This window comes from Photinus pyralis, unplaced genomic scaffold (assembly GCF_008802855.1).
Source record: "Photinus pyralis isolate 1611_PpyrPB1 unplaced genomic scaffold, Ppyr1.3 Ppyr1.4_LG8, whole genome shotgun sequence".
Taxonomy (NCBI): domain Eukaryota; kingdom Metazoa; phylum Arthropoda; class Insecta; order Coleoptera; family Lampyridae; genus Photinus; species Photinus pyralis.
The window spans coordinates 13,243,426-13,315,514 of NW_022170819.1; the positions used below are offsets into that span (position 1 = coordinate 13,243,426).

General features: G+C 36.7%; 1 protein-coding gene and 1 long non-coding RNA gene across 2 annotated transcripts; both read left to right on the forward strand.

Annotated features, from left to right (window-relative positions):
* Positions 1 to 31,118: 31,118 nt before the first annotated feature.
* LOC116177898 (androgen-induced gene 1 protein-like) lies at positions 31,119 to 39,901 on the forward strand. The gene is made up of 4 exons (XM_031497065.1): positions 31,119 to 31,380; positions 38,684 to 38,865; positions 38,995 to 39,099; positions 39,149 to 39,901. Exons 2-4 carry the CDS (start codon positions 38,728 to 38,730, stop codon positions 39,584 to 39,586), a joined length of 681 nt encoding a protein of 226 aa, XP_031352925.1. The 5' UTR covers positions 31,119 to 31,380; positions 38,684 to 38,727; the 3' UTR covers positions 39,587 to 39,901.
* A 17,781-nt stretch (positions 39,902 to 57,682) lies between these two features.
* LOC116177900 lies at positions 57,683 to 59,749 on the forward strand. Its single transcript, XR_004146779.1, has 3 exons — positions 57,683 to 57,879; positions 57,941 to 58,773; positions 58,824 to 59,749. It is a non-coding gene; the product is annotated as an uncharacterized LOC116177900 (long non-coding RNA).
* Positions 59,750 to 72,089: the final 12,340 nt, after the last annotated feature.

Sequence of the window (72,089 nt, forward strand, 5' to 3'; positions counted from 1 at the left end):
AATAACATTCCGCGGTCTCTGCACATGAAATACATTGTTAACTGGCCGGACATTCTTCAATCCAGAAGGTATCTCAAAGTCCTGGATACGGTAACCTTAGATTAAAGTTGTATTTCGAGATGAATGCCATTAAGTATCTTTATCACTTCGGTATCTATCGTTGCACGGGCGAAAAAATTTATTACACCCAAAAAAGGCAGATTCGTACACAAAGAATTCACTTACACTGAGTTACAAGCAGCTGCAGGCAACATAATTAACAGCAAAGGAATTTCACTTGACCTTTTTGAAATGCCAAATGACACAAATCTTAGACAAAGGTTGACAAAGCTGGAACAAATTGAACTATACTGAAAGGATGCAGAAACGAAAGTGACGCTACATTTTACCATGTACCTGTATGACCCGAACAAAATGCAAAATCAACAAAACTAGATCAAGACACTACTTCCTGCATACAACAAGCTATCATATAAAACTTGCAGATATCGAAATTATTACATTCTTGGACAGTAACAGCATTGTTTCGAGGTGTAATTCCGGCGGTGTCTCCATATACACCAACGTTACTTGTCGTTTGAAATTTTGAAAGCAGACATCTCAACGTACTACTCCAATCCCTTTCTATCAGGTAAGCGCAATAACGTACGTTGAACACTAACTTCATATACATGGATCCTTCGCGAAAAAGTTCGCGGACGGCTAGCTAGCTCATGATTATTAATCTTTATTGCAAATATTCCCAAAGGAGAATAGACCTTACTTTTTTTTTACCTGGAATGGTTAAATTAAGCGCATTCCACTTGGTTATAAGTAAATATGAATTCAAACCTTCGAAATATATCTTCACTAAAAAATGATTACCAAAAATCTGCTTTGCTCTATTGTCAGATTGCAGGTGCTAGATGTTGAAATTTTACCAACTGGCCCGCCGACTTTCTTTCACAACAAACGTAAAACTATCCGGAAAGTAATCCCCTAAAACTATGCTAACGATTCGAAGTAAAAATCTCCGCGGATTCGAATGAAAAATTTCTTTGCAGTTGCGCTTCAGTGCGTTTTTCACCAACTAAAAGAAACCGTACAAAATACAGGTGATTAACTTAAAAAAAAAACTTTTTTATCTGTTCGGCGCGAATTCTATTGCGGCTTCCTGCCTAACGCCCCACAAACGACTTAATTCTCACCACCTTAATTGTTTAGAACACTTGGATCAGTTTCACCAATAGAATTCATTTCTTTCATTCAATCAAATCACTCTAAACTCGAAATTGCCTGATTTCCCACAGACTGATCCAAAACGAAAACGCTGCGAACAAGCAGATCCGATACAGCAGGATTGTCAGGTACTTCTGCTTAATTTCGTCTTATGTCGCGACAATCTGGCTCATCTAATTTTCATACGCATTTAACTGGCCAGAGTTGTACTCTAAACACAAATTATTACAAAATTTAGAAAAAATCTGCCCTATAATAATGCAACCCCATGAAAATTCTCGCATACGCCCATGCGTCTTTTTTACTAAACTAATACAAAATTTCAAAAAAATAGAATTAAATCAAATGGGTTAGAGGGCTTCCGTTACAATGATATACAATTGATTAATGATACGTGCTCAGCTAGCTTATCTATGGTAAGGATGTAATAACATTGACGTCTGCATTTTGTATTTAAATAATAGCATGATTATAACTACTACTACGAACCTAATGCTGAAAACCCCTGCGGTATTTCGTTGTCGAGATCTCGATCGATTTATAAAATGAGATATTCAAAGGAAATTAATAAATTATCGAATTCAGAAATGACTTTCAGCTTTCAGAGTAAGCGATGCAGGAATAGCGCGATAGTACGAACATCATGCTGAAAACCCGAAAGTTCTACGATATTCCTTTGGCGAGATATCGATCGATTTATAAAAAATGCCCGAACAGCAAACAGTTTGTGAAACAATAACCTCAAGAGGTATATGGAAAGAGAGAACAAACTGCGCAGTTGGACAGAGAAAGAGGATCGAGTTGAATTATTTTGCTTTCTCCTATCATGGTAGTTTTAATAGGGCATCTGGGGCATCGATTTTTAGGACAACTACAACTAACAAAGCCGAGATCGATTTTTACACTGCTTTAGGGCGAATAGGGAGAATATTTTTGAAAAATTTGGCAAAATGTGCACAAAAAATTAAATAGGTGATAAATGCAAAAAAGGGGCGTCAATTTTGGGACATTTTTACGGATCTCTTGCGGGCGGCAATTCATAATCATCTCTGAATAAATAAATATTTGTTACAATATTTTGAAACATATATACATTCATTTATTGAGTCATTCGAGTTTGCGCAGAGGCTCTTCGGAGATTCATCAGAGATTCCTCCGGCGTTTTTTTATCCTTTCTAAGAGCTTTATCGCTCGACTCCTTATCGATGACGCTCATAATTTCTGGAGCATTCCCTGGAGCACTCACAGAAGGAAAATCCAAGGCCTAGACCGCATATAGGTATCAAAACTTCAAGTGTAAATATATCGAAATCAAAATATCGGAACAAAGAACCATTGGAATGTCTAGAAAATATCAAATATCAAACTATCCTAATAAAAACATTATTGTAACAAGGTTAAATGGAAGAACAGATGGTTACATTGTAAACAACCTGAACATGTACTTGCATGGTATTATAGCTTTATGTTCAAGTGTGTAAAAATTTATTTTTTACTTTTGTGTTATTGTCATTTAAAGAATACGAAGACTGCTAAACACATTTCTTTTAGAATCCTCATAACAAGGAGTCTAAAACGATTCCCTTGGAGCTGGTAGAAATGTTTCTAGAAACTTCGCTGAACTTCTTGGACGAACCAACCCTTTAATATGCTCTCATAATCTATTTATGGATTGAGGAAAGTCATTGGACGATAAAGAAGGCTTCGAAAATGTGGCAAGTTTTAACTGAAGAAACGTCATGGGTTATTACCTTTAAATAATCGACAATAAATTCGTGTTCGTCTAAAGGTGATTTACGGCATCGATGTTTGCATAACGTAACACTTACCTTTTTTCCGCACGTAATTTTCAATATGAACTTTTTAATAGTTTATTGCCTACAAAATTTATAGTACCTACTTCGACACCACCTACTTTTACATTTCGAACTTTAATTTAATGCCGAGTTAACGTCAAAGGCAATTGCACGATTCATTTTTACCATTTGGTCGATATACAAGGTGTTCGAAACAAAGATCAATTTCACTTGTATTTTGCCTGTTTGAATTTCAATTTAAGAAAATATAACCTTTGGTAGCAATGGAAAATTAGTGCATACGATGTCAAGACAAGTTTTCATTAATTCTAGATCATAATAGAAGGTACCTACCATAGAGGAGGCGTTAACTGCGGATGTCATAGAAGATGCAATGGACCATCAAAAGTTTTATGATTCGATTGAAGTTTCTGAGGATAAAGGACGAGTGCTGATGTGTCTGAGGATGTGAAATAGATAGGTAGGCAAACTCACAAAATACAAAAAAAATGGGTAAAGTCAAGGAAAAAGCTAAAAGGATAGAAAGAGTCACGAAACTAGATTGAAATACCCAATAAATTGAAAAAGTCAAAATTGATGGGGAGAAACTAATGGGAAACAAAACAACCGAACGGAATGTGGAAATATTTGATGAACAACTGGACAATGCTATGCCAATGAAGAAAGAGGTTGGAGGTAATAACAAAAATTCGCTGTTATTACTACAGACAGATACCACCTGCGCATGCGCGCTTCTGTTCTTCCTTGTATGTGCAAGAATATGTGTAGGTACCAAAATTTGTTTCCGTCGAGCAATTTTTTACCCCAATGTCAATTCAATTGAAATTAAATGATGAAGAGGGAAAGCAAAAAATGAATATCGTTGGATAAAGACGAAGAATGGTGAGAATGTAGGAGAAAATTGTTCAAAGTAAAAATTTATTTTATTACAATAAAAACAAGAATCAACAATAAAAATGAAAAATAGAAAATAAAACAGAAGGAAAATGAAAAGAAAGTTAAATGAATGAATGAATGATTGAACAACAAAAATCACGTAAAAGGAAAGACAGAAGGATAAAACAGAGGAAGGTACATAATGAAAATCGAATAGCAGAAAACGATAAGAAGTAATAAAGTTATTATTTCTTTAATGCTTTGTAAACCAGAAAGTTATCAACGCAGGCTTTTCTTATTTTTCTTTAGTGGATGCCAATTTCGTAGACAGTGAATATGGAACAAAACAAAGCACCTGTGACCTAAATAAGCATGTAAATTTACGATATCTCAAAAGGTAAGGAAAATAAGCTTTCAAATGGAATGATATATGAAAGATGTATTTTTGCACAAAATGCTCATACCTATGTATTCTTCTCTTCAAAAAATAGGAGACGAGGGAAATTTATATGTGCTCTAAAAAAGCGAGATGGGGTTTCTCAAAAAAATTTGTAATTTTCCGTACAGAAATAACAAAGCTAGGTTGAACGTCAAATTTATTTTGTATTTTATTGTGTGAACACTTGGTACCAATTTTTGGAACAGTTCGTCATATCAGATCAAATCTATGTACCTTCTCGATAGCGAATCTGCGTTATGTGAGCAGTACACTATCAACCAGAGACACCCTTTTGTTCTTCACCAAGAAGTCAAAAAGTGATTCCAGTGGTATATGAGAGTATCCTGATCCCCTCAAGGAAGCTTCCCCAAAAAAACTCATCCCCGTGTTATTTGCTTCCAGAAGATTCGCGCACAGAAAATTTGCCACTCGCCATATCATTTTACACTTCCGAAAAGTAACGTCACTACCATCTATGACACGCCATCTCTCATAAGAACTGGACCGCAGCATTACTCGCAACTAACCCTGATCATAAATGGGGGTACAAATCAATTTACATATTGGCGCACTTATTAAGAACTACACATACAGTGAGTTTTTTTTAAATGCGAACATAGGAGTTTGCATGCAATGTAATTTCCCTATGTTCGATTTTAAAAAAAACACATCAATCTATGAGGTGCGCGCGGTTCACATTCCCAAATCGCGCAACTTGTGTGACTATGAACATCAGCAACTCATAGTCTTTATGATGAAGAGCACTCGGTAAGATTTCTTTAAAGAAGCCATGTGAGGCTATAGCAACTTTAGGATACATTTTTCTTAAACTTACGATAGCTTGACCTCACAGACCACGCACTGACACCACAACTCATTGTGAACCAACCTTCAATTATTTGTAGGTCATGTGCACCTGGTATTCTACTAATTTGATCTATTCAATACATAAATGAAGAAAATAAATACCGAAAACAATTACAATAAATGTTCGAAGTGTCCTCCTTGACATTCTAAGCGATAACCTAACCGATTTCGTAATTAAATTGGACCGCGGTATTTTTAAAAATGTGACAGCTGTCAATTGTATCAACTACTCATTTGAACTACTCAATAGATTGAATAGGGAAATTACATTGCATGCAAACTACTATGTTCGCATTAAAAAAAATTTACTGTATTTGATTATTTACCATCATGAGTTTTGTGCATGGCATGCCCTAGGGTTCTTCCCCTACTCCCTTCGACCTCTTCATCGCTGCGTACCATCTTCATCCTTCACCCTCCTCTACTCGTTCTTGCGGCCACAGGTCCTTCCATCACGTCTCTTAGTAAACCGTTTTTTTCTCACTACAGCGTCCAAGAATTCCTTTTTCTTTTGTTAATGTACGATTGATCTTTTTTTTTCCAATTCTCACCCTGTCTTTATTTATTTACTTATTGTCCCTCTCTTGTTATGGGTCCTCAACATGCTTTCGCCCAATTGCAGAGTGACCCGCATAATGCTTTTTAGAGGTGCCCCTGCAGAATGTAGCTTATAGCTTAGGCACCTTAACCAAGGAGAATCTTAACGATTCATGTGCGCATGCGCTAACTGCGCAAGGCCAACTTTCTTATTTATAGAAATATTTTTTTGAAATTTTAACCACAGATGCTTCTAGTAAAGACACGCATATCGCATACTGTAAAATTTACATATGCGCATGCGCAAACTGCTTTTTTTATTTATAATACTTTTTTTATATTTTAGCCAAAGATTCTTCTAGTAAAGGCAAGCATATCTTGTATTTTAAACACCAGGTGTGTTCATGCGCCGATTCTTGTCGAGTCAGCCGTGGAAATTATTGGGAGAAATTGTGTGTCGTCAGTAGTAAGGGACCTTGGCATAAAGGAACACTATTTTTTCGTGTCAGAGTGGAGACTTCTACGGCCAGAGTCATTAAGACGCGAGTGTCTTCCGGAATAGAACCGTGTCAATGTTGACCGAAAAGTCAACGTTTCGCCCACACAATGGGCTTTATCAGGATAAGAAAAGAAACAAATAACAATAAAAGTAAACATAAAATGTATAAAATTTTTACCAATGAGCCAAGGGAAGCAACACGCACTACTACACTAAACTGCACCCGCTGGAACATTGAAAAGAGAAGGCTATTTGAACCTATTCTATCAGGAAAATTTGGAGAAAGTGACTGCAGCTTATAATATATTTCCAAATCGGAGAAAGTGACCATCCCCCGTCATGGTTAAAATTGTTTGGGTGTTTTCCGATTTAAAAAGGAAATCTTCGTCGAAAAGACGAACAAACGCGTGCTGAATGTGAACTGTGAAGTAAATTGCACAATTCTCTATCCAAAAATGATATTGTTTTCAAATTTATTGCAACACATTTTAGTTCACATTTTTTAAGTTTACTTGGAATATTTTGAAATCATATTGAAGATCTTTTGAAGTCGTTGAAATTATCTATGAATCATCTTAAGGTTCGTTTTGGGACCCTTTTGAAACTCTTGAAATTATATTGAAGATCTAGTAACATATCTTTGTAAGATTATTTATAGACCCTTTATGACTTTTTAAACTCGTAGCGTATCTTGCTAGGTTCTCTTGGTCCAGCAAGGGACCCGGAAACCTTTTTGAAGGTGGTTCCTGGAGAGCCTTCTAAATGAATTAAAATGCGTTTGACAACACCCTAGTAACACGAGTGGGTTTTGAAACATTTTTTGTATATTGTGTATATGTTTCGCATTCACCGCGACTCAGTTAAGAATGGACTAACGGAGACAATTTGAGGCAAAGATTGGGAAAACAAGAAACAAGGAAGAATAAAGGGTAAACCACATTGTTTAGGGTCCAGAAAGGTTTAACTTGTTTGAAAATAACCAAAGGGTTGTTGTTACCAGGGCCGGATTTACCATGGGGCCATGTGGGCCCGTGATCATAGCGGCAAATTTTTGGGAGCGGGAAAATACAAATTTGGAAAAAAAACAAATCGTGGTAAAATAACATAACTACTTGAGAAATTAAAATTGGAATGTTACGCACACTCTTACCAACTTAAAAGTAATCATGAAGTATAACATAACCTCACATTTCGACGAAATTATGTGACCTTTCTATTAAGATTGTGGATTTAGGACTTCTCCCGCAAATTTATTTGTTAAAAACGCTTAATTAAGGTGCCCTCTAGCCCATTTTTATCAATTTCATGATCGTACCTGGGGGCCTTCATAACGTCACGTAACCGTTAGAATTCTCTGAAATCACGATTCAGTGGTTACATCTTTGAATATTGAATTTCATTGTTTAAACTATAAAATAAACTTGGAATACGTTATTTGAAATTAAAGTCTTTTATTATTTTGGAAAACCACTTCTGAATAATATTAGGTAATAATGTATTTTCTTAAAAGTAAAATTAGATAGAGCCCCATGATTACCTCTTGTTGATATAATGCTGCTAATAAAAAATGAGTAATTTTTTCTAAAAATTAAACAGTTATTTGTTTGTAGTTCAAACAACAGATATGCTATACTTTGTTTCAATAACAAATTAATTATAATATAAATTATTAATTAATATAATTAATATAAAAAATGTTTTTACTATTCAATTAATTATTAAATCAATCTCAGCAAATTAGAAGAAAAAAAATGGCATTCACACTTTTCTGTAAAGAGTAATATATAACTTTGGTTGGGTTATAAAATGATTTTTATTGGTTGGAGGGGGGAAATTTGAAGGGGCCCATAGGCGCAAAATATGTAGATCCGGCCTTGGTTGTGACAGGTTCATTTTTGGTATTCGTGGCGAAAGAAATAAAGAAAGGGGACTGTAAGTACTAAAAAAAATCATTGAGAGTGCAGAAGGGTTAAATTGGAAAAAGAATAGAACATGCTGGAAATACAAGCACGCTCTGCAGCGTTTTAGAAAGGTTCATTTCATGATTATTATTATTGTATTTTTATATATTTTTTTTTCTTGTAGGAATATTATGCATTTATTATTTCTCAAGTAGTGTTATACATATGTATAGTATATAAAAAATCGGTTATTTATATACGTATTATCAACGTAGAACGTGAACGCTTTGATTCACCTGAATATAAATCGTTTATTATTATTTATCCTATCAAAGCGCTTTAAAACCGTTTATTAAACGTAAGTGTTTTTGCTGGGAGAGGGCCGATCTGTGAAATGCTGTTGAAGGCCAAGAGGAAGATGAATAGAAACTTTGCAGCCAGATCCACGCTGATTTCAGTACTGATTATTCGTCTACATTCGTCAAGCAAAACACGGGAATTTGGGAAAGTCTTCACAATGTATTTTGGGATTCTGGATTAACTAAGAAAGTTGTTCTCCTACAAAGCTTGAGAAATTGCTCGCCCGTGGAGGAATTTGAAAATATAAATCGAAGTAACTGCAACTAAGCTAACCAGAGATGTTTTGGAAGTTAAGGAACAATGGATTGGAACATTAATGGTGAATGGTCTTCCAGATAAGCATCAACCAGTGATTATGGGCATGGAGAGTTTTTGAAGAAATTTTGAAGAGGTTTCACATGGATGAATTTATAAGTGTTGCTATCCCTATGGATGTCAATCAATTGTCCGGAGTTGTAAGGGTCAGGCAACTGTAGCCCTATCAACTACTGAGCCTGAATATAGGTACGAAAGTCTCCAATCATATTCGTAGTGAAGATAATATTGCAGACGTAGGTACTTCCGATAGTCATTTGCTAAATTCAAAGATGTTTTGGATGTCACAAAATGCAGCTCCAGTGGGGTTGTTGAAGAAAGAAGCTGAAGTTATTTTTTAAGTAGATCAAGTTAGTTTCAGGCTGTCATCACTTCATGATTATTATTGTTATTACTGGCAATAAAGTTATCAATTACATTATTAGCCATTCTGATACATATTCCTTTGGCGAGTCACAAACAAAGGCTACAGGCTTCTACTCAAATTGCTCTTTTAAATCATGAATGCGGAACAGCAAGCAGGGTTATGGAACCGTTAACCAATTGTCCACTACCAGATACCTACACATTTTGACTCAAAAATGTTAAAATATGCACGCAATCGGTCGGACTTCATCGAAATACTATAGTGTTCTGCACACTTTGTGATGGAGCATTGTCAAAATATTTCTGTAGACACGTCATACTTTTGTTACACATCTGCCGCAAATCGAATCGTACTTTCGTTTCTTTAACAACCGCAATTTCATTGTGGTTCCACATGGGGTTCCGACTGAAATCTAAATATTTCCGTCACGAATTTCGACGGCCTCAGAATTCGACTAACAGCAGTGGTCGCATTAACGTTAGTTAAAACCGGGGTTGGATGTAACGGTTTAAAAATGAAATAAAAATTGTCATTAGCTATCTCTTGGGAATACGAGTAATTTTTTCTAAAGTCGAAGACCCGTTGTTCATTGAAAGCAATGCTATGCGTGGGCCTGCACTCAGGTGGGGCATGACAAATCAGACCTGTCGGGGGGGAACGAGGGGGGTAACAACATGCTCGCTCACCTTTGACCTAACGTAGTCAATGGACCGCCATCATCTCATCGGACGCTATAATTTATTTTGTAAAATTTCCTGTACGTACCCGAAGAGAGATCTATCCGTCTCTTTTCGTATGACACACGGCGTATGCACTTTTTTTTGATGCGGGACAAAATTTCTTCCTTTTTTTAACGCGAACGGGGAAAGGAACACACAATGGTACTTTTTTTTCGTATTATTTGTTCCGTTAAATGTCGTTTACAGAACGGGCCCATATATTGTTCAGGATCAAATACTCTTCGTTAACTTTCGAGAGAAGTGACGATAATAAATTGGAAAAGGCGGCGAAAATGAGCCGGATTCGATTAATAAATCATTTAATTTTGGAAACGCCGACGCGCCCGTTTAATTGCAGGAAAGGCATATAAATTAAAGTTTAATTTCGAGAGATGGAAATTCGATGAAACTAAATCACACTTTCTAATAAATAACAACAATTTTTAATTGTACACAGTAGGACGCTGCAATATATCACATAGATCTCAGACGGGACCAAAATCGACGAAATAATAGGAAGGTACCGAAAAAACCTCGGCATCGCTCTTTTGTCTATAAGACAAACTGCCATCGTATAAATCTAACCCGAAAAATTAGCTTTTTAATTTATGTATCGCTGACAAATACGTTTCCTTAATCATCATCATCATCATCATGCTCGAGCAAACGAAACTTTATTAATCACGCGCGTCCGTTCTCCCCAAAAAAAGGGGGTATTTTTAATTACGTCAACGGCTAACACCTAAAATTGGTAGAAAGGGTACGCGCGCCCCGCTGAGAGCGTTATAGCGTCCCTAATGAAGCGGCTCGTCCCGCGTAACATCCTTTAAACGGAGAAGAGGAAAGAAAAAAAATGCGTCAGTCATTACGTGTGTCCTGTCTTTTGACGCTGCGCGCCGCTGTCACGATCTACACTGCTATATAAATTCTTCACATAAGCACGTTCCTATTTTATACACTTAATTTCCGTCAATTTTTTAAAGTGTATTTTTATTGTTATGACGGTCCAATTAATAGCGAGATTGTTTTAATTCTGGAGTAAAATTTAATATGTCGGTTATAAATACTATCTATAAATAAAAGTTTTATGTCTTAGGAATTCTCACGACGAGAGGAATTCTTTGTACCTATGTGTGTGTCGTATTTTTTTTGTATTATTAAGCTTTTGTTTATGCACTTTTATAAGGTGTATCCTGGCAGGGGGTCGACCGAATTTATTTCTAAATTTTAAATAATTTTTAAATTAGCTTTTGGCGAAACTGTTCTCGGTATAAAGCTAATTAGAAAACAACAACCCGCACTCGAATGCTTTCTTGTTTTAATTAAACGTCAATTAACACACAACATAAACCTAAAGTAATTAAATATCTAGGAAACTTAACCTTAGTTTACGTAATGAATAGATTGCTGAGATGTCAAATTTGATTTTAAGGTTACGTTATAATTATTAACGTTTGAACTATCATTCTGGGACTGTCCGGTTAGTATGATGGGTTGCACATTTTTTCACGGTATTGCTATAGGTAAATCCGATTACAATTAAAAAACATTTTAAAAATAAACAAAAAAATTTATGCTCCCCCTTTCAGAGCACCGCTGGTCCTGCTTTGGGTAATTGCCTCACAACCCATTTGTAGATGAAAACTGCTAGTTACGCCACTGACTGTTAATACAAATGAAGCCACAACGCGACGTATTCTTTTCTGCTAAATTGGAGAACGATGTTTGCGCTACCAAAATGCAACCTCGGATTTATTCACTCTAAATATTCTTCTCGGGTTCATCCACCACGGTAAATTGGGCTACATAAAATTCCTCTTCGGTAACTTTGGGTCTGAAAGCTCTTCGTTATCAGAAAATTTGATTCGGGGATACTTTCCTCAAAAAGCTCCTGGTGGAAAATGATCTTTCGGAATTCAGGTGCAGTAACCCTCGACATCTCTCAGTAAATTCGTGCCTCCTAAAGGAATATTTTATATTCCCAGGTAAATTAAATATTCGGTTCCTGTAGAGGATGGGCAGCTTCGCTTCGGAATTATTTGTGCAACCTTCATACATCCCACAGCTAAAAATAAAGAACTTTTGTATAGAATTGTCCGATCACGTTGAAAATTGATACATATTTTCTTAAGGATAGGTTGCTATTGTTTTTCAGCTGCGTAAACTAACGGACCAATAAGTTACAGCCCAAAAACTGCCCAACCACAAAAAAAGGGGTTCTTTTATCATTCTTGTTATAGAACATATGAATGTTCGGTTTTCTGTGTTAGTAAATATTTCTTAAACCTCAAGCAACTTACAAATGAAAATTTGCGCATGCGCAACCTAACTTTTGAATTTTTGCGCATGCGCAAGCCGACTTTTTTTAGTTGTTAAGATATTTGAATGAAATTTTGTACGTAAAATTTATTTTACAAGCTATGCTGATCTGATGGGACAGAATCAACCACTTAAGGTATGTTGTAAAAATGATGGATAGGTGAAGATCTCGAGGATCGTTCGGTATTCAGTTGTATCGGATTTTTTGGTAGTGGAATTGTGAGAATAAATAAGAGAGCAATCGGTGGAATGGACAATTGCTCTTTCTGCATCGTTGAATTTCAGTAGCGTACTTTTGGTTAATGGATTCCGGATGTCTAGAGACTAGACGTCGGGGGTTTGGACCATCTTCATTTCCCTTAATTAGGGCTATTTGATTACAACTGCAAATTACGCATGAGATCATTCTCTGGTTCGCAATAATACGCATTAGCGGAATGTCAATGCGAAGGGACAACCTTTATTGCTTGTGCCTTTGTTAGTTAGTTTGTTGTTTAGTTAACAAATAAGTCGTTTTGAAAGGGACGGTAATTAACTAAGAGAGATTTAATGAAACATTTCTTGAGACAGATGGCTCCTTAGGGAGATTAAAACAACTCTAAACGACCAAGGACAAACTAATTAAGCGCGCCAGTGTATTTTCGTTACGCTGAAGGGAGTCACTGTTAAGTTCCGGCGTTGATTTACTGACTCAACAAAGGGGATTGAACTGCAGCGTGAAAATCACAGAAATATATTGTCTTAAAAATGTGCGTTTGTAAAAACATTAGGTGTATCAAAATGAGATTTGGTACAGGTAAATGGTACGTGAAGAGAAGAGTTTTCGCATATTTTTCTCTTTCTGCTCACTTTCGGTGTCACCGGAAATGGTCTAGGTTTTGAATTTTTAAATGGAACACCCTGTACATTTTTACAAATTTTGATAAAAATAATTAAATTAGTACCGTTGAGTTCGTCAAAAAATCCTTTTTTCGGAAAGGGCTCGTCATTTAAAAATGCTAGTTAGACACGAAAATGTAATTTTGCTCTATTTCTGTCTTTGATATTAGTCACTAAATCTCTGCTACCACCTAAGGTCCTTAGATTAGTTTGGGTCCGATCATGGCCACCTAGATGCAATATTAAATGTGGCTCTAAAAAATTAAGTAAGCGTAAAAACTTTTGAAAAGGTCACATTCTGATTCAGAATTGTGTCAGAAATCCAAAAATATAAAAATATACAGGATGTTTCGTTTCAAAATTCAAAATCTGGACCATTTCCGGTAAAACAGGAAGTAACCGGAAAGAGAAAAATATACGAAATCTCATTTTGACACCTAATACTCTAGAAATTATGGGTTGTCTAATAGGTTCGTTGACAACTTGACACCCAGTATATGGTAAATAAATCGACTTTTTAGGATATGATAGGAAAGTTTCTCCTTTTAAGGCTAGGCAAATATCAAAAACGTTAAAAACCTGTAAAAAACTGTCATACTCACCCCTTTGTGATAATAAGTAAAATTATGCTTGCCTGTAGGTAACTGTGAAACCCAAGAATTAACGTTCCAAAAAATTTCATCCCGAGAGCAGCTACTCCCTTGTTATTCTTAATAGTCCGGGAAATAGAGACTGAAAATGAACAATTTCCTGCAAAATGAGAAGTAGTTCCAATTTTTTTGAATGTCATGAAGGGTCATCTGGTGGTTATCCAAGTTTTCGATCACCCACCCCTTGTGCTTTTACCGTACCACCCCTAAAACCCCCGTAATTTGGTTGGTTAAAAAATATTGTTATTAGAAATTGTAGATCATAAAATGTTACATAAATTTACTGTATACTTCTTTTTTTTTGGGAAATTTTTATTTCAAAAGATATATAGCCCGTCAAAATTGTATATATATATATATATATATATATATATATATATATATATATTGATGAATTCTGAAATTTCTATGTAGATATTTTATTAGAGTCGTATGAGAAAATATCTCCAATATAAAGATATGGTTCTATTAATTTCCGTATCCTGCAACCCTATCAAAGGGGATGATGGCAATTCAACCCTTTAGTGGTGGTAGGTATTTGAAGAATCACTGTGTGATTATGACGCTTTCAATTAGAATAAGAAAACCGGTCTTACTTCATTTTAACCGCTTCCAGTGAAATAGTGATTATTTCACCCCCCTATAGTGGTGGTTATTCAACTATTTAAAATTATATCTATCGTTTTCGAAGATAATTTACAAATCATTATTTTATGTGAACATAAATAGTAAATATTTTTTAATGAAATTTGTATTTGGAAATGTCATTATCTATAAAAAAAATAAGTGCAATCGAGTAATCATCAACCGAGGTTTAAACAATTTATTTCAGTAGGTGGTGGAAAGGTGGCCCTTTCCACCACCTACTAAAATAAATTATTAGAAAGTGCTACAACCTTACAGTGATTCAAATAGGGGGGTTGAAAGTTGAATTATTATGCATCCCCTTTGGTAGGGGTGCAGGGTGGGGATAAGTTCAAAATAGTTTTTCATACGACTCTTAATTATTGAGAGAAAGTATAAAATTTCGTTAAAATAGAATTTTCAGAATTCTTCAAAATATATATATATATATGCAACTTTAAAGCTCTATACCTTTTTAAATAAAAACTTCACAAAAAAAGTTCTATGGTCTATAATTTTTGACATTTTTTTTAAAGTGACCCTATAAAAATTATCAAAGTCCTCGTTTGAGATCGAAGGGACTTCAGCGCATTTTTGTGTGGCAGATCAGTATTCTATTAGCCACTTTCGATTCAACCATCAATAACAGATCTTGTCGAAGGCTAATACATTCACTAACCGCTTCCCACTTTCCTCGTGCACCCGCAATTCGCTTTTAAAGATTTGACTCCACCATCAGGAAGATCGTGTCGGGGGCTACCACATTTCCTTTGACGGTACCCCCTTCCGACGTCCCGTTCACCCGCAATTCGCGATTGAAGATTTGACTCCACCATCAGTGAGATCGTGTCGCGGGCTACCACATTCCCTTTTACGGTACCCACTTCCGACGTCCCGTTCACCCGCAATTCGCGTTTGAAGATTTGACTCCACCATCAGGAAGATCGTGTCGGGGGCTACCACATTCCCTTTGACGGTACCTCCTTCCGACGTCCCGTTCACCAGCAATTCGCGTTTAAAGATTTGACTCCACCATCAGGAAAATCGTGTCGGGGGCTACCACATTTCCTTTGACGGTACCCCCTTCCGACGTCCCGTTCACCCGCAATTCGCGGTTGAAGATTTGACTCCACCATCAGTGAGATCGTGTCGCGGGCTACCACATTCCCTTTTACGGTACCCACTTCCGACGTCCCGTTCACTCGCAATTCACTTCTATTGGCGACACGAGAAAGAGAGACAGCGATTCGAGATTCACGAAACGTTAAACCGCGTGAGATCGCAACGGAAGGTAAAAGGCGCCTGACTACTTCTCGAAGACGCGCGCGCCGCCTCGCAAAAGGTCGTTAATTTCGCCCCTATGACAAAAAACAAAATTCCGCCACGCAGGAGTTGTGCGCGTTTACAACATCTTTCCGACGACACCAATTTCAAAAGAATCGGACCAAAACTGTAGTAGAAGATAGGGAAAAAACTGAAAAACCTTCACGTTAGTATACTACGCTCGAGGATGACGCCCAGATGTCGCCAACCCCACATCATGTAGCCATGTCCCTAAGGTTGACAAATTTCACGGCCCTGTAGATACACGTACACCCGTTGCCTTTCTACAAGAGTTCTTCTACGCGCCCACATTTGCTGCCAGCCAGCCAGCCAGCCAGCCAGCCAGCCAAAGTGAGATTAAAAGCTACTTTTTACAAAAAAAATTTTTTGCAAAAATGTGCTAAAAAGATATGATTGGAAAACTAAGAAACCAACCAAATTTCTGGAGAAGCACAAAGGTTGGGAGGTCGAAAACTTGGATTCTCAACCACCAGATGGACCTCTATGACATGCAAGATTACTTCTCATTTTCTCAAGTTCAAAGTCTCTATTCCCTGTACTTCCTTATTTTTGGCGGTTGCTCTGTCCTAAATGGGCCCCCAATCTGGAAACATGGTTTTTGTTGGGGCGATATTGTTTCTCGGTGTTTCGGCTTCCAGCTCGATTCCCGTTTCCTTCGGTGGTGACTTCTTGGAGGAATTATTGGAGATGTTTTTCTTGTGTCCACATGCAGGCTGCATTCGTTAGTCTGTCCCCTACTCTTAGTAGTCCCATTGCATCCAGGAAGGGGCCGAATGTCTTGAGGTGGAGGCTTTGTTTGTTTCGCCAGAAAGGAATTTGAGCAGAATTTGAGATGAAACTAAGGAAAATTTAAGATGACGTGCACTTGGGACGACGCTTGAGAGGAAAACTTGAAGTGGAAATTAACTGAGGCTTGAGGTAAACATAATGTGATATACGAACTTAAGAAAAACTTTGGATGAACCTGGAGAAAACTTTAGGAGAGCTTCATAACTTGGAAGTTTTACAATTAAGAAAAGCTTGAGGGAAACGTGATCTTTATTTGCTGCATTTTTTGCAAAAATAGTCAACAATTCAAGTACAGTAAAGTTAGCTACCAAATTTTAGAAGGAAAAATTGCGCAACGAGAAGCAAGACAGATTGCAGTTATTTCCTGAAAAATGTTAACTACTCGTACACTAAACGTCAATAACAATAAAGGAAAATGGCAATAATTATAAAAGTTAACAGTTTAAGTGCATGCTGATTAAATAAAAGTGAATTCCACACTTTATTTGCCTTTCGACCCACGTACCAAGCGCGACCATTCGAGCACGTGTCCACTTGTCTTATTCAAATAAGCCATCCCCCGTTCCTTTTTCCTCTCCTCATTTAAATAACTCGACCTGGAAACCTTTAAAAATTAATAAAACAGTAGGAAAGTATTTATTAAATTAATCGCTTATTAAAAAATGCTGGAAAAATAAAGACGCGCGCGCTCGATTTTTTTTTCTCCGGTACACATGTGCGCATCTCTTCGTCCAATAAAAGGTTTAACATTTGTATATCCAACTCAACAAGTCAACGGTGGAATTATTCATGTTGTAGAATTATTTTATTGATTTCGACTTCTCGTGGTGGTCCCAAGAACCTGTCCATAATTTTTAACTTTACCATCGCGGTTCGATAACTCACGGGTGAATCAAACATGCATCTCGGAAACGCGTCGATAATGCGCGCGATGGAGAGGAGAATTAAATCGAAGAAGAAGAAAAAAACGACCGTGGCGTCTTTATTTGGTTAAATTTATTGCGACGCGTCATCGAGGTTTTTGGGGTAATTTATTAATTGGAAGACGCGCGGAGATGTGGGCCACCTCTTCGATATTCATTTTTATTCAGTTGAGAAATGCCCCGAACACCTCCGAAAAGGTGAGACATTCTTGTATATATCGAAACGACAATCAGGTGTAAAATTAATGACATCGCCGTTAAGCGTTTAATACAATTTGTTGGTATTGGTTACAAGTTCAAACACATTTAAAACAATGACAGTATTAGTAAAGAATGTTGCCGTTGCCGTTCAGGTTGTTGCTGCGGGTTAAATAAGAGATAAAATATTTATGAAACATTTTATATCGAATGCCGATAAGGCCTTATGATGTACCTACCTACCTACTCGTATACGGTTTTTTTGACAATGTCGTAAAAGAAGAGATACATAATTGATTTATCTCTCGCCATCCTCAGTGCTTAAATTTTCCATTCAAAATTCAAGAATATTTGCAGATAACGTCTGATTCATAACGCTAAATTATAGGCAAACATGGTACAGGAGCTCCCTGCGTGCCGCTTTACGATGTTGCGCCCTTTGGAAAATGGTTGGATCAACCATGGGGTCAGTAGCTTTCTTCTTACAAAACGGACTAAAATATCTAATTATCCAATAGGTACGTTATTTCAATAACAGGGTTAGATTTACGTATAGGTTGAGTACGCTAAAGTATAGAGCGGTAAAAAGTCCAGGGTGGAAAATTGATCACGAAGTTCAGCATACTTTCAGATTTAGGCTTGGATTGAGTTAATTATCATTATCTATAAATTAGTCCTATACATAATATATGAAAAAATTAGAAGGATAATATCTAATTTTCAGTGGTCTTTTTTTGCACCCACCAAGTTTACACAAAATCGTTATCGCCAACATTGTTGAAGACAGAAGACAATTAAAAACCTTGGTCTTAAGACTTGCCTCTGCTGTTTCCGTTTTCAAGACCGAAATTCCCGGTGATAACTACGGCTACATTCTGAGCTTCCGCAGACAGGGCTACATGCTTCCTCTGGTCGAAGACTTCGCACTACAGATATCTACAGTTATTCCGTACAAAGGAAACTAATACAGGATTTTTCTTTCTATAGGCACCATGGAGTGTTTCATCTGTAAGCAAACATGGCACATGGCTAACAAATGCACCAACACTACATCCTCTGAAATGAACATACCATCTGTGATAAGAGATTAAACCTTGGGAATTAAGGCTTTATTCTACAAAATAAAGCAGTTTGACAACCAAAGACATTTGCTGATAAATTGAACAATGGAAAGTATAAACATCTATCACTATATTCACCCACACTTAATTTTGAAAGAGAGCTAATATAATGCAAAGCCTCCTCTAAAAACATTTCCCATTGTTCAGTTTTTAAACCACGAGTCTTTAAAGCTAAACATATGGTTTTCCATAATGTACCATTACATTTTTCAATTTGGTCGTTTCCTTCCGGATTGTAGGAAGTAGTTCTGCTTGTAGCGATTCCTTTAGAATACAGAAAGTTTTTTATTTCATTAGACATAAATGAACCGCCTCGGTCTGAATGAATGAAAGAAGGTATTTCAAATATTGAAAATAAATTGGTTAAACATTTAATTACACTTTCATTTGTTAAGTCCTGACATGCGTTGGTATGCAAAAGGGAATCTTTAGTATTCGTCTATAATGGTAAGAATATATCGATTTCTGGTATTTGTTGGAATTGGACCTTTAAAATCAACATTTAATCTTTCAAATGGACTAGTTACTTTAATAAGAGTACTCTTCTATTTATTAAATTGTGGTTTCAATTCTCTACAAATATGACAGGATTTTCTTTGTGGAATAGGCCATATTTCATGATCGTATATCCAATGATACACTAGAGGTATTCCAGGGCGGCAAAGGGCGTTATGTATTTCACCTGATTTCATTTGTGGCATCACCACAAATTCGAGAGAAAGTGGTCTGCAACATTTTGATTTTCGGGTCAATAAATGATATCGTAAAAGCAAAGATCATAGTATGATCTTTGGTAAGAGTGAAAAGAGAGCTCCAATCTCCAACGTGGAATTTTTTCTTTTTTAATTTTACTTGAATGTTTAGTATCAAACATGAAAGAGACTGACCTTTGATTCGTTATTAATTGGAAATCTTTTCCAATCAAATAATGACGCCATTTGTTGAGTGCTTTAACAATTGCTAACGCCTCTTTTTCTACAGCTGAATGATTTTGTTCAGTTTGTGACAAAGTTCTATCTTGAGGAGAAAGAAACGGGTCTTTCAGATAGACTTAAAACTGCTGCTATTGAATGCTCGGAGGCATCGGTCTCTACCACAAAAGACACTTTATTATCAATCGCAGTAGCAGCCGATTGGGCGATTTCAGTCTTTATCTTTTTCAAATCATAAATTGCATCTTCTTGCATTGGAAACCTTTTGGTATTAGCAATTCAGTTAATTTTCTCGGAAAATCGCAGTGTCTACTTACAATAATGCGAAAACGTGCCCATGACTCTTTGAAAAGAGACAGAATCTGAAGGAATTCGAAGATTTAGTAAAGGTTCTAACCTCGGTTCTAACCTTGATGGATCTGGTTTTAGAACTCCATCTTCGATAAGGTAACCCAATAGTCTAATTGACATTAGAATTCTAATGCACAGACAGATACAATAAAGGGACGACACTTACACCCATAGACAGGGTGTATTTGGAAAAGTTGTTTATACAGGGTGCTAATTAATTGAGTGCCAATAATACAGGGTGTGAATCTTCGGGTGATTTTAAGGAGAAAAGTTTATATCAACATATATCCTAAACCTCTACCTCCGACTATCTTGTGGCACGAGTGGCGACGCGAAGCGTAGCCACGAGTGTCGCAAGATAGGAGTATTACAATAAAGCATTGTAACACGCGTTTTTCATACTATTTTTTTCTATTTCGGTGCTTTAATTTAATTTAAAAAAACAGTTGTACAAAATCATCATTGTGACACCGAATAGAAAAAATCATATTAAAACCCATATGGACGTATGGGATCCAATTATGGGGATGTGCAAAGGCCTCTCACACCCAAATTCTACAGAGATGTCAATCGAAAATGCTCCGAACAATAACGAATGCTCCGTGGTACGTAACAAATGCAACTCTCCATGCAGATCTAGGTATTCCATACGTGGCCAACGAGATTCAGAGACTCGCAAGAACTTACCATCGAAACTTGGCAGGGCATGGGAACGAACTAATAGGTCAGCTGATCAACCAACCAGGTGTCAATAGAAGACTGAAGCGACTATGGCCACATGACTTACTATAATATGGGGAAAGTGGCAATGGCCACGGCACCCTACATGACCTGTAAAAAAAACCATAAAACATTTACTAATTACTTGTTTCATAAGTAGATTGTAAATTTGCAGATCAATAAAAAAAAACCAGTGACGTCCATACTGCGTCTGAACTGACAATTTTGTTTATTAAGTTTGGAACATATGTTGATATAAACTTTTCTCCTTAAAATCACCGGAGGATTCACAACCTGTAGGTATATACAACTTTTCCAAAAACTAGTGCAATCCAATAACTTCGACAACATTTTATACACAGATGTCTCAAAAGATGCTAATCATGTCGGATTGTCAACAAATTACTAATTCACCACTTGCTACCCCGTAATTCTAGCATACAATCTTTACGTCCTTCCATTCGATCGACAGGTATACTCAGTCTCTTCCACACACTCTATCGGCAACTTATTCACAGAGAATCCAATAGCACAAAGTATTCACGACGCCTCCCGTACAATCGTCAGCAACAGAGCACAAGTGGCTATAAAATTCGTTGATTTTTAATTGAAGAGATTTAAAAAAAATAATAATACTTCTTCTCCTCTACTAGCTGGTATTGTAGCAGCTTGTTACAATAAAGTGTTGACAAATCTTAAATCCTGTCAATTAAAACGAACATTCTACTGCAAAAATTAAAGTTTTTGAAAGATATTAGAAGACCGACGCCACGTCTAGCTCTATAATGAATTCTATTGCAACTATCTAAATTTGAACTTCCATTACAAGTTGATTGACTGCAAACAATAACTACAACATTACGATGAAAAATTGAATATACCTATATAAACTAAATAAAATTGATCCCAAGAAATCAACCCTTTTGTCGTGACCACCTTTCTTTTTAAATTTCTCCTATTTAAACTTCATTGCACAATAGAAGATATGGCCATTTCTTAACACAAAAATGCAAAGTTACAGAGATCGATACCTAATTACTAATTACTAATTTGAATAAAATATTTTTATCGTATGCGCAATTGTCGTATTCGTATTCGTAAGTTAATGAGGCCGTTATCCGACTGATTAAATAAATTTAATTACGTGATTTATTTGTTTACAATTAACTATTAATGGATTGCTATGTGCCCCACGTTGGGCGCCAAATAAAAAATACTATTTGCAATGGCAAACGGTCACTAAGCCACCCACAAAACATCTGTGCAGGTAGCTTGAAGCTTGAATTTTATTCTTTTTCCTTGTACACGCACGAATAGAACCATTTGACACGAATATTCTCTCCTGAGTCGCATGTAAGGTTCGATTAAACATATAGTTTAAATGACAAAGGCAAGAATTTATTCCACAAAACATGAAAAACAAAATCAAATATGACGCTGAAAGAAAGAGGGACTAACTGACCCTTTTTTACATATACCCCACACGCATGCGTTCGACAGACAATTAAATAAGACTACTAACAGTTTTTTTTATAATCCAATGCTCTGTTCGTAACGATTTTGACAAAATTTGGTGGCTTTTCGGACGAACACATCGCCGACCGCATCTTGTCCAGAAGCAAGATAGAGCGAAAACTTCTGCTGTCGGCTGCAGCACCCCCGTTCCGTCGTCTTCTGGCGACTATGGCCGCCGTCACCGTCTACAGATTTTGACTCTAAATTACAGCTGGGTGTTCCACTTTCTGGAGAGGTAAAGCGCAGGTCTGAAGAAAACAGCAAGTCCCATGATCTAGTTTCAAGAAAATCATATTCCCAAAAAGTCTGTGAACCAAGCAGCGAAGGATTGAGCTGAGTTTCTAAAATGTCCGATACCAAAGCGCTCATGAATGTGTTGAAGCAAGTATAACAAGGTAAACTAAGTCGGTCAATTTCCGTATTGCGAGGCCTCCAAAATCACATGGGAGAGTTGCTTGAGTATATGTTGAATCATTCATAGTTTATATTCGTTATCTTCTTCAGACAATCCCGGAGTAGATCATCAAAACCTTAAAAAACAAATACAGGTGCTGATACAGTGGGGAACAACGTAAAGGGCCCACACTAAAGAAAGTCTTCAAAAAAAAACGCTCAGTGCATGTCAAAAAACTCAAGCCTGGTTACAAGTAACCATCTTTTTCAGCAGTGCTGTTTCAGCGGCCGAATTCAACACAGGCTCAAAGTCAAATTTCACAAAGCAATCTTATATCAAATGTAAAAGGTGTATCGGCCTTTAATATTTTATATTTTATCATTAGAACATTTAAACAATCTCAACACTGTAATCTAAGAATATTATTTGCCATTGTTTTTCTTCCTCCAGCTGGTCTCTTGACCGACTTTTATGTGTCCTTACATATTAAGATGTCTGCATACTTTTAATAAAATATGCTGATTTTGAAATACATATTCATGCGCTATATGCAAATAAAAACTTATAATTAATATTAATTATGCGTTTAGGTAATGGGACGTGTTAGTTTTACAACTCTCGATTTCACTACCTCTTAATGATCATATCTTTTGGGTATCAATCACATTATGGCAAAAGTCTCATCGATCGAAGAAACTATTAGGTTACACGTTTATCTGGGGGTTTTTCGAAGCCGTCGTCGCCTGTTTTTGTAAAAATCATTCAGCATAGATGAGGGCCCCCTTGACGAAGCGCTTACTTAATCGCTCTTAATCATTTGGAAGAAAAAGAATGAAAAATCTATTTGAAAAAGAATCGCTTACGCCGTATTATTTGTGGAAAAAATGCGTGGGCGTCCACTGACAACTAAAAGTTACATTATAATTACAGAAATAATTATATTTAGCGTGGACGAGTCTATGAATTATAATAATCCGTTCGAATTAAATCTCTTCACGTCCTCGAGCTCCCATCAACCTCTTTCGGCAAGTTGCTGCAACGTTTTGCGCGCTACAAGTGTAGAGAAATAATAATTGACATCGGCGTAGGTGTAGGACCGATCACGATTTTTTACACCTACCTCAAAGACGTGTATTGAATATGCAAAATACGTTCGAGCCCAAGAATTGATTCTATAACCTAAAAATTTGTAGAATTTTTTTGTACCTACCTCTCGCGCGCACAAACTGCTTTTGGTGGCGACTTTTAACCTGCTCATCAGAAATTAATGGCTTGTTGATTTGAATGACAGAAACTGAAAGATACAAGAAGTTGATTTCGAACAGGTATACAGAGTTTTTGTAAATTCGGATTTTTCGATGGCTTTTTTATGGCGACATTCTATCTTTATTTTCATTGACGTGCCTTGTAGTCATTTCAATATGCATTGTTTCAGATCCCACGCACGTGTCGGTTACCAAATCAATTAGGTATTGCAGGTAAATCACACGATATTGTTTGAAACGGCCAATTGAAAGATCGGTACCAATACAATAGAAACTGGGCCAAATGAAACAGAACGAAACCTTTATCGGCTCAACAAAGGTAGAGAAGGGCGGCATTACACAATGAATGCCAGGGTAACTACACGTATTTGCGCTCATAATGCGAGACCTCATTTATCTCAAAAATTATGATGGGGATAAGTTGACTACGATTAATGCCCTTTATTTTTCATTTGCCTATTATATGTCAATTATATCTGTCATATGAGATATATAAAGCAGTCTATGACGCCCGAGGGCATAATGAGAGGGAATAATGAGATGACAATCCATTATGCCCTCTCATTATGCCCTCAAACTGCCTGTCAAATATATTGACGGAGTTATGTAATAAAAAAAGATGCTACTTGATTCGTATGAAGCACTAACAATAATCATTACATTTGTATATTGGAAATGCATTATTTGAAACGATGACAAATAAAATGTTGTATGCACCTCAGGCATTACTCGATATTTAACCCTCGGGCGACTTACAATCCCTCGGGCCAGAGGCCCTCGGGCTCTGTCGCCCTCGGCATAAATATCGCCTTAATGCCCTTGATACATAAATAACTATTATTGGCCGATTTGTGGATTATTTCGTTGATGTTTGTATTTTTGTTGTAATAACAACACCATGTACACTATGTGTCAAAATCGTGCGCTAATTTGTTGTTGAATGGTAAATTCGGCAATACAAGCATATTCCACAAACATCGCTGCAGAATAATTAACGCGTCAAATGAATTAGTAGCAAAAGCTATGCCAGTCCACCATATGTATCAACTAGTTTGTGATAAAAGCACGTTCTTCGACCGAGCGCATTTCTGATTCTCAAAAATAAGCTTATTGTTTCACTAACTGTCGGCTGTTCTGGCGTTTTTTATAAATCGATCGAGATCCGGCCAAAGGAATATCGTAGAATTTTCGGGTTTTCAGCATGATATTCGTATTATCGTGCTATTCCTGCATCGCGTAGTCTGAAAGCTGAAAGTCATTTCTGAATTCGATAATTTATGAATTTCCTTTGAATATCTCATTTTATAAATCGATCGAGATCTCTACAACGAAATATTATCGAATTATTGCTGCATTATACAGTGCTATCTAGTGGTAGTTACAATTATTCCATTGTTTAAATACAAAATGCAGACGTGAATGTTATTACATACTTATCATAGATAACCTCGTAGATAACCTAGCTGTGCACGTATCATTAATCAATGTATATCATTGTAACGGAAGCCCTATAACCCATTTGATTTAATTCGATTTTTTTGAAATTTTGTATTACTTAGTAAAAAGGGCACATGGGTGTGTGCGAGAATTTTCATGGGGTTGCGCAAATTACGGAATACAAAATATGGAGAGTTGCATTATTATAGGGCAGATTTTTTTCTAAATTTTGTAATAATTTGTAGACGAATTGTTTGAGTACAAATCTGGCCAGTTAAATGCGTATGAAAATTAGATGACAATGACAATCCTGCTGTATCGGATCCGCTCTTTCGCAGCGTTTTCGTTTTGGCTCAGTCTGTGGGAAATCAGGCAATTTCGAGTTTCGAATGATTTGATTGGCTGAAAGAAAGGAATTCTATTGGTGAAACTGATCCAAGTGTTCTAAAAGAATTAAGGTGGTGTGAATTAAGTCGTTCGGGGGGCGTTAGGCATGAAGCCGCAATAGAATTCGTGCCGAACAGATAAAAAAGTTTGTTTAAGTGAATCACCCGTATTTTGTACGGATTCTTTTAGCTGATGAAAAACGCACTGAACCGCAAACTGCAAAGAAATTTTTCATTCGAATCCGCGGAGATTTTTACCTCGAATCGTTAGCATAGTTTTAGGGGATTACTTGTAAACCACTATCGGATAGTTTTACGTTTGTTGTGATAGAAAGTCGGCGGGCAAGTTGGTAAAATTTCAACATCTAGCACCTGTAATCTGATAATAGAACAAAGCAGATTTTTGGTAGATCATTTTTTAGTGAATATATATTTCGAAATTTTGAATTCGTATTTACTTACAACCAGGTGGGATGCGCTTAATTTAACCAGTAGTAATATATATGCCCGATTCTAAATCTCACTAGATGAAAATCCCTAAAAAGTCACTAGAATTGAGTGATTTTGAACTGCGGTAGCGAGGTTTGTGCCTGTGCTAACGTCAAGGTCAAGGGGTCGAGGTTTGCGCTCGAGATAAAGTATCGGAGGTTTGCATCCAAGCTAAAGTAATTCGGTTTGCGCGGAGTCATGGGTTCTTGTCGATGGTAGTGTACGGCCAATTCTAAATCACACAAGATAAAAATCGCTAGAAAAGTCATTAGGATCGAGTGGCTCTGAACTGCGCTAGGGAGGTTTGCGCCTGCGTCAAGAGATTTGCGCGTGAGAGTTAATGTAAGTTGATCGGAGGTTTGCGCCCCGGGGTACAGTAATCTGATGGGCGTCTCTGATGTTGCGCTAGAGTATGAGAGGTTTGCGTCCGAGCTATTTGGTCGGAGGTTTTCTGTCAGGCTATCCTGAAGTTTCAAGGTCGTTTAAAGTCATTTGAACGTGGTTTGGTTCCGGAATAGGGTAATTTAATCGTGGCCTTCAAGATGAAAGTTTTGCGTCCGAGACGAAGTGGTTTGTATATGAACTGAAGGTTTGTTCAAACCACCAGAGGGTCTGGTTCATTTCTTTATTAAAGTAGCATATAAAAGGACAGGAATGGGCGCTGTACATCTTGCTAAAGAAAGAGCATCATTTACGATAATGGCAACAATAACAACCACGACAACATCAACAATTGTAAATGTGACCCCGAAACGGAATGAGAATAGAGGATTTGCTTACGAAAATAAGGAAATTAATGTGGGTGCAGGTAAAAAAGAAAAGTAAGGTCTATTCTCCTTTGGGAATATTTCCAATAAAGATTAATAATCATGAGCTAGCCGTCGATGAAACAGAATTAATGTATTTTTTCGCGAAGGATCCATGTATATGAAGTTAGTGACGTTATTGCGCTTACCTGATGCTAAAAAGGGATTGGAGTAGTACGTTGAGATGTCTGCTTTCAAAATTTCAAACAAGTAACGTTGGCTTATATGGAGACACCGCCGGAATTACACCTCGAAACAATGCAGTTACTGTCAAAGAATGTAATAATTTCGATATCTACAAATTTTATATGATAGCTTGTATGCAGGAAGTAGTGTCTTGATTTAGTTTTGTTGATTTTGCATTTTGTTCAGTTCATACAGGTAGATGGTAAAATGTAGCATCACTTTGGTTTCTGCATCTATTCAGTACAGTTCAATTTGTTCCAGCTTTGTCAACTTCTGTCTAAGATTTGTGCCATTCCAAAAAGGTAATGTACTTAGTTTCAAGTAAAATTACTTTGCTGTTAATTATGTTGCCTGCACCTGCTTGTAACTCATTGTAAGTGAATTCATTCTTTGTGTACGAATCTGCCTTTTTTGAGTGTAATAATTTTTTTCGCCCGTGCAGCGGTGGATACCGAAGTGATAAAGATACTTAACGGCATTCATTTCGAAATAAAACTTTAATCGAAGATTACCGTATCCAGGACTTTCAGATACCTTCTGGACTGAAGAATGTCCGGCTAATTAACAATGTATTTCGTGTGCAGAGACCGCGGAATGTTATTGTGCACAAATGGGAAAGAGGTGGAGTCGCTTTGAAATCTATTTGAGCTCACCATTCTTTGGCTTATCAAATGTTGCATTAAATTAACGCCAGATTTAAATAATTCAAATTCAAGGATTACTTCCTCGGACTATTAACTTTGGTATATTGTAGACGTGATGTAAAATATGTGTTTACCGTTTTCCACAGTTACTTCTCTTGTTCCAGATGTTCCACCTATATTCTCTGTAAACAATGATTCGGAATTTTCATCGGTTCTGCTCTTTTGTCTAATGAGTTCAAGGGGACATGGCATTTCTTTGGCTTTAAATGTATTTTGTCTAAATTTGTAGGAATCTGCATATTGATTCATTTTACACTTTTAATTATTCAATAAAAAAAAATAAACACACTGTATATAATGAATAGTCAAATTTTCATTTATTTTTTTCATTATAATGTTATTATTATTGTTGCCAGTGTAAACGTCTTGCCATGGTCCTCTAATGAAAGGCATCGATGAAAGGAATTAACATCTACCAACCATAGCCCTCCTTCTCGACCCCTTATCGTAATCTATTATAGGTAATTCCTTATATCTCAAGAGCGGATTGTCGGAGGAGCGTACTCATAAAGGGCTTCTACCTCATAACCCAACTATTTACTATAAGCACTAGATTTGTACACAATTTATACTTGTTTTATTAATCATACTCTTTATTCTTGTTTTTGGTTACAAACGTCAATTTCGAAATAGAGAAAAGAACAAAGGGGGTATAGTACAACATTTAAACAGAGAAGCAGGGATTAGTCCAAGAGGATCAGAATGAGGGCATTCGGTTTTGAACCACGAAAACGTAATGCATGCGGCCCGTGGAAGAAAAATTATACGTATAAAATAAAAAACCATAAAAACACGTGCGCTCAAAGAATAAATTAATCAATCGTACGTTTCTTTGGCCTATGGCGATCGTGGAAGTTAAAGTAAAATAAACTTTCTTTAAACTTGCCCGTAACAATCTACATCAGTTGCCGTTTGAATTTGGAATAAGTTAGTAATAGATCGTATTGTGAAAACGAAAGTTACTTGACGGCAGAGAGTAAACGTAGGCGGTTCAATGCCTGGTAAATTAAACCAAAAGCTTACCCCTAGAAAAGAATTCTGAAAACGTTAATGTTAGTTCTCCCGAAGATCCAAGTTCCGTTATCTATTATCCATTCCCAAGGTACCTACTATCTCTAGGAGAAGAGCCGGACAGATTTGTACTGTAGGAAAATCATCATTTCCATTTATGTATGGTACTGTAACATTTCTTGACTTGTATAAAAATATCTATCGGTTCTCTTTAAAAGTAATTGCGTAATAGTTATTTAGCCTATGTACAAATAGGAATGGATGATTTTGTACTTATATCTGAAAGTGAATACTCTTTGCTCCAAGGTGGTCTCCTGTACACTAATCTGGGAGCTTATCGCACTTACTGCATTAACCGCATTATCCTTAGGATTCAAGTATGTTTGCAGTTCAGAATCTCAGCACCTTCTTTTCCTGTTTTCTCAGTTTTCGAGTACAGTTCTGGCACTAAGACATAAGTCACCGTTTATGCCCTAATTATTACACTTGTAAGAGAAGTAAACTGTACAAACATTTAAATGTTGTGTTTATAATTGACATTTTTGCATTGATTGCAGATTTGTTTTAGTAAAGGGGACAAAAATTTTACCAGACGCTTTTACCACACTCCCTTCTATCTCACATTGACAAATTGGAGCTATGGTCGACGAAATATATGCGGACTTAACCACACTTATTTGAAGAATCGAGTATACGCGAGCGGGTAGTGTTGTCTATAGTTATTCTATAGGGAAGCACGAATGGATGAAACGTAAACAATGTTCATTTAAGTACATCCGTGTCATCTTCTTCTTCATCTTCCTGAATTTGCTTCAAATGAAGCATTTTGAGAATAACACCAGCATGAATCCACTAATGCTTAATGGCTGCAAAGCTTGTCTAGAAGGAGATTGGAAAAAAGAATCATCAGTCAATTAATTTCCACAAATGAGTCTACAGAGAAAAAAAAACAGTTAGGTAGCTTACAAAAAAAACCGTGAGCAACAAATTAAAGTAGGTACTCGAAATTTCGTTTTCGGTTCCCATGATAATCTCAGCTCGATTGATCATTTATCCGCATTTGATAGATTGATGATTGAAGATCAGGGTCGGCGTTGTGTGTACTTGTAACGTTTTCGAAGGCGCCTTCGATCTCACAAACAATATTAATTTATGATGGCGAAAATTTATTTAATAACCGACGGAAAAATTTACGAACACGCCTTTAGATCGATCGATTATAACGACGGGATAAGGCCTAATTAAATCGAATCCGCCATGTAGAAAATTGTGGTTAAAAACCTTTTCTCATGCAAGCTGACAGCTACCGAGCTCTTTAAAATTTTTATCTACGGCTTGCAGTTCGATTACAAAGAGATTTTACGAGTTAATTGGTCGAGTTAATTTCGGAACAAGTTTATAATTTTCCCGGCAATTCATTATCAAATCAATTTGTTAAAACTCGGTCGAGTAATTCGTTCATTATAATTTATAATTAGCTTGATTTTTTTGGGGGAAGTTTCGGTTTGATGCGAATATGACTTGCAACGTCACCGCGATAAATACTTAAAAGTTGGGGCGGCGTGTGTGGCAATAGTTTATGGCCATCCAGGTGCCATGATTTAAAGCCGCGATGCTCTTATGTTCGGCCCACGCGCGCCATCTTCACAGTTTATTTATTGCCAACTTAGTTGTTTTAAAATTGTCAAGCCTATGTTACATAGTGCACTTCGAGATTTCTTTGTTTTTCTGTCGACGAATTTTTGCGAGGAACGACGCTTATCTTTTGGTGGTAGACGGTGGGGGACAAGACAAGAGCTCGCGTTGCCAACGTAACAGTCCGAAATTCCTCTGTAAATTAGAAAATAAAGATAACTCCTGACCTGTCTGTAGGTGTTAGAATTTAGTTGTTGATAGTAAAATTTGTAGATATAAAAATGTTGTCTGCGACTTTAGCTGTTAATGGTTCAAGTCCCGAAGAGGATTTGATGCCACGACAGGTTGTATATATATTTACGGTACTACTTTATCTGATAAAACGGAAAAAGGTGTCAAAGCGAATGGTGGGCCGCCGTTTGTAACATTTTATGGCCCCCCTATTCTCTATCTATCAAGTTCGGACTAGATAAGCTTTTTTCTACGTTTACTTCTGTTACTTTTTTTCTCGCCGTGTTGCGGACGAGACGACCTCCGATTCATTTTGAAGAAAGAGAAATAAATAATCTAATACGTGCATCGGACTATAACAGTTTTATAATAACAATCAAATTTTATGGTGTTGTAAGTGCGTTGGCTTCGGTAGTTTCATGCAGATATTGTGAGCAAATTGTGGTTATAATAAAATGAAATAAAATCGCCGAAGAAATGCAGTCGTTGAAATGTTGGATTCGAGATAAAATCTCGACCCTATTCGCTCGAGGAGAAGACTTCATCACGTTTACAGGTTATGGTAGTTTCTATTCACATTATCCGATAATATCACTCTTGTGAGATCTTTTCTATTATGAACACGACGCATGTGGTGTCTCAGAATTAGGCAAAGGACTCTAGAACGCTGATTTTTTCCTTAGATCAAAAATCTCTAGTTTTGCTTCTTGTTTTACTAATAAATAACTATTTTTAATCGCTCACGCGAAGCAGTGAATCCTTCTATATGATTATACGTAAGTAGAAGAACAGGAAAGGCGACTATGTTCAATATAAAAGTTTTGCGAAGTAATTTAGGCACTGCTTCAACCTAACCAATATACTAGCAAAATTAGAACAAAGAAAGATGGAGGGAGGAGAGGGGGTCTGTAAATGATTTCTAAAAAGCTTATTGTTGTAAAAAAAACACGTATTCTCAGATAGCACCTCTACAGTTGATAAGCATACTCTTTGGGAGCCAAAAACCTCGACGTTGTGGGACATTTTTCGGTTTTCTACTTGCAATTCATAAACCTCATTATCGACTAACCGCCCCTACACCTCTTTAAAATCGAACCAATTTTTAAGGTATCAATCGATGGCTGAAGAAACAATTTTTTTTACATTTTGGGCCCTGAAAAGCAATAGAGATTTGCTTGATCTGATTGGAACGTCTAGATGCATCACAAGATTATGTGACCAAAACTGAAAAATCGGCATATAGTTCGAGGAAACCGAAGATCTCGCACAAATCTTATGGTTCTGAAGAATATTAGGAAGCAGATCTTGTGGATCTGAAGAATTTCAAAGATATGCAAAACAAAGAAATCAAAAGAAACTGAAGAATCTGATGTAACGAGTAGCTACAAGACCTGGCCTGAAATGCCCTCTCGTACTATAATTATGATTCTATTTTGTAAGGATATAAAAATTAATGTTACCTTCTTGGAAAATGATGCCTATGGCTAGCGAACATTTTTAAGCAAAATTTTGCAAGGAAAATGATTTTTTTTTCCGTGACTGAACAAATTAGAATCGGCACACCTCTGGGTTCAGATCAGGTAGTTCAAACCCGAAATACCGATTAATCCAATAAGCTGATCCAAATGATTGAAAAGGCATCATGGTACCTACACACCTACAGATGCACATGCCAATTCTACCTGTCGCAGGTGACCTGCCAAGTCTACCTACCAAAACACTACAGGTCCACCGTCCATCTCAGTTGGTTAAAAATGTTTGAGAACGTAGCAATAGACTCAGGAATGCATACACACTTACAAGTCGAAGGGTGGAGTGCGGCAGGTGCCTTGTGGATCTGTGACCTATCGACTTTTACAGCAATCGTCAGGTCACTTGACTGTTACGGAAACTGACAGTTTTTGCTCATCCATATTCCCAAGTTGACCTGACAAGTCACCTGCGAAAGGTAGAATCGATAGGTGCATCACCTTACCTAGGTGTGTACCTACCTAAGCCTCGTATAATGAATGGCGTCTTTGAATTCCAGAAATTAATTATTTTACCTAGCATGGATTTTTCATTTAGCCTCGAAATATTAGATGATAGAATCTAATTTCGAGCGATTAACTTTATTCTGCTGTCTTGTAACGGTTTAAATTGTTATAAGGTTATGGCAATTGGCAAGTGATGATTTTTGTTGCACTTTTTTTTTTTTTTGGATTTAAATTTGAACGGATATCTTAGGAATTTTGCAGGTCTCGCAAATGCAGACATCTTTTCAACTCCGTTCATTCAAATTTTCGTTTGGCGCTCTTTTCTGTTGCCGACCGTGTTGGAGTATCTTACTGTTTTTGTGGAATGATAGAATAATTGATTTTGTTTAATATAATTGATTCTGAACTTCCGTTTCTGATTGCCGCTATATTGTTCGTTTTGGGTACTTTCTTAATTACTTATAAGGTTTTTTAAGGTGATCTTCGGCTTATCAAACCTTTTTGTTAGTGCTCCTTTTGACCAGAATCAACGTAGCGCTATGGGTTAGTATGGGCTTTGAAAGCTTTTGCACGACTGACGCATGTTTTTAGGGTTTTTGGCAGTGTCTGTCCCAAAAGTAATGTCATTTAGTTGATTGCGAAGCGGCTATAAGGCGTAACGCGTTAAAACCGTTTTGTTTCAATAGAGCAGAAAAACAGTTTTCCAGCAAGCGTAAAGTGCGCGCGAAAATGGTGCCAGGAATTTTAACAGACGGCCAAAAACTTGGATCTTGTGGATTTGGATTTGTGCGACAACGACCTCCGCTTTTTGCAGAATTTCATCACAGGTGATGAGTTTTGGGAAAGGTTTTGGGTGTTCGAATATGATCGCGAAACAAAAGACAAAGTGTTTAGTGGCACACCTTGGCTTCCCCTCCCACGGAGAAGGCCAAAATAAGCAAGTCAAAGGTCAAGACGATGCTCTTTGACATTAGGGGAATCGTCCATCATGATGTTATTCCACATGGTACAACTACAGCCAAATTCTACGGGAAAGTGCTCAAAAGACTCAAACGAAGGGTCCGGCCTAACATCCCATCCACCATGATAACGCACCAGCCCTCACCACTTTCCTCCTGACAAGCTTCTTGGCAGGTTACAATGATTTCCCAATCACCCTACAGCCCACGGATTTTTTCCTGTTCCTTCGCTTGAAATCTCCTTTAAAAGAGTCATCGTGTCGGGACAATTGAGAAGGTCAAAAAGGTTTTGCATCAAGGCTCTAAAGGAGACCCCACAGAAGTACCTCATAGCCCGGAAGTAATTATTACGTGTATAATTGTTAGGGTACGGTCATACTTTTTGTACAGATACTTTTTCTATGTGCTTTTGAACCAAGACCAACTGAAACGCTGCTATTACAATAAATTATTATGATACTAACTTCACGCCCTTGGGTTTATAGCGCGAATAATATTTTTTTTTCGTATTTTTCATCCTCCCTGGATCAAGCTACTTTTATAGTCTGTATTCGCAACAATGTGCACTATTTCGCAATTCAACTTTATTTACGGTCGCGCAACTCTAACCATTGCGGGTTAAAAATTCCACTATTGTTCGTATTTACCGTAATTTTTCTAAGAATATAGGTAAATACTCAGATTATGGTGGAGAAAAATAATTATGTCTGGAACAATGATAGGACAGAAAAAAGAAATTCAGGACGGAACCAGGAATGAAGGAACACAAAATAAGTTACCAAGGATATCTACGTCGAGGGTGGCTTCTGGAGTAAGTCGCATACAATATTTTCATAAAAATTGAACAGCTGACCTTTCAGTTGACTGGTGGCAGGCAAGCGTACCGCTTCCACCGGGTTGTCGGAAGCTCGCCGTAGAAAACGATGGTGACAGGAACAAACGAACGATACCGCAACGACTGTGTCGTCAAAGTTGGAATCCGGAACTCAGGCATCAAGCTGATGGTAGGTGTGATATGTCCGCACCAGGGGTGGCGGAATGACTTTCCACGAGTTACGTTACCGTCTGGTATAGTATATTATAGTTATAGATGATACACCAAAAGAAAAGGCTACAATAAAGTTGAATTAGGAAAAGCAAAGGAATGCAGTACGAACCTCTAACGGCGTTAAACGAGCCAAAGTAATGATCGGTGCCACATGTGCTTCCAGGTCCGCTTGGCGAAAACCCAAAATATTCCCAAGGGAAAGAATAGAACCCCCTTTTGGTAATAAATTTAGGTAATTGAATCTTCAAAGTAAGTTGATCCTTCCAAATTTAAGGGCTTAAAATTTTCTCACAAAATGAAGATGTAGCAAATGCACACGACAATCTCTTAGTCAAAAGTGACCGGAAAAGAAAAGATAAGAAGCGAAGGAATTTTATCAAAACCAAGGACGACTGGACAGAAGAGTGGACAACAAGAGCATAGGCAACACAAAATACTTCCGAGAAAAATAACACCGTTATACCGTAAATTATACCTTATAAATGAAGGTCACCAAAAACTTTAATTTGCAATTTTACGCGCTTACTTTACACGTACTTATGTAACAGATGTTACAAATTTACCTTTTCTCCTACTTCTTCCGGTTGATAAAATTAATTAGCTTCTGCAATCTTTAAAATTTATGTATAGGGAAATTCCGTTACACTTACCGTAGTCGCACAAAATATCTCCGCAAATAATACACGTTCTCAACCATATTTTAATTTTTTGGGCATACTTTTCCCTAATTTGACCATCTTCGTATCTTCTATGATTGCCGAGATCCCCATGATAGACACCTTTATCTTGAAGACAGTATATAAAATTACCTTGCCCTAAATTAAGTGTGGTTAACTTAATCGCTCACGGCACAGCGCGAAATTCGTACAAAACAAAACCACTCTACGGTAATTTACAGGTGACCGACTTCACGTTACACGCTAATTGCTTAACGGTTCCCTCTGAACAGCCAGCTTCGCACTGCTTTACTCCTTACTCCTGTAACCCAAACCTTTTTTACAAAAAAAAATAATTTTATATTTCCAATCAGATTGCTTGAAGCTCATAAATCGACTCAAAGTAGAATAATTTCTCGCTTATTCAGCAATTACCACACGACTCAGTAACTCGGATAATGATGAAAATAGCCAAAATGTTTCCCGTAATTTGAACCAATTCCGCCACATCCTACGACTCAACGACGCCACAATCTCACAAACGTATTTCAAAAGTCAGGACCGTATTTCAGGACCACTCGCTCACGAAACACAACCCAAAAAAAGGCTCTAGCTTAACTCGAATTATAACTTTCACACCTGGTTATCTTCAAGTTTTTACGCAGCGATAACGAACTAATTATTATCCGCGGATTTAAAAGAGATATGCTCTTACAAATTACTACGCAATTATTTCCAGATGCCCCTAATCTTTTAACACGTAATATAACTGAAATAAAATATACAAGATACAAGGTGGTTATTTAAACAGAATTGAAACATATATATTAGCGACCACATTTAACCTTAAAAAAATTTAAATTGCACTCATTACTGTACATAAAAACGTCCGCATGACATAACAATATAGGAGTACAAAATTCAGGGCTTTCCGTGGGTTTTCTCTTTTCGATTTTGTCAATTCTCCAAAATTCCAAGAACTGATTTGAACAGAATTGGATATCTGGAGATCTTATAACATGCGTAAAGAGTGCATCCTACAAATGTCATGATATTCTTAGCGTTTTACTCTCCGTAAAAAGAATTGTAGTTCAACACTTCATAAATTAATTTTGTATTCGTTATTGTCACCTTGAAGAACGGCCACATGCGGGATATTATTGAAATTGGAACTTTTTCACGCCTTTCTATAGTGGTACTGGTATACCGTCTTTTGGGATAGGAATTTTAGAAAGATGCAAAAGCGTAATACCTTTTGCCCTTAGAATTTAATATTCTTTAAATGCGTTTTGTCCGTCCGTCCGTCCGTTCGTCCGGACCCACTTCTGCCGTTGTGAACTAAAAGTGGTGGGGGGAGGGGGGACACACGTTTTACGCTTCATGGTATTCTAATTAAAGGTCTCAACGAAAGGAATCGTTTTCTACCAACTATCGCTCTTTTTTCTGAACCCTTATCAAAAGAGGGGATGGGGGAGGATGGATGGTTTTATCCTTCACGGTAGGTACTCTAATGAAAGGTCTCAACCAAAGGAATTAATTTCTACCAACCATAGTCCTCCTCTTCGAAGGGGAATCGTCATCCAACACCGGGTGATCGGAAAGTAGAGCGGACAGTTTGAATTTCGCGGAAAACTAAACATTTACAAAGTTGGTAACATACCAAATGTCATTTATTTAAAAGGAGTGGTGGATCAATTTAATGGATCACTAAACAATAATCACAATTAATTAATTTAAAAAAAATTAATTTATCAAGCTCAGTTGCACGCTCCGGTTCATGTATTCAAATATCTATTCCAACGTTGCCCGAGCGATAGTCATAGATACCAATTAAACCATCACCGTAAAGCTCATTTCAGTTGCTTACATACAATAGGACGTATCAAGGTATTCTCATAAATGAACGTCATCAAAACTGGATGAAAACATTCCGATATCTCTGTGTAAAAGTTTGTGCCACATATTATGCGGTAAGTCTGTAAGAATAACAAATAGGGATGTTATCGTTCACATTGTTATACCACCACCAGCTTCATTAGAGAATTTTCGAAAACGATTTCTTGGGGCTACGTTTTTTTTACACCTTCGACATCGTGGTAAGTAGCACATTTATCGTTGAATTGCAGTAAGCACAACTGAGTCGAATATGAGCATCTTCTAAACGTGTGCGCCTTTCAATTGTGCATCAAAAGTCATCCCCTTTAAAGCCTTTAAGCCTAAAAAGTAAGGTTACATGATCCTTATAATGTAGTTTCTCCTAATGTACGTACCTTTACGAAATGATGCACGTGCAAAGACCTTTAAAAAGAGCTGTTTGCTTTAAAACGCCTGGATCACAGTACGAAGATTAGAAAATAAAATTCACATAAAAAAACTACGCCAATGGATGACAATTAATGCATAAATAAACCACCTTCTAAACACGTTTGCCAATTCCTTAAGTAAAAAAACACTAAAAACTTAAAGAGCCAAATTTAAATTGTCTGCAGTTTTTTTCGATCACCCGGTATATTCCCTTATATTTCCAGAACGGAACCAAGAAAGTAAACATCGCTATCATGCTACTAATGCGCCTTATCTGCACAAATTAGACTTGTTTTTCTTTTCGTCCCATATTGTAAACTATTAATTAAAAAACCGCATCTTTCTACGTGTCTCTGTTAGTATATTGTCGCACAAAACATAACGGCTGGGAACACAAAACGAAAATTGATCACGTAAAAGTGTCCCAGATTAAAAATGCCAGATCTTCATTAATAGTGAGGCAACCAAATGTAGAAGTGGGCGCACAAATACAAGCACAAAACCAGCACAAAGTAATGTGGTAAGAGCTCTAGCAGCAACAATAATATTGAATTTTGAAAGAGAATTGGAAAAAATTAGAAAAGGGCCAATTGGAAGCATATTAAAATGGGCACTTTATAGTGTTTACGTACAGAAGTTGACGTTCAAATCATCTCTAGTATCATCCTTTACAAAAAGAATTGTTACTGAAACAACGAAACGAAATTCTTCAATTTTTCGGAGGGTTTCAGCTTAAGTAACCATATACACTCAGTTTGAACGAAAGAACCTAGTATTCTCCATGGCTCTGGATTGAATACATCGTTCATCATGACACATGAGCGAGATACCGTTATGAAGTACCTCCAAAGTTCAACATCGTTATATTTAGAGTAGATAGCCCAGTCTAGCTGAATTATTGCAAATCACTTTTTAGTAAGCACGGAGATATCGCGAATGAAACATCGACCGAGCTAATTTATGTGTCCTTTCAAAATGCTTACTCGAATGGTTTATGGAGTTACACTATTTTATTTTATGTTCGCTTTGTGGCATGCAACAACAAATCTAACCGACTTTTTGAAGGGCCCGCTTCGCTTTTTAACAATGTGGAATATGGTAAGACGTATATCTACGCACAGCCCAAGCTATTGTGATTTCAATTTCCGACTTCAAAGTCATAATTTTGAGTCACAACTCAAAGAAAATTACTTAGTAGTAAAAGAATAAAATAAAAAATGTTTACAGCTACTACAAACAGCATTTATCGCGATATGTCTACTGAACAGCTTCATCGGAAGTAACGAAATCAACCCCAAATCGAAACCTCCCATTCGCAAACTTCGCGATACTGTAAGTATAACAGCTATACGGCAGGTACTTTCTAATCAATCAGTTGTAGATTATGGCTGGAATAGCGTTTCCAATGGCACTGTTCGTTAGTCTAATGTTCTGGGGCATTTACGCGATAGACAGAGAACTTATTTTTCCGCGGGCGCTGGAATCGCAGCATTCATCATGGTTAAACCATGCGGTGCATACCAGTCCCATGGTCTTCGTGATAGTACAAATGTATGCATCGTACCACGCGTATCCTTCACGGAAAACTGGGGTCACTATGACTGCAGTCTTTCTCGGCACTTATATAGGGTGGTTACATGTTGTTCGTGCGCGTACCGGCGTATGGGTATACCCCTTCTTGGAAATGTTGGGCTTCCCCCAACGCCTGCTATTTTTTACGTTCTCAATGGGACTAGGAATTTTGCTGAACCTACTCGGCGAGCAATTGAATAACGGCATATGGAGAAGCGCGGTTAAAAAAAGAAAACAAAAAGCTTAAATTCGTTTCGAGCAAAATCTATTAACGTTTAGTCACTTTTGTTGCAAAACTACAAACGAAGGAGGTTTCAAAACCCCCCGTACTTACCTCCGTTTAATTTGTAATGAATATTATCAAATACATTTTGCAAATAAAGTGAAAGGTCAAGTACTTAAATCACATTTTTTGGAAAGGTAAAACATACTAGCGGATTGATTTGATTTAGCGAAAATCACGTCAACATGTTTAATAGGGGCATCCCGGCTTCATTCTTTATTTCTGATCTACAAAGTACAATAAAAATAAAAAGATCCGTGTGTCTTCAATTTTTATTTACGAGTAAAATAAACCCAAAATAAATTATTGAAAAGCTGTGTTTTTAGTCCGAATTTGAAACGCTTCAGTCTAAATACGTCACAAACCTACAACCAATCACGTAGAAGTGAGCCGGCAACCTTGTGCGAGGGTCTGACGTTATGCGGATTTGACGTTTTAAGAGGCTCCTGCAATATTGCCAAGTCGTATGTCATCTGAATGGTTCTAACAGCTGATTGGTCGGGCTTATTACGTCACAGAACCCGCCAGAATCATCTCGTTTTGAATAAACCCCTAATACCGCGCATGATTTTTGCCGAAAAGCTGAACAAACTGCACCTGCGCTCGATGCCACAACCACTACTGCTCACTCTTCAGGGTTAGCTTGACTGCTGCATAAACGGAACAAACCCTTACTGGTCCGATCTTTATCGTTCAATTTATGAGTCAGGTGACGCCACACCCCTTGTTCCCTAAGTGCTTTCCCATTGTATAACATGTTGTGCCAGTGACCCAACATTTGCAAAAAATAAAAAACACAGGAAACCCAAAAGCTTTTCAGACCTTTCTTTCATGTCTAAGAATATGTGTACTAAATTTGGTTCCAATCAGTTCAGCCGTGTAGCCAGAAATGAGATTACAGGCAGACAGATCCACAGACCATCAGACCGACAGGCAGGCGGACATAATCAAGATTTTGTTTGATTCATGTAAAAGCGGGAGGTCTTTACTCCAATGCAATACCTCCCTTAGTAACGGGAGGGGTGGTAAAAATTAGTATATTATGCAATGAGCATTTAATGTAAGGCACGAGTTTGAGAATTGCGAAACGAGCCTTGGCGAGTTTCGTAATGATTATGAGTATCTTAATAGCCATTAAATGCGAGTTTCATACACTATGACGATCTATTAAGAGATAATTTCACGATGGCTTCAAAAGCGGTCCAAAATTTTTATTGTGTGCAGGTAGTTAAGTCAAGGACCTTAAAGCATGTGCAGTCATCGTAATGCCTTCCAGCGGAGTGTCACTGTCAAATTTAATGAACGCCGATTGAAATCTACGTTTGTATGGGAAGTGGGAGCCCAGCAGCTGTCAAAACTAATAAATTTTAAATCTGTCAATGATATGACAACTTTGATTTGCAATTCTATTGGTCGTAAACTTGTGTCTTAATAAAAATTTGTATCGAAATGACTATCATTTAAATGCAGGTGGCAAATGTTTAATTTGTCAATTAAAGTATAGGAGTAAAAATAGTACTCGTATATTATGTATCAAGTTTTATAAACGACACTTTAGACACGAGTTTCTAGAGAAGTTTATAAAACACGTCACATACTAGGTATACTGTTTCTATGAGAATTCTGTTGACGCTTCGTTATTTTGGAAGGAACAGTTTTTCTCCATTATCATTCTCTGTGTCCTTTTTTGAAAAGCAGCCTTACGATGAATGTCAAAATTACAAACGTCAAACTACCAACTTGATTTAGTCAACAAAATTCAAGCCTTGTTTAATGAAACTTCGGGCGTGTTATAATGGCCGCAAACACACGAACGGGCACCAATCTGTATCTAATGAGTCGTCGTGTTTAAAATGACGCTTCGCGCACTATATGTCAGTGCAAAATGTGACATTTTAGAGATGGGAGTAGAAAATAGTCATTTATTATACAAGACTATAAAGCGATATTTTAACCATCGAGTGAAAGAACTTTCATGATTTCATAATACAAAACTTTATTGTATAGCAGAAAAATAGCAAGAAGAATACAAATCATTGTAAAAGCTTCTGACAATTCTGAATGTAATTTAGAGACATCAAAAATAGCAAGCTAAGGTTCTACCGTCGCGGTCGTTTCCATAAAAACAGAATTGTCATATGTTCTGAACGTCATTTTATCATGCATTTGAAATAAGAATGACAGATGTCATTAGAATGCACAATCATTTGTTTTACTTTATCTACCCTTACAGTTAAAGTTATCACTTTATCTATCCTTAAGGTTAAAGAACGGCTTTGCCTACTCATTCAAACCTATTAAAATGGCAATTTAACATACTATAAAACAAAAGAAATTAACACACCAAGTCCACGGTTGTCCAGCATCCCGTACACAGTTGTCTATTATAGTATATTAAGTATGGAGAACGGTAAGGGATTTTTACCGTTCGAAACAATTGTTTGGAGGAGGAGCGAAGCGACGACTCCAATTATTGTCTGAGAACGGTAACCCTTAACGTTCGACGTGCTTATAACATTTTTTGCGCGATCGAAATTAAATTTATGCAACCAATATAAATATGCACTAAGAAATTAACGAGCAGAATAAATCGAAATGATCGAAGTGGTATGGTGTATATCACTAGGTAACCAGTTTATTTGTCAAAATTGAAGTTAATAATTTCATAAAATGGTGCATGTGTCTGATGTAGTTTACTAGCTTTGAACTTCCTTTATGACTTTATGAGCGTCTTGCTATAGGAAACAACAGCACAAATTGTACGTTTAATGTACCTAACAATAATTAAAGATTAAATGTAATGTAAGACTGTTGATTTTTAAAAAGGCGTCGGTAAGTATTTTTGCTGTTCTGTTTTTAGATCGGTAAGTAATTTTGACGTCGTCGTAATCATAGCAACTGGTAAATTCTACCTACTGTCATGGAAACACCCATGGTAAATAGTCAGAAATGACCGATCGCGCAAAAAGTAATTAAAGGCAAGGAATTGCATGCATCAAAGTTGGACCAGATCCACGAGTGAAATTTTCTGAGACACTTGGTCAATCGAATTACACTTAGTTGCTCACTTTGGCCTAGTTTAACACAGTGACTGTTGATCATTTCACGATAATTCTGAATGTCTTCAAATGGCCTCGTTTTTGTCTTAAATTTTGGAGAACCGAGTCGAACTAACTCACTGTGTAGCTTGTAACGGGGATCGCCTTAGAAAAAAAAGGTATTTTTCGAATTTACTGAGCATAGGAAAATTTACACAGGTATACCGCTTCATAGTGAACTTCAACAAAAACGTGTCTGGCGATGAGTCATATCAAGAAATGTATTGCGGCAAGCGAGCGTGGTTAATTCGGTACCTTTATCACTGATGAAATAGTTGCGACCGAATTTCTCCATTCAAGTTACAGTTACGTGTCAATCGCTTGAAAACAGGGGTTCAATGTATTGCCCCTCTCACCTATCTGAGGTTTGTAATATAAAATTCTGTACTGCACATCCAAAATAGTTCGATCTTCGTGTCGATTTTGTACTCTTAATTTAAGTATCTACGCCAGCGAATGGGAAAACAATGCGTGGATTAATTAACAAAAAAAGCAGACTTCGGAAAATTTACGTTTTATAACTAACTCAGTTGCTGGACGCCGCATTGCTCATAATGCTCTTATTACATTCACTTTTATTCGCCCCTTTTACTTATTGGCCGAATGGACGACCTCTCAGCCTTTATATTCAGTACTCTTTGTCTTCAATTCTATTCTTAAAACTTCTCTGCTTATTTAGACATCTACACTGTTATAATGGCGGTTTACAGTATAGTTGAATTCCGCAGTTCTAATTTAATAAGCGTGTACCTGAAGCCATAAAACATTTTCTTGGACAGTAAAAGTTTATTTAAAAATAGAGGCTGATTAGCAAAAAAAATAATGAACATGTGCGGTTTTAAAGGTTTATTCAAAACGATATGATTGTGGCGGGCTCTGTGACGTAATAAGCCCGACCAATCAGCTCCTAGAACCATTCAGATGACATAACGACTTGGCAATATTGCAGGAGAATGGCAGTTATAACTTGCGTCATCTGTCACAGGCACTTTGTCACTTTCGGTCTAGATGCAGTTAAACATCCCTCAAAACGTCAAATGTGACAAACGTCAGACCCTCGCGTAAGGTTGCCAGCTCACTTCTACGTGATTGGTTGTAGGTTTGTGACGTATTTAGTCTGAAGCGTTTCAAATTCTGACTAAAAACACAGCTTTTCAATAATTTATTTTGGGTTTATTTTACCCGCAAATAAAAATTGAGGACACACGGGTCTTTTTATTTTTAATGTACTTTGTGGATCAGAAATAAAAAATGAAGGCTACACAGTAAAAATATACACATCTCGCTTTAATATATAAAAAGGAACCACAAATTGTTTATTGTTTCTAAACCGATCGATTTCGGGTTTAAACACCCATCATCAGGCTATGCTAAAAGTATATCACATGAATTTGATGAACACAGAATTAAAATTATTACCGTCAATTTAAATTATATAAATTCAGTGACATTGAGTTGAATAAAATTGGATAAAAAGTATTAAAATTCATTAAATTCATGTGATATACTTTTAGCATAGCCTGATGATGGGTGGTTAAACCCGAAATCGATCGCTTTAGAAACAATAAACAATTTGTGGTTCCTTTTTATATATTAAAGCAAATCTCAACGAACCAAGAAATGGAGAATTACATTACAAATATACACATCTCCTTTACCATAATTTATTATCCCTCTATTGTTCTGGACCCTCAACAGGCTTGCGCCCAATTATAAAGCGACCGGCATAATGCTTTTTAGAATGTAGGAAGTCAGCGATTAAATATACAGGGCGAATAAAAAGGAAGGGCCATTGATGCTAGAGCCGTTACTATTGGTCATAACCAGAAAACTTGTTAATAAAAGTTGAATTAAACATTTGCCACAATCTGACGGTTTTCAATTTTTTATCTGACGTCATAGTTTCACAATGTGATGTCATCCCAAACAATTTTAATGGCAACCTATGTTTTTTTGCCAATGTTAGAATGTTAGATTGTATTTTAGGAATTTTGCATAAAGACCTATGTATGTACCCGCACCGGGTTTCTGTTCTACAGCAACTCCATGCTCTTGATTATGAAAATTGACGGAATTATTGTGATTGGTTTACTAACAATTTTAATAACAACGACGTTTTAAATGTAACTTTTATGACTGATGATGCATTTTATTAAGAGACTAGTGTACATCCTTTAAAAGTTGGAATATGGATTGGAATGTCTAGAAGATGTATTGTAGGTTCCATTTTTGAACTATTACGGCAGAAAGATATCGCACACAAATATTGGATAGGTACCTTTTTCAATCAACTTCACGATAACGAAATAGGGGAAGGATATTTTCAACAGGATGGTGCTACAGCACATACTGCACGGGCTACACTCCAGTACTTGGAACAATTTTATGATAATTGTTTAATTAGCAAAGGATTATTTATGGCTTCATCGTTCTTCTGATCTAACTTCGTTTTTTCCTGTTCCCTACATTAAGTAAGTAAGTACACATTGTGCACAACCCTTGTGCAGGTAAAGCGCATTTTTTTTTAAACATCCCTACTTTGATAAGAGGGCAGAAAGAAAACTGTTCCTTTCGTTGAGACCTTTAATTAGAATACAATGAGAGATAAAATTAATTTTTAACCCCCTCCACCTCCCCTCAGGCCCCGTCGCTGACTGATCTCGAAAAAGAGTCGCACGGGAAAGTTATAGTTTGCACAAACCGGGGCCCCCCTTTTAGACAACGAAATTTGATGGCCGTCTGGCACACCTTCAAGGTATAGGCTTCCAGGACTCTAGAACCATTCCTCTAGAAGTAGTTCAAAACGGTAGAAGTGGGTCCGAACGGACGGACGGACAAAACGCAAACAATGGAACATTTTTTTTTAATTCTTAAAAAATGCGCTAAAAACAACGTTTTTCGATACCGTCTCCATACTCTTGATAAGCAACGAGCAGCAATGAGGAACTTGAAAGAATGTCACCTGATACTTTTGAAAAACTGTTTGACAATATGAAGCGTACAGTGGATTGTGCCGTGAACACAATGGTGGACATGTTGAGCAATTTTTATAGTTGCTTTAATACAATTTTAATATCGTAACTGTGCTTAGTGCAAATGTAAAATTGGGACATTTATTTGTAAATTAAAAATAAATTATTACCCATGGAAAGTGATTCTACATACACCACTGGAATTAGACAAATGATAATCTATTATTACCAACCTTTAACATTTTTTGTTTTGCGAGAAATTCAAACTGTCATCAGTTCTAATGAATCACCTGGTACAATAGGTAAGTGTATGGTATTAATCTTTAGATTCTAAGGTAGCGGCTTCTATGGTTAAAATCATTTTGCGATTGTGACGACGCTGTTCGCAATACAATACTTTGAGATTGAAAAAACAAAAGGTGAAAGAGAAATGGAAGATAGCACGCGAGCAAACTTTAAAAGAGTGTATGGTACACGAAGAACATCCATGTCTAAACCGAAAACGTACCGTACGATCAATTCATCAATATCGCGAGCGTGTGCAAAGAAGAAGCCATCGGAAATGAAAAAAATTATCAAGTATGTATGTGGCACTTGAGAGAGCTAAATACAAGCTGTTACGGAATCATTAATAATAAAAGATGGCACAATAGGTGCCCGTAGTTTACACGGCGAATTAAAGACGGCTATAGTCACGGCCTGCTGCGATCTCTCGTTATATCTGCCCACAGTTTTCCGAGGTATTTGTATGGAGCTGACAATTAATTATAATGGAATGAGTGTTAATTTTCGTAATGCGAACACAATGCCTCCCTAATTTTCAAATCTAATCAAATAAATAAGCCACATAAGCGCGCGACTATCAATCTTTGTCTCGCTTGTCGCCCTTGCTACCAGTTACAAGTGTGTACCTTTTCTTCTCCATTCGGGACCAAAATTGATACAAATCCGTTTTACGACGTTAATCCGCCCACCCGAAACAATAATTCGAATCACACTTTACGATTCACATTCTAATTAGGTGTAGTTATAAAAAGTTTTACGAATTAACGGCTTCTTATGCCTATGTCAATTGATTACGTCGAGAGGTTTTATTGTAAAGGGAGGCCATAATTGGAAATCATCAATGAGAAAGGATATAAGCATACGCGCGGGACGTCTTAAATTATTTTATTGATATCAGAGAGACAGAAAACGCAATAAATTCGATAAGATTAAGTGCATACTTTTAATGGATTTTCTCTGCTACTCTTTAATAACTTTATTTATACACGCACGCAATGCAAGAAAAACTTTTATGTCGCGACATAAAACGCAAATTTGTTGCACAACAATCTCTGAAAATGTCCGCAAACGGATATTGGTACAATTTATTTATTTATATGTTGGGTTGTTAAAGTAAAAGTCGATACAATAAAGTGTTTCATATACAGGATGCTCCAACGCGATCGTAAACATTATACTTCCTATTTGAAGAATAATAAAAAAAAAATGTTTGATGCGGATAATTGGGTTAATCCTTTTATGATCTAATACATGGTTCTTGTAAAAAAAAACCCCGGAAATTGCTGAAAATGACATAAATAAGTAATACGACTCGTTATTGATAAGTTCGCGTTAGCAATGCCCGAAGATACTTTTTTCCTCTTCCATGACCCTTTTTAAACATCGCTTTTTTTCTTCATCCGCTTTTCTTCCCCTTGCAACTTCATTCGCTTCCTTCCCTTCTGTTAATTATCTTTTCTATTTCGTTTCTAAGTTTTTCTATTTCATCTTGTACTTTTCTGTCGGTTAATTTTTCTATGCAGCTTGCCGTCTCTTTCTCTATAAGCTTTTCTTTTTTCTTTCCAGTGTCGATTGACATAGGTACGTGACTGGCTCTCGATGATTGGACGACAACTCGAAAACTTGCTTCTGTTGTTCCTTCTTCTTCCTCATAAGACGCACTAGTGGAGCTGGAAATTGTGGTCGTCTGCGAGCCTCCCCATCTCTTGATAATTGGTTTCATAATTTCCATATCTCCTTTGTGGTCCATATTATATGTTCTAGCTCTACGGGGATTATTCAAACCTCCTGTTGTAAAACTATCGTACCTTCTAGTGAAAACAGCTTATCCGTATAGGTAATTAATTGGAATAGAGAGGCTCCGTAATGTGTGTAACGGATTAGTTAGATGACGGGGGTTAAACACTCTGCTGCCCTAAAATAAAATTTAATGTCTACTAGAGGGGTTTCTAACACCTGTAAATGTAATTAAGCCTTTACAAGTGACCCAACGAACCTCCCTGTAAAGGTCTCGTATGTCTTAAAATAAAAAGAACCAGTATAAATAATTCAAAACTCTTGTGCAGATAAAGCGCATTTTTTTGAACCGAAATAGCTTAGTAAATGGTTGCGTTATAAGGTAGTAGCATGCTATATTTATCGATGTTTTCTTTCTTGTTAGGTGATTAATGGGGAGACTTCACCAATAGTTATGTCTCGTACAGACAATTTATTTTGCCTTTGTGGATACTTTCCTCCGACAAACCGCTTTCGAGTTATTCGCTCTTAAAGTTTTGACATCACCAATAGAGGGGGACCACTATAGTTTGTAGAAATTAATTCATTTCGTTGAGACCTTCCATTAGAGTACCATGAAGAATAAAACCAGCCCCCCCCCCACCCCCACCCCCAAATCCTCTTTTGAAAAGAAGTTAGATAGTAGAGCGGTAGTTGGTAGAAAACAGTTGTTTTGTTCATTGAAATACCATGAAAGATAAAATTAATTTCTACCCCCTCCTTTCTCCCTCCGGTCACCTACTGATCTCGGAAAGGAGTCGCGCAAGAAAGTTATAGTTTGACAAACCAATTCATTTCGGTGGGACCTTTCATAAGAATACCATGAAGGGTAGCGCGTGTGTTTCACTCCCCTCCCCCCTCATTTTCAAAAATTTTACAGGTCACCACTCACCATTAAAGGCATGCAAATGAAAATTCTGAGACCAGGAAATAATTCATGGGGGGGGGGGGGGGAATTTTGGGACAGGGAAATTTGATGGTCGTCTAGAACACTTTTAAGGTATAGGCTACATATTGGAAAAAATTTCAGAACTCTAGGACCATTCCCCTAAAGGTAGTTCAAAACCGCAGAAGTGAGTCCCGACGGACGGACGGACAAAACGCAAACAATAGCAATTTTTTTTTAATTCTTAGAAGATGCGCTAAAAATCGATTCGCGAAGTGGGAAATTTAGATTTCAGCGCACACGATAGGTTCATTGCCCAGTACGAATCATCCTGCATTGAGTAGTTATTTTACAGGAAATCGTGGTCGCGGAAGTTGGGATTGAAATTGTTGCTACTAGTGGCGAAGTAAATATACCAATCTTATTGTTTGTAAATTGTATATGGAACAACGATTAGGTTTCAAAAAGCCTTAATCTTGAAAAAATGAAAACACCGGAAATTACAGACGTTCAAACGAGCAACATATATTTGCAAGAAAGTCAAGACATCATTGGAAGCTTGGAATTGCAAGAAGAAAGCTTTACAGGGGGTATAGAAATGCAACAGGAAGATCTTCGAGTGAAGAAACCATAATGAACGCAAAGGAAAATAACATCTAGAAACAATATTCAAGGAGAAATACAAACAACTGGCAATCATGATGAAGGCATTGCTTAAACAAACAAGAAAAGCACAAAAAGAAGATCAAGATAAAATGGAAACGAAAATAAAAGAAGGCGAAGTAAACATGGAGAAGAAGATAGGAGCAGTACGAATACGAGGAAGTCAGGATGAAACAAGAAGAGAACGGCATGTAGCATGGAGAGAAATAAAAGGGACACTCGCCACCCCTGGATCGCTCGCCAATGCATGACCTGCCAACAGACAAATGGCCACCGCCAACGAAATATTTGTTCCCTGTTTCATATGTCCTACAAATGCATTCACCGTTATAGACCGAGAGATAACGACAGATTTTGTAGGGTGATTAGTAAACGTCTACCGCCCCAATTTTCTTTTTACATAGGTTAAGCCTAGTTTACACTATACGAACAATCGTAACGATCAAATTTCTCTAATAAATCGAAAGAGCGAGCAGTACTCTTTACACGTAAGCATTACCCTTGGAGGTAACCAACCGAATACATCGGCCGGCTGGAAAATCCGTGTTCCCTTTCCACATCATTTGGAAAATTTATGTAAGATAACAGCACGATTTAGGGATATCTTTTGGTATTTTTCGCTGTGCTACAGTACATTTTAAGATCAAATTTATAACTGCACCGTTAAATTTAAGGGGCGGCGGCGTTGGCTATCTTTTTTTCCGCTAATTATAAGAGGAATTGTGTTCTATTTTCCTGCATTTTGTTTCCCGGTAGATACCGTTAATTAATTTGTGCTTCCGTTCCACTTAAAAGATTTTTAAACATTAAGAGATATTGCTTTGTGCAATGGCAAACGGTCACTAAACCACCCACAAGCACCTACCCAACTAGCTTAACAAAACACAGGTACTATCAACATATGTTCTACTAAATGATTACATTTCCAGGGCACGTCCAACATCGGCCACAACTAAAAATTTCGATAAGACTTAAATTTTATTACATTGAGAAACTCAGTAGCCTTGACCACCTCCACAATTCCAAATAATTGTATTACAAATTTGTATTTAAACACCTGGCATACTCCTGGCTACCAACAGAAAAATTTAGCATGACAACTCCCATTTGGGTCTTATTTGGGTTCGATTAACCACAATATTACAGATGAAACAAATTTATTTGACATAAATCAATCAAATAAGCTGAAAGAAAAATAGACACTCCGGGTCAGAAGACAAATACCACGCAGCAAGCGATCGATATACCAAGTTAATTTAAAAAAACCTAATTAGCTACTTTAAAGTGTTAAATAATCCCAAATATTCGGTCGGAACTGCGATTTTCAACAAGCAGACACGAAACGCCAGGTGGTGTTGCTTCTGAAACTGAATAAATAAATAAATAAAACAATTGGCAGTGATAGCTCGCATGACATATAAAGTCAAAGTGCATAAGAAGGTTAAAAAAATGTGCATTTTGTATTATTGAAAGTAGGTGGATAAATATCCATTTTTGGAATTTTTGGGTTTTTTTTGGAATCTTTTGACCTTGGCACGAGTTAAAAATTATATACCTAATAAGATCTAATGAGAGTGCAACAGTTGTCCGCGTATAATTTTTTTGGTTTTTTAATGAACTACAAGTAAGCGGCGCAATTCGAATAGCACAGCCCAAGTCTATAAATAGCCAAGACTAAAACGCAGTTAACTCATCAAGTACCTACACAACGAATTTAGATGGAATTCTCTCCATTTTCGTTGTCCGGTCAAAAATTGCAGTGGAATTTTTCGAATTTTCAAAAACTAGGTAATTCCATATTCGTGATATTATATACAGGGTGAGTTTTTTTTTCATATTAAGCATTGGGACTCGGAAACCATAAGACATAGAGATTCGGTTAAATGAGGAAAGAGTTGTCGTTTTAAGAGCTTATTTAAGATATGCTTTTGTTTTTTGAAAACAATCCACAGTCTACTACTAATCGGAGTAAAATGTAGAGTCCGCTCACTTTGAAGGCTCAAATCTCAAAATCGCTGGAGCCGATATTAATGAAATTTTTGGAACGTATCAATTGGTAAGTTGTTGTTAACATACGTAAATTGTAAATTTTGGCTGCCAGGACTTTTTAACGTTATCGAATTTTCCTCACAAAAAAGTACTCTAAAATGCGTGATTTGTCGCGATGCTCAACTGTACAGGTCCATAAATAGTTTATTTTTCCACGAAAATTCATACATTTCGGGTATTACATAACCCAATTCTTGCTGTAGCTATTGTAGAAAAAATTATCGAAATATCTTGTTCCCTTTTTGCGTAATTAGCGGAAAAGCAAAAACATTGCAACGCAGCTATTATTGAAGGAAACGACTTCATTCTTTTTTTATAAGATGAATAAAATAGCAAACGTCATAAATGCGTACATATTGTCTGAAAACAACTTGTGGATGTTTGTTTTTGTGTAAATTAGCCAATACTCTACGTACGAAACAAGATGAATAATAACCTGCGGTTTTCATGTGTGATGTGCGGCAAACATGTTTTGTTTAACTGGAGCGTTACAATACAATAACCACAGATGGCCATGGCCAATGTAATGTAAATTGTCATTATTATTCTTTCGTGGGTACCTACAGGAACACATGTTTGATAAACATATATATTATTCAAAACCAGAAAAATGGATTGTGGTTCATAATATTTTCTTACATTCAAATATATAAAGGCCCATTGCTCATCCAGAACTACATTAACAGTTTAGTTGTCACGACGTACCACTATATCTATAATAAATAATAAAATGCCTCGTTATGTGTCCGTGGAGTTTAAAGAGATTGTTGTGAAGGTAAAAAGGTTCTTCGAAGAAGAAAAAATGAATGGTGTAGATCGAGTTCGGCTCAATCAAGTAACAAAACGAACTGCGCAATGCTTGGGAATTAGCGAAAAAACAGTTCAAGGGTGTCCAATGAAGCAAGTATCAGTGGTATAGTTTCAGGACCAAAACCAAAAAGTGGTAGACCTAAAATAGAGATCGATGATTTTATGAAGGGCGTTATAAGACGACAAATATTAAATTTTTATATGGAAAAACGGTTTCCAACCATAGCCGAACTCTATCAACGACTGAAAGACGAGTGTCCAGATTTTCCGCAAGTGTGCAGCACCACAGTAAAAAAATGGGTAAAAGATATAAATTTTATCTATCGCAAATTGGAGAACAGGCCTATTTTAATGGAAGTGAATGCAATAGCTGCTAAAAGAGCCGAATATCTATACGCCATCAAAAGATATAGAGAAACGGGTTGGAATCTATTTTTTACAGACGAAACATGGTGTGGCGCAAACCATTCAAAAAAATTTGGTTGGGTGGAATATATAACCCCGGAAAACCGCGACAGCTTTAACCAATATCGAGGAACCATTCAAGAAATCAATGGGTACAGGGGTGGAATCAAACGACCTTCTGGAGCTGGGCAACGGATCATTATACTTGACATCGGCAACGAAAACGGTTTTTTACCAGGATGTAGCAAATGCTTCATTGGGAAGAAAGGGTCAGCAGATTATCATGACGAAATGAATAAACAGCATTTTGAGGAATGGTTACGATATGTCTTGGGGGTGATTCCCGATAAGTCAGTTATTGTACTTGATCAAGCACCTTACCATACAATGTTGAATCCTGAATTTCGAAACCCAACAACTGCATGGAGAAAAGCAGACATAATTGAATGGTTAAATAAGCGAAAAGTTCAGGTACCAGAACACTTCGATACATTCGATCAAATGACAAGGCCTTCACTTTTGCAATTATCTCGCATGTACAATTACAAAAAACAGTATTTTCTGGAGAAAGTGGTAAACGATGTTCGACAGGATAAAGTGAAGCTTTTATGGCTTCCAGTAGCCCAATGTGAGTTCAACCCCATTGAATTGATATGGGCGTATGTCAAAAATAAAGTTGCAAAGCTAAACACAACATTCAAAATTAAAGACGTATTAGACCTCTACAAAGCAACATTGGAAGATGTGCCAAAAAGCGTTTGGACTAATTGTGTTGACCATGCCAAGAAAGTAGAAGATATGTACCGAGAAAAAGAGAATTTAATAGATGTCGCCATAGAACCTTTGGTAATAAATCTCAACGACGAGGATAGTGATGACGCAGTTATCGACTTTGATGAAGATGATCTCGAAGAACATAGCGATAATGATGATAATGAATGTATATGAGTTGACTGATTAATACAGAATAACAATTTCATGCTATATTACTTAACCGTGTACTTAGCGTGTGTGCCGCTTTATACGAAACGTTGCTGCAAGGTACAACTTTGCGATTAAATGACCTTCCCCCCAACTCCGCTCGAGGTGTTGCGTTTATCTCTTTCGCTCAAAATATATTATTTCCTGCAGCCCTTCACATTTTTTTGTCATTGATTCTATTCCGTGATCATATCATTTGTAATTGTCCTTTATCGATATGAACAAAACTGTTGAAAGTGTATCTTATAATAAGCGAATAAACGCGTCTGTCATTTTATCGCTGTAACGTTTGCGTAATTATACAGAAATGCATAAAAATGTATCGACGTATAGTTAAAGGTGTATTCTATCACATAAGTAAACATTATCCCATTTGAGTGAATACTTTTTTTGTAATTAAATCCTAAAGTTCTGAGTTCGTATACTTTCATTGAAAAAGCGCGCTTTCCCGTACATATTTCACTATCACATTTTCCCAAATTTAACAAGAAATATGACATTACGTACGGATACGTAGAAATAGTTGACGATTATATTACGCTTTATTTGATAAAAATCGGCTGGGTAGTTTTTTTTTATAACCGTTTAAAGCCAGCGGACTCTACATTTTACTCCGATAGTAAAGGGTGTGGCATTTTTAACGCACATTTTAAATTTGCCGCCATTTTTGAACTACCGAATGTAAACTCACCAAATTTGGCAACTGTCAAGTTTGATGTTTGACATTCATTCAAGTCACTGTTTGGTGTGGATTTTGGGCTGGAGGGGTCATTGGCCCGTATTTTTTTGAAAATGATGCTGGTGTTGCCGTTACCATCAATGGAAACAATTACCGTAACATGTTGACGACTTTTTTTTGGCAAAAACTTGAAGACATGGATGTGCCCAACCTATGGTTTCAACAAGATGGGGCCACATGCCACACGGCACGTGAAACCATGCAGTTATTGCGTGGAAAATTCGGAAATCGCATAATTTCTCGTTTCAGCGATGTTAACTGGCCTCCAAGATCTTGCGATCTAACCCCATTGGATTTCTTTCTTTGGGGTTTTCTTAAAAGCAAGGTTTATGTGAACAATCCTGAAACCATCGATGCATTGAAGGACGAAATTCGTCGCTGTATTGAGGAGATTGATCCAGAATTATGCGAAAATGTTATGGAAAATTTTAATAAAAGAATGCGGTCTTTCCACCAAGCCAGAGGTGGCCATTTAAATGATGTTATATTCCATACGTAATGTCATGAACACAACTTCAAATTCCAATAAAAATATTTCAATTTCGTAATTGTTTAATGTGTTTAATTTCGAATTTAAAATGTGCGTTAAAAATGCCACACCCTTTAGATATGAGCGAAAAACAGATTTAGTGATTTTTCTTTTAAATGTTGTAGAATCGTTATTGTTAGAAATATTTAAAAAACTGACACGAATGAAAGTTTTAGACATTTTAATGCTTTAACATGACGAACATACTAATTTCCTTCTAAATTTTACAATATTTGAGTAATAATACAAACTTGTATTTTTTTAAATGGGAGCCGTAGTTTGCTTTGACCTTTGTAAAAAGGAACAATTTTATAACTAATTAAGAGGACAAAATGTTTCCCATGGCCAACTCTGTTTTTACTACTCTCAATAATACAAACAGTTCTGTATCATGTTTATTTATCAGAATAAGTACAACGAACCTTATATTAATATAAACAGAAAAAAAATGCACTTTTTAAAAATCTCAAACAACTATGGTTGCTATTTAAAAAAATGTAAGTTTGCGTTATAACTCGAAAATTATAAAGGAAGAATGGAAATCAATAAATGTAGCTTATTAAGCGGAAAAAGATCTACAATTTTTGTTCTTTGCAAATTTCTGTATTTCTAATAATAACGATTCTACAATATTTAAAAGAAAAATCAGTAAATCAGTTTTTTGCTCATATCTAGTAAACTGTGGATTTGTTTCAAAAAAACAAAAGCATATCTTAAATAAGCTCTTCAAACGACAATTCTTTTCTCATTTAACCGAATCTATGTCTTTATGGTTTCCTAGCTCCCAATGCTTAAAATGAAAAAAAACTCACCCTGTGTATATTCGAATGACATAATTACAATCAGTAACTATTTATGATGGTTCGTAAAGATAATAAAATTATCAAATTCACCGCAGTTTTTTTAACCACTCCATTGCTGCAGTTGTCAAATCATTAATCTCCCCATAGCCCACCATTAAACTTAGTTTGAGGACATTCATCTATTATATGATTAATTGTCTTGATACAATAAGGAAAAATTGGTGATTTTATGGATTTCCATTTAAATAACATTGCATTACAGCGACTATGTCCAGTTCTTAGGCGATTCAGTTTGCACCAAATGGCTCTAGGGAAATGAAAACCAGAAACCTTTTCTGTTGGGTCTTTCAAGCTGTTTATTGAAAACCTTAACGGTTGACCATTCTTCATCTTCAAAAACCTCCAGATACCAAATTTTGTCGAAATCAGAATTTGTTCGCCTTCGCACCCCCTTTAGGGATTGCGACCGTTCGTGATAGAAATTTGAACAAAATTTTGCAAAATCGGAAAGGGCATACCCTAAAACCTACTCAAAGCGTGCCACCAGTTTTTCTCGTTCTTATGGTTGTTCAGCAAAAAATTAAAGAAGAAATACAAATTTCATCACTTTGGGGATGGCTCCCAAACGAAACACGTTGAACCCTCAGTTTATTTGGAAAAAGTGCTTGTTTTGGTCCCCTCTACTACCCATTTTTTTAGATACTTATATGTAACACCCTGTATACTTCACGCATATCAAATGGCCTGTTGGTAATTTGGTATCCCCTAGGTAGATGCATAATTTTGGTCGCATCCGTGGTCCTAACTAATATCTCTTGCTGTAGAGCGAAATTGGGCACAAGTGTAGTAGGAACTTCAAATTCTTGACGTAGACGAAAAGTTTAAATTGAATGCACGGGTACGTTACGCTAATAAGCCCCCCAGGTATGATCATGAAATTGATAGAAATGGATAGAGGACACCTTAATAACACGTTTAGATTAAAAAAATTTGCGGAAGAGGGCCTAAATTTTCCACAATCTTAATTAAAAGTTCACCTCATTTTCTGGAAATCTGGTGTTATTTTACGTATATTTTGTAATTCTTAAGTTGGTGAAACTGAAAAATTTTATGTGACAGCTCTTTTTCCCCTAATAAACAAAGGTGACAGTAATTTTTTGTAGGAGGTTATGTTAACTTCGTCTACTAAAATGAAATAGGTTGGGTTTAACGTGTATATTAAGAGAATGTAATAAAAGTAGTACAACAGGTATAATATACAATACAATTTTAGGTTTTGTTCGACTTAAACACCAAATAAGCGACACTTCCATGTGACTGACATTTTAATAACACCACTTTTTGAAGCTTATACAGTCTAAACTTGAATGCATTAGGGAAGAAGGATGTCGTAGAGAAGGTTGCATGTGGCAAAAATTTCTTGGTATCGATCACCGAGAGGGGAAACCCGGACACTTCCTGCATGTTTCATATGAATCGACGCTTAGCATCCACCGCCTAATATGGTCGAGAGGGGAAGGAACATCTCTCGCATTTTCCATGGATCGCAGCTACGTTAGCGATCGCTGCTTAACTTAGAACGCCTTTTCCGTATCGATCGCCGCTTAGCATCCACCGCCTAATACGGTCGAGAGGGGAAGGAACATCACTCGCATTTTCCATGGATCGCTGCTTAGCAATGTAGGATGTAGAGAACTACTTACTGCTATTATGGTATAATTAAAAACATTTGTATATCATTGTTTAAAGTTAATTAAATCGTGGAAAAATAACATAACCTCTTAAGAAACTAACTAAAGTTGGCACTCAGGAATGTTAAGAACACCAGTACCAACTGAAAAACAATCATGAAATTTGGAGTAATGTAACCTCACTTACGACGAAATGAAATGAACTTTGAATGAAGATTGTGGAAAATGTAAGGCTTCTTCCGCAAATTTTTTAACTGATAACATGTAATTAAGGTGTCCTCTATCCATTTCTATCAATTTCATGATCATACCTGGGGGGCTTATTAGCGCAACGTAACCGAATGCACTCTTGCAACCCCTCCATTTATGGGAAAAATTACTGCCCTACAAAAATATACTTTCAGATTACCAATAAACGATGCTTACTGATGTGTTGATGGTATCCCCCCACGGAAAATACATCTGTATAGTTACACGTCTCTGTCAAAATTTATAATAATGGAAGAGTTGTCACAGGAATCGATTAGTGACGAGACGATCGTGACCTTTTCGACCTTATAACCTTCGAAGGTAATAAAACTCTCAATGGCATTTTACCCTTCTACATGTAACACGTAAAGTTTAATTACAGTTGACGAGGCGATAACTTAGATCGGTAATAAGCTTAGATGGGACGAAACGAGACGTATCTTTGTAATGTTTATGATATAACTGGTAGATGATCATGTCGACTAGTTGTAACATTATACGTTGGTGAAGCGAGTAGCAACTTATCATTTCCATCAACACTTTGTTGGACTTATACGCAGCGTGCTGCGATGGACATGAACTTTATGGCAAAACAAATTTACGGACCTCGCTCGATTTTTCCTCTTCTCGTCGCAGTTCGCTATAAAGATGTGGAAAAGGTCTTCGCGCGGTGGCGGGGACGAGGCAATAAACGTCACAGAGATACGACCACACGCAAGAATAGATAAAAGTATATCTTCGGTACGACGACAACAACAACCATCCAAAGTACCCTGCAGCATTGCGAAATTCGCCCTTGCTACGAACAGCAAACTTCCATTTGCTCGAATTATAAATTCTGACAATCCCGGTAGCGTTACCGATTCCTGTCAAATAAATTACCGAAAAGCCCGACCGTGAAATCGTGCGAAAGCTCTTTCGGGCCAGGGCCGTTTGCTGCAGTACAAATCAATTTCGTAAAAAGCTCCCCAATCGTAAACGATCCACGATGTTATCGCTAACAAGTGTGAGTGAAGCACGGCCACCCATGATTGCGGCAAGAAATTAGTAATCGAGTGGGGGAGTGAAAAAGATAACGGACGAAAAGGACGAAACCGGTGGGTTTGTGACAGAGATGAAAGAAATCCTTCTCTTAATCGGGTAAATCTTCGAATGTCTTGTTTAATTTATCGGTCGTGTTCTCGCGACATCCGACTAATTGGGGACATATTACAGGTGAGAATTATTGGTCGGTTAAACATACAATCTTTTCCTTTTTTTAAAAGATTCAGGTAAATTCCCACCGCAAAAACAATAATCATAGTGATGAGCTGAATGGGCACATTTCTGAAACAGTGTGATGCCGGTCCATTAATTGGAATTGAGGGTTCGAGAGGGTACGCCTGAAGCCGTTCCACTAAATGCCCTTATTGTTACCGAGTCTAGTTGTGTTTGATTATATGATTATCGACGGCAGGTGTTCGAATTCCAATCGCATACTATTCGTGATTGATTGATTTTTTATTCTTATTGTTGTATCTATTCTTGCATTTAAAGGTGTTAATATTGCTTGATGTCATTAATCTTCAAAATTTCTAGCGGTGATGATTAAGTTTTTGTCTTCCTTTCTCTCAATTTTATAAATGCCTTTCGGTTTACAGACAGCTGCAAGAAGAGCGGAACGTGCTAGATGGACCACGACAATTTAAATACCGCGATTCGATATCAATCGACATTCTTTGAACGGCATGAAAACAAAGTTAGTAGGTACCAACCAGGGATCCATGGTAGTTGATCCTTATCAGAAGAATTTTACCATCTCCAAAATGTTACTTCGTAAAGTTGACTATTTAATCAAGCATGTTTTTCCCAAACTGTAAGGACGCTAATGGCGAGAATTTCATGATTAATAACAAAAAAAGTTGGAGAGAGTACCTATGCGTTACCACGCATGTGTTACTTGAAGAATGAAATATTCCGTGGTTATACCTATTTCAACATGGATATATTGACTAGATGCTTATAAAATGACGAAAGAAATTTCGCAAAGCATAAACCTGCTGAGAGGGATTCATTTGACACTTTCATTCTCTGGATTTTGTCGTTCGAGGCAAATTTTGTTCCAAGAATGCAACGTCAGGTATTTCAGCAATCAAAATCAATACCATCTTAGTTTAAATCCTACTCCTAAAGGCAAGCACTCAGTGAGAAGTTAAATAAATACTCTTAGATTCCTTCATATTCATAGATTTATTTATTTATTTTATTTATTTATTTATTTATTTATTTATTTATTTATTTATTTATTTATTTATTTATTTATTTATTTATTTATTTATTTATTTAATTTATTTATTTATTTATTTATTTATTTATTTATTTATTTATTTATTTATTTATTTATTTATTTATTTATTTATTTATTTATTTATTTATTTATTTGTTATTTATTATCCCTCTTGTCCTGGGCCCTCAACAGGCTTGCGCCCAGTTACAGAGTGACTCGCATAATGCTTTTTAGAGGTACCTCTGCAGAAGGTCTTAAGTTGTTCTATACTACTCCTTAGGAATTAGGAAAACTGCAAGAAAACCTAATTAGGAGTAACCGGCAGAATGCTCGAAACTGATCTAAGTAAATTCCCATCTCTGTCACAGATTAAAAAGTACCCAGGTTCGTATACACCCGACCTCTGGCTATGTAGTCCAACACTCTACCACTCTACATAGACGTTTTTTTATACCATAAAGCTAACGATTTATTATATCCAACAATATTGATAATAACCACGTACACATTTAACTCTTTCCGATACAGGCTACAAACCTTCAAGATTGTAACGGGAGCCCGAGACGTATTTACATTTTTCGAATGCGGCTTCGGCTAATGAATGCGCCAGCTTGTCGCGACATAAGATGAAAGTAATGCGTTCCCTACGTCTATTTCAAATCCGCTATTATTTAGGTCATGAGAACTAATAATTCCGAGGTTTGACATAAGAGGTTTCTGACAAACTGCTTGGTAAAAAGAAATTAATCCTATTGGCGGAACCGAGTAGTAGTAATTTTGGGGCGTATCTTGGAAATTGAAGATAGTAGGGAGAGCATCCGTGGGAGATAGCCGTACGGCACTCAGCGTCAAGTCACGAAAGCTCTAAGTTGGAAGAGCGACAAGAAGAAATAATTATGCATAATCGTCGCGTTGCACGGTCAAAAAAAGTAAAATCAAATCCACCGACGACAAATATATAGCGGCGTAGTAATATTTTGCATTTGGTGAAGCCGAGGGGTGATTAGCTTCAAATGGTGAATCGATTGTGCGTGTCAAGAAAAGAAGAAACGATATAAATCGATCATCCGTGAACCTTTACGCAAAAAATTAAACGATTAGTGAAGAGATATAAACAAGCAGAAGAACATTTTTTTGCATGCAGGGTGTTTTTGAACTTTCGTGGTGTAATTAAACCACACGATCAAAGTTTGTGGAGTAAATTCCTTGCGAGTAATTAAATCTACGTACTACGCGACTTCGAACTGTACCAGTTGATGAGAAATAAGTAAATCAAGTTCTTGACTTTTTAGTTAAAATAAAAGTTTCAAAACAAAAACTGGCGAACTACGGACAGCAGAAATGGAAAAATTAACGTAAATTTGACTTGTGGACGCACACTTGCTCTCAATTCAATAATTGTCATTAACATATTCGTTTTGCGTTGGCTTACGTAATTTGGACAATCTTTTGCGAGAGAAAACCAATCGACCTCCCATTGAGTACAGAAGAATCCCACGTTTTGATTTCTCCTGATTGGACGACTCTTTGGAAATGCGCTAGAAATGGAGTCCGTAATAGTACTGTGAAATAAGGTAATCACATATTTTTTGTATTTGTATGTTCAATTCATTACTGTGCCTTTAAGGGTAAACATAATTAAACTTTTGTCATTTAAGTAAGAAAAAAGTACCCTTGAATAATCGATACCTTCATATCGTCGAAATGTCTATATTTTAAATTAAATCCACTTAGTGCGGATTAAATTCAGTTAAGTTCAGAAATTTCTAGTCGTTGCGAATTGTGGGGTCAAAATTAACATTAGGTCAGATAAAGATCTGTCCACTTCGTTAGGCGGAACATGACTATAATGGGATCTTATGATTGAGGGATGAGTTAATAAATGTCAAATTGGTAAGTGAAAGCAGCTTTTGGTTTTGTCTTCGAGTTGTGTTCAATCGCCTGAAGTTGGACGAGTCGTTAAATACTAATCAAATGTTCATTTCAATTCATTTCATTAATCTGGTGGGGTTCTTTACGGATAAACACAAAACGATTATGGCGTGCATAGTTTTATTCAAGGTATCTGTTTATTTTGTTCCGTTGTAAAAAGATCATTTCATAGAATTGTTAAATGTAGGGAACATTTTATCAAAGTGTTGTTATCAATTCTGTTTTGTTAAATCATTTATGTGACAGTTCAGATTTAATTTATTGGGAACGTCGTTTATTTTTATAAAGAGGTGGATGTAATTATTTAGAGATAAGCATGCATTCTAATCGGAAAAAATTGTTTGTTTTCGTACAAAATTTAAATTTCAAACAAAAATACATATCTCTATAAATAAGAAAGTTGACATTGCGCAGTTTGCACAATGCACATGTTCAAATTAATCTTCAAGATTTTTCTTTGTTTAGGTGCCAGAGCTATAAACTACCGACTGCAAAAAGAACGAATTAAATATATTGAAAACTGTAGCTGAGGCCTCGGACGGATGTATGGACGGACACGCAGAGATAGTGACCATAATAGCGTTTTGCAACATGAGTTGGAAAATGCGCTAAAAATACCATAAGCAAAAACTTTAATTGTATCAGCCAATGTACCTGTAAATGAACACTAAATTTGAATGTAGAGGAATGGTTCATAATATTACAAAACTCGGTCTTGGGCTTGAACAGTTAATGAATTAAATACATTCTCATAAATAAGAAATTTAACAAAAATATAAGACATTAAAATTTCTTGGGTTCAAAACATCTGATGTCCCAAAATTTCGGAGCTTCAGAGAAAAAGCATACAGTAAAGCGTTGAATAAGTAAACAAATGAAATGTACAACTACGTAAGTTATCTCCAAATAAGATTCCCCAACAATATAGGACTTATATATATAGAGTTATTCAATCTTGAACTTTCCTAGAAGCTCTACGAAAGCGACGGTCATTTCATATACCTGAAGACACCAATTAAACTTGGAAATAGACTAGAGTAGTGGTACTCTAATTCACAATAAATTGACGTTACGGCAAATAAATCTCTTAAACGAAGATCTCGAGTCAGAAATGAAATTAGTGACCAAAAGGAATTGACTTTACGTAATTAAAACTCGATCACAAATACAAAGTAAATTCTATGGTAAATGAATTCCAACAAGTTAATGTCTTTACCTTCTTTTGTAAAAAAGTGACATTTTTACTGCAAGATTTCCTAAATGTGAATGCGGAACACATTCTGATCTTCACGAAATGCCATGTTTGGATGTTTTTCAACACGAAAATAGGCAAAAATTGGCAAAAACTTCAAATGAAATGTTTGATCGAACAACAACTTCCAAAAATGTGGGTAGTTAAGACACATAGTATAGTCAACCCAGGGCCGGACCAGTTCAAATTTAGGGATTTGGTTCAATCTCTCAGAAGTCACAACACACCAATAGGGTATATCAATTGTCCGGGTTGTGACGCTTGGGGTTTTCATATTAGTATGAAATTATAAATTAATTTTTTTGCAATAAAAGGTTCCACTTTTTTTTGTAAATTCGGCACGAAATAGTATATTAAAAGACAAGTGTTACAATGCGACCTATTGTAATACGACTATCTTGTGGCACGAGTGGCGACGCGAAGCGTAGCCACGAGTGTCCGCAAGATAGGAGTATTACAATGAAGCATTGTAACACGCGTTTTTCATACTATTTTTTCTATTTCGGTGCTTTAATTTAATTAAAAAAATCATTATCAGAAACTATAGGGAACATTAGAACTATAACATGTTTTATGTTGGGAACACTTTTTATGCCGTTAAGTTTTAGGTTGGCAGCGTAGTAAGGGTGACATTTTGAAGTTCAAACATGGAAGTACCCAACGAAGTACCTACTTGTACTAACTAGTAACTGCCAACTTAAGAGATGAGTTACCAAAAAAAAACGACTATAATCACTGTCTTTGTACAACTGTTTTCGGCCGAAAACAGTTGTACAAAATCATCATTGTGACACCGAAATAGAAAAAAGTATTTCTATAGTTTGCGTAATATACTACCGATAAATAAATTCAAGTGGTGTGTTTAAAAAAAATTTATTTAGAATCTTGGAATCACGACTGCAGCTTCCGAAAGAACCCTTACAACCCTTATTTTTATTGCGTTAAAATTTTGGCAGTGTACATAAGACTTAAAGGATATCGGATTTCTTAAATATCTAGTTTGACTTAGGAAGCTGTTCTGTCAAAAATTAGGCACCTGGTATTCTACTTCACTTATATTGTAACGAAGCACCCGGAATTTCTCCATTTAGTTTGCCGTTTACAAAGACCACCCTGTATAGTAACGATTGGTTTGGGCTTCGTTACGCAAGGAGACCGCGATATTTTTGTAACCACCGAAGGATGTTGTCCTGGCGAAGATGAGGGACAATTAACTTTCTTTGGTTTCAGCGCCGTTAATTATTTATAAGATGTTTTAGATTCCCATAATAAGTAAAATCAAGGATAGAACGAGTTCAAATCGAGTTGTTTACAACTTTTGCAGTCCCGTCCGTATGCCTGCATGTTGCGATAAGAGTGTTAAAGCGATAGCGCCGTTTGGAAAGAAAAAGTCCAAGGGAGCGAGTTGCAGATTGGATTGATGAATACTTAGGTTTGATTACGCTTAATTAGGTAAGCGCTGTTAATTAATGCCATGTTAATGGGCAGTGGTAAACCTTGTCAAAAACCGTCGAGAGAGGTGTCCACAGAGGCGCTGTCATTTTTCTAGTTGTTTTCAAGTTGTCCCAGATTTTTAAGATAACCACAGGAGCCGCAATTAATTGAAAACCAAATTATTTTCTACCGCGCTCGACCGCCCGGCTTTGGAAATTCCCTGTTGCTGTTCCACTTCTACCAAAATTGGTTTCCTTTAAAAGGAAAATGCTGAATTTGGGAGGAATCTTTTCTGCTTCATACTTTCGAGTTGTAAGTACGCCTTTTGATTTTTTCTAATTTGCGAAACCGTATCATTCCGATTCCACCGAAACCCTTTTGTTTTACCGTTTTCCCTTTTTAGCGACCGTAAGTCAATCCGTTGTCCTTTCCGTTTAACTACCGTTTTGAGTTTACCTGTTTTTGCACTACCGTAACATTTTGCCCCCGTTCCGCTAAGCTTAATTTTCCGCTTTTCTTTCCCCTAGACACCGATATTTGATTTGCGCGTTATTGCTTTATTCCCTTTAGGAAATTTACCGTCCGGGCCGTCGGCCATATTTTGTTTTAGATAAGCCGGAAGTGACCGCCGCCATTTTGTGGTGAACTCTTACCGATCCCTGGTAGATTCCGTTCTCCACTAGAGGATACCCGGAGGCTTTCCACCCCGTCCGACAAGACCGCCCCTTTCCCAAGACTTAGGGGGTGCAGATAAGTCTTGGTGGCGCCCGAGTGACCGATCGACCGTCTACTGTATGATATTTGAATTGTACAATTACATTATTAGTCATCCATTAAATGAACTTGAATTAATTGTACTTTCATCATTTAAGCTACCGTTGGTGCACGAGCTAAGGGGGAAGTTCGTCGCAATATAAGTGCAGACGGTCTGTAGATTAATATTCGAAAAAATATTTCTTACGTATACAGTAATTTGGCTATTCAAAAACCGTTAAGAGTACAACATGAACATCATACGGTAAAAAAATAGCACAAAATAGAGTTACAAAAATTACAGTTTTACAATAGGTATCGAGTCAGGCAAAACGTTGGAGTCCCACAAGAGCACAAAATTAGCATAGTATGCAAAATAGCACATTGAATCTTTCGACTTCACGGGTCTTTATAATTTGATGGTTCAAAAAAGGTAATGTGTTAAATCATTGGACCTAGTTGCAGAAAATTGACAACTCGTAAAGTAGGTAGTAAATGCCTGACCATAGTGTTAATTAATTGTAATTTAGTGATAGTATTTTTGGTAATTGCGATGTCGTTTATAATTTACTGCTTGATCTTCACCTGTAGTTAATCATTGTAATTGGTTATTTTGGCTGTAATTTAATTATTTTCTTTCAGATACGAGGTATTATCAGATAATGTTTGACCAGCGGATTTTTCTCCCAAGCTCGTTCGGCCGTTAAGTTTGAAGTATAATCAAGAGGTTATTGAAAGGGGTTCTCATTGTACGCGCGTTATTTTTTTTGCGTAAGAAGATATCGTTATTAAAGTAGAAAGGGAGCCGGTATTACTTAAGTGTTGGTAATTATCTTTGGAAGAATCTCCTGACACGTGACCCGACAACCTATACGCTTGAGAGTATATTAAAAATAGATTGAGTTTCGTAATTATCATTACTTACGGGTGCGCTAAAATCGTGTAATTATTTGTGGGGGCGCGGCGTGTAATGGTCCTTTTTTTAAAATTTAAATAAACACACCAAAACTACCTGTTGATTTAAGGGGAATAACGTCGGCGCTAACCTTCTGTTATAGCCTTAGAGTTTAATGGTTTTAAAGCCACACATTTTATAACAACTAAATGTATCCTACATAAAGCTAGTCAATTTAATCGACATTAAAACTGTTTTCGAAGAAAAAACTACTAATTTAAGGCAGTTATAAGGGTTTGTGGTAGCAATATAAATAAAGTATGTCTTCAGAAACTGTTTATGATCGTCTTCGTCCCTCTCATTTTTTTCGCTTCCACAAATTAATAGAACTATTTTTGGGTTACCTTAATTTTAGTTCGTTTACGGATACTTATATAAATTGGAATCCTTGAATGCACTAAAAAGCTGGCGTTTAGGTTTAACCTTTTTATATATCTACCTCTTTTTAGTCTTTTGTTTATTTATTCCAAATCTTACCTTATTAACTGATGAGACGCAGACGACACTTTTCTATACTATATACACGGTGCAATATTCGAAGTTTATTGCAAAAATAACGCATTTTCTTTTATTACACTGCGGCGTGGCATATTCTATAGTTTCTCCATAAATTCATTGGCGGAAAAATATACTCCTCACTATTGTATCTTGGCTCCCAATTTTGGCACAGTGTTCGAAATCCTTAAATACGTCATAACTAATCTGTGCTGCTGTACTTTAAAATTATTTTGAGGGATCAATGTTGTATTAATTTTTTGTGATGTTGCTAAAAACTTTGTGATGGTCTTTACGGGACTGAAACTCTGGCGATGCTACATATCTTCTACAGTAGCTCTAGAAACTTTGCGCTTTTTGTAATTTTTCTTGTTTTGCTTGAACACTTTGCTTTATCTGCTGTGTAAAATTTTAAATGCATTTGTTGTTTTATTAAAATGCTTAGGCTTTCAATATTGCATTCCTCTCCTTTTTTCGCTACCGCACCTTCTTCACTCGGATTGTTTAACTTATACCATATGGAAATAATGTTCACCAATTTTTATTTGCAATAATAATAATAGTCACAAATGTATAAAAACATCAAGTTGTAAATCAGCATATGCATGATTAAAGCGCATTTTTGGTAATGCAGGTCAGTATTTTATTAGCGAAGTTTAAAATTATCGATCACACGAGTAATTTTGGCTGCGTTAAATAATTAATTTTATTTAATTTCAATTGAGGGTACGTCTTCATTTTGTAAAACAAATCACAAAGTAAATAATAAGTTTTTATACTGGTAGCGCTATCTAACGGTAAAATTATAGCACCTCCGAAACCCATATCGAAATTATTTTCTTCAATTATCGATCTCACAAGTAATCTAACTCAAAAAAGACTAGTGTCTGCACATCTACACTATAGCAGAAAGCTTTTAGTGAAAATTTGAATTCTTTAGCTATTGTAGTTGTGGAGATCTCACGCGGACAGCCGGCCTGCCAGCCATAACGAATATAGGTAATAGCGTATTTTTTTCAAAGTGTGATAGTGATACGCAAGTTTGTTTGGATACTTTCAGTTGGTTGAAGATTGAGAACAGTGCAATATAAGATGGACCGAGAAGTTCTTTCACGCAGTTTACATCTGCTTGGTTGTACGCAGTGCCTTTTATGATGCACTGCCTTTTTAGCCCCACCATGGGATGCACTTTATCGTGGTGGTGGGGCTTAGTAGTCACAATTTCGTGGCGCAGCCAAGTATCCTAGTCGCGTAATTATTAGACCATGGTTTTTACCAAAGATTGGTGCGTGCTACCCAATTCCAGTTCTGGTTCAAAGGATGCTGTATCGTTCAAATGCTTCATGGAGTAGAGAAATCCGAAAGAGTTTTCGACGATCGCTCATTAAACGTAATATAGGAAACTATATTGGCATGAATAGCACAATTTTCAGTGTGGAAGTAGGTAAACTTCTATTTTCTATACCTTCGGTTGGTTATCTGTTTCTTGTCGTAAACACTAACCATCCGTATCTTGTACAAGTGTCATAACCACACTAAACGAAAACCAGTAAGCGAAGCTTCAAGTTTCACATTTCTTCATTACAGTACTTACGGCATTAATAGTTACCAAGTCATAATGTGGTTAAATTTGAATTAATGCCGGCGGTAAAATATTACTTGGGTATTCTAATGTCCTTGAACTCAGCAGAGCAAAGTCAGCAGAACACAATCAAACATATTGCATAATTAGGTGCTAATTAAGTGCCCTAATCCCGAATTAAATGCTCCTTTTTTAAAAAAATTATTACATGTTTTGCCACGTTCATATGAACTTAGCAGAACACTACCTCAAAAAACCAAGAAAATGAAAAGTGAACTAATTATGGTGCTAATTAAGTGCCCTATCCCCGAATTAAATGCTCCTTCTTTTTAAATTATTACATGTTGTGCCAGGTGCATATGAACTCATCAGAGCACTACCTCAAAAAACAAAGAAAATGAAAAGTGAACTAACTATAATTAGGTGCCCTATGCCCGAATTAAATGCTTCTTTTTTTTTAATTATTACTTGTTCTGAAAATGAAAAGTGAACTAACTATAATTAGGTGCTAAATAGGTGCTAATTAAGTGCCCTATCCCCGAATTAAATGCCCCTTATAAGCGCAAGTCACATTTATGTCGCTCTGCCCTGCTCATTTTTATGAAATGTTAAATGTGTTGAAATGGGCTTCACTACGCTGTACCATTTTATCTTTGTACGTCGTCGAGTCAATATGTATTTCTAGTCACTCTCAAAAGGTCTTAGCTTCTCTTCATTTTGCGATCCGCGACCTAAAACATGTACCTAGGTAACAAAGTAGGATAAAAATATCACGGATTCAAGATTTCTATAATTTTACATTTAGCCTATTCAACATGTGAAAATTGACTGGGAATTAAAAAGCTCTTTAATCAAAATATACTAAAGATATGATTAAAAACTTAATTCTTGAATATTGTCTTAAGATCAAATGAAATTAAAAATTAGTAACTGCGAAATAAATTGTGTAGGGGGCTCATTTGAAAGGGCTTGCTCCAAGGATCCCGTGCGTATTCAATTTTGTGGTTTAACGCATGTGCGATGTTAACTTTTTTATTTATGAAGATATTTAAATGAAACTATGACACTACGAATATAAGTAAAACTGACAACGTTTTAAAAATATGGTTTTGCGCATGCGAAATGCCAACTTTCTTATTTACGAAAGCATTGAAATGAAATTTAGTATATCTACAGGCACTTGGAATATAAAAGTAAAACTATTACCGGATTCAAAATTTCTTTTTGTACTCCGTGGACTAAATGAACGTGTTTTGTCATTCGTTTAAGGGTCTAAAGTGACACTTTTTCTCCCAGAAGGATTAAAATGCAATGAGGGACGAAAAGTGACAGTAGGTACACAACATCTTTTTGAATTTGGGAGGCAGTAATTTCCTCATAACGTTCAGTTTATATGAACCTGGAAGAACATGTCATAATTAAAAAAAGGAGCATTTAATTCGGGAATAGGACACTCAATTCGCACCTAATTAGCACCTAATTATAGTTAGTTCAATTTTAATTTTCTTGGGTTTTTAAGGTAGTGGTCTGCCGAGTTCATATGAACCTGGCAGAACACGTCATAATTAAAAAAAGGAGCATTTAATTCGGGAATAGGGCACTTAATTAGCACCTAATTATGCAATATGTTTGATTGTGTTCTGCTGACCTTGCTCTGCTAGGTTCATGGACATGGTATTCTAACAATTTAATTTTAATTTAGATATGTCAAAGAAATCAGTTCTACCAACCAAGTTTTAGTGATATTTTTTCTGGTCTAGGGGGAAAAATGATAAATTTCCGGACGCATCTATTTATAGCGTCTGCCTGCTATCAAACCGCAGTCTGCTTTCACAATGTAAGTTATTATTAACGCACAAAAAAGGCTAAACCAAACGTTATACTCCGAAACTGGGTAACTTTCACATTAGGCTTATTTATTAATCGAAACGTCACACAACATTCATTGCCCGGAAATCGGATAGTTTACCTTTTTCTTTGTTCCAAAACGAGCCCCTTTGGGGCCGGGTACTTTAATTTCCAAGTCAAGTTTTCTGACGAGTTTTGCATTAAATTTTACCCGAAATCGTATTTTAACATAAGGCGCGGTTCCCACTGGAGCGATACGATAAGCGATGCAACAGGCGATTCGATAAGCAACCCGATCCTGATTCGACACCGATCACTCATAATCGTGCAAACGTAATGGAAGCAACTTATCTGGTACACACTGGAGCGATCGCGATACTACACCGATAATTATCGGAGTCGCGTCGGGGCGGGAGACATAGCTGCCGGGTCGCTTTGAGCGCATATCGTTCGACACGTCCGATTAATCATGCCGGGTCAGCAAGAAGACGTGCAATCCTCTATTTCCTTCGTGAAATTGGTGGAGCAGAAAGCGTGTTTATGGAACTATGCATTGAAAAGTTATAGCAGGACTGATTTGACAGGTGTTACGTGAAAACAAATAGCTGAAAAAGCTTAAAGCACCTTACGCGAATATGCTTTCCATCGATGGAGCCAATACAATTGGGCAGATTCCATAGTTCGCAGTAGCGCTCTGAGGAACTCATGACGAGTGATCAAAACAACTGCTCTTTTGCTTATCCTAGAGGCTACATTATCGCTCCAGTGTGCACTGGAGTGTTGCGAGGATAAAAGTTGCATCGGGCGATAAAAGATTGCTCATGTTACATCGCTTATCGCATCGCTCCAGTGGGAACCGCGCCTAAAATTTCAATTTTCATATAGAACTTTTGATGAATGCCAATCTGTCAATGATGACAGTAGTCATTATAGACATTTAGCAATGTGACAGGTGCGACAGATAAAGTGACAAGTGCGGCCGGTAAAGTGACAGGTGGCAGGAAAAGTAGACTGGTCTGCCTCCGTCATTGAAACTAATTAAATTTTGAAACCCCAGCTCTGTAAGAGAACCAACCTTATAACGGAATGCAATTAAAAAATCCTGCAACCCTTCAAAAATAGGATAATGGTTCGATTGGTCTCATTTTTGCAACCACATGTGACCGTGTCGAATACGTTCCAGAAAAAAAAAACTAGTTGACCAGAAATTAGGAAAACAAAAACAGAGAAGTTTTGAAAGATAAATAACAGGAAAAAGGGAAAAACACATTTAGTGGGAGAGGACTGGAAACAGTACTTTATGAAAGTACTACAAGGAAACCAGGAGACCGTGTGGAATAGAGGATTATGAAAGAGATGAGGTGGATCAACAGAATAGGCAGAGAAACAATTAAAGAGACTGGAGAGAAGAAAGGTGGCAGGGAGGGAAGAAATTAGAAATGAGACATGGATTTCCGCTACAGATGCCATTGAAGAGAAACTAATAAACAAAGTATGGAAAGGAGGATGATTACTGAAAGAATTCAAGGAAGAGGTAATAGTGTAGATTTACAAAAGAAGGGACAAGGACTACATGGAAAATTATAGGGGAATCTTAATAATGACGATGGAATATAGACTCTACGCAGTGGAACTGGATGGAAGTTTGGAAAGAGAAATTGAAGAGAAGAGGATGTTGGAGGAAATGCAAATGGGACGTTTTTATATGAGGTACTGTTATTTTATTTATGTAAAAATCGTCGTTAACTTGTAATTGGATTTGTAAGTTCTTAAAGATAACTTTCGACAAATTGAAGCTATTTACGTTACATATGTGTTATCACTTGTAAACTCGTTCGCATTGGAATTCCACAGAAGCAATACTTAATTAATCTTTTTATCACTCTAAAGAGTTAATTGTAGCATTAGAGCAGTGACTTTTTATTAACTCCTGGTATGTTATAGTGCTGCTTGGGATTTCAAAAGGAGTAGCCCTCGCTGTACCAGTCGATGTCGATTCTGAGCTTACCTCACC

Coding starts and splice junctions, on each gene's coding strand:
- LOC116177898 (XM_031497065.1), top strand. CDS start 38,728: ATGTGTCCTTTCAAAATGCTTACTCGAATGGTTTATGGAGTTACACTA. Junction 38,866..38,994: donor TTTTAACAATGTGGAATATG/GTAAGACGTATA, acceptor AAATGTTTACAG/CTACTACAAACAGCATTTAT. Junction 39,100..39,148: donor TTCGCAAACTTCGCGATACT/GTAAGTATAACA, acceptor AATCAGTTGTAG/ATTATGGCTGGAATAGCGTT.